Raw genomic sequence first — 58,924 nt, 5'->3', positions numbered from 1 at the left:
AGCCCAGTGCCTGAATTTGCCCTTGTACCCCTCTAGCGACCTGCACTTTATTTGCCGGCGCCCCATGAGTCACACTGAAGGCAATCGCAGGACACATCCTAAAGCTTTTTCTGTTCCTCCTCTGTGAAGGTCTTCTTGTGGTGGGCAGCAGGTCTGTTCTTGCTGTTGTATCTGTGTGTGTGTGTGCATGTTTACATGTGTGTGAGTATGTATACACCTGTGTGTCTGTCTGTCTCGCAACACTCAAAGCCTTAGGTGGACACAGTTCCCACGAGACCTGCAGGACAGAGTTGTTTTTACCTACAGAAAGTTCACTTGGCACTAATGAGAATCAATTAGAATCCTTCCCTCTTCTCCAGAGGAAAATACAGTGCTTCAGAATTAATTGTACCTTTTCCATTCTTCCTCTAAATGCTAAAAAACTGAGTCCTTCTCACCCAGAAGTTACCTTTTACGGTATTTTACCTTGTAAAGCAGTAAAACAATATTGTTTGAACAGCCCTCTTCCATTACCTACTATCCGTCTAAAAAGCTAAGTGGTATTTCTTTATAGAAAATGATTTACTAAGAGGAACTGTAAGAGACGAGGTTATTTTATGAAATTTATTGCTAAGAGCAATGAAAACCAGAAGAGTGGCTAACCCAAGGCATTGTAAATGCTTTAACTCCATCAATGTAGCTCAAAGTCTAAAGTCTGCCTGATTTACACCTTTAAAATAAAATACACAGATAATATGGGGAAAAAAATAGCCCTTGATATAGAATGTGATTCAAGTAACGTTGTGTGAAGTGTTTACAAAATAAAACAAACAAAAAAATCTCTTTTCAATTTGCTATTGTCAGACTGTCATTCCACAATCTTTATTTACAAATATTGAGAGCTGCTGTGTTGAATTTTGAGCTGGTTCAGAATAATTTATGGGGTTTTGATCAGGATGTTGAAAAAAATAACTTTTCCAAAGAGCATCTATGCAAAACCAAATGAAAATTAATCAAATGATCCTTCTCTAAAAGTATGGATCTGTTTGCACTAAAAATTTAACAAAATGTTTATGAAAAATATATGTTGCGGAATGTTTCTGTCAACTAATTCTGATTTCTTCATATTATAAAATGTTCCAAAGCTGTTCATTAGGCATTTTGCATGACTGGTTACACATACTATCATTTCTTCTTTCCGAATAGAAGCTTTCAACTTTTTTAAAAACAGAAGAACTGTCCAGACTGTACTGCGGTACTCTATATACAGCTTTTTTCATGATGAAAATCATATAATCTTCAGAGATAGGGATGAAGGTGCACAGATATTTAGTATTAATAATAGTAGGAAGGAGTAACTAGTACAAACCCACAGGTAGAGAAGGACTAGCTGATTTTCTTTTTATTTATTTTTAGAATTTATTAATGAAAGCATTTATGTATTTAATTATGCATTTAAAGATCAAAAACTCAGTACAAAACTCTGGCAGTACATAACTGATGTAACCAAAACGTCCACTTAACTTCCTACACAGTATCAAACAGGTCTAGTATGTGGGAGTTATTGACAAATATGCACATTATTTCACTAACATCTTTACCTGACCCTTCCTAAATGAAGTCAAAGGCAAATCTCCTTAATCTGAGGGAAAAATCCTGGAGTTATCCAAGTCCAGGCTCTTCAGCCTATAACTATAGTAACAGAATGCCTCCTGGGAAGACAGTGTGCACTGATGCTAGCCCTTCTTCGATGTAATAAGGTAACCTCATCAAGATCCCTGGTCAAAAACTAATCAGTTACATCCCAAAGTCCAGGCAGTAAAAAGGGAAAAGCCTGGTGTGCCTTAGTTAATGAATGGAAGTACATGGAGTTAAAGGGGTGGAGGGTGGGGGGAACCCACAAACCCAAACACCAGGACTCCTTCCTCCTACTCAGTATACATTCACTCAGATTATTTGAAGGACCACTTGCAATGTTTTGAACCCAGCTTTTCAACAATCACTAGTACTTTTCTATGTTTTGGACGTATTCGCTGTAGTGACGAATGTTAAGTATCTTTGAAAATGCTTAAAAAGTTGTTATTTTTCTTTTCAGAGATCCTTTGAGACTGCAAAGACTATTTAAAGAAGGAAGACGGCATGAGATTGGATTCAGTGCAGTAAACTAGGTTAGTTTGAGGACAAGAAAAAAAGTCATTATTTAGACCTTCTTGTGTTGCCGTGATGAGAACTTACCATTGCTTCTGGCTGCTGTTTTGGGCTGGTCAGCCCCACCAAAGTTTCTTAACTCCATTATCCGAAAGGACTAGTGGCTTTCCAGAAAAAGAAAAGGTTTTGGTGTTGTCTGGAAACAGCAGGCGAGACCTCCATCGTTCCAAAAGGAGCTGGATGTGGAACCAGTTCTTTCTATTGGAGGAATACACAGGAACTGACTACCAATATGTTGGCAAGGTAAGATTCTTTCATGCGCATCTATGTTTTGATTTGAGAAGCACTAGAAAGCCAGCAATAGCAAATAGGCACTGTCCAGCTTCTGCTGAGGAGTAATGCAGTGGAAAGGTTAGTACACTTCAAACAGTAATCAACAACAGGAAGTTCCTCATTTGACCAGCAAGTCCCATGGCCAATCATGCACAATTACATTAAAGATTTCCCTTTTAATTTTTGTCTGGAAATAATGCAGCTTAATTATAGGGTGGTCTAAGCCAGATTTTTAGCTTTCAAATGTAACGTGTCCTCCCTCATGCTCACTAAGTTTAATAGAGTCGAACTATTTAAACCAGAAGAGGTTTTTGTCCAAAATACTTAGGATTCACAGTATCCATATTTTGGTGAGGATTCTCTCTACCCAGCAAAAGGCAACCATTTCCCTTTTTATTCCCCATTGCATACACCAATGCTGCAGCCATTTTCTGATGAGGTTCTGTGGTGCCACTGAGGACTCTGTGACATGACCATAATACCACAAGCCATGCTGTTACAAAGAGTTGAAGCACACCGTGCTTATACACTAAGAAGCAACAGGCAGCTGAAAATCTCTAAACTCAAAGCATACTGACAGTTAGAACAGGGTCTGTAAAAAATAATAATAGTTAAAAAAATATCACAGCTTAACTCTTAGAATATCCGCCCCCCTGAGCAGCATACCCCCATGTAGGTAACAACTTTTATGTGAATTGTAGAGCTAATGCATGTGTGGTAAGTCTAGAGAGAGTCTACACTGCCCAAGGTGCCATAGTCTATAGTAGCCTGTCTTTCAGTATGCAGAAATTATGCTATTGATGATGACATTCAAAGTAGAAACAATACAGTTTAGTTTTCCAAACCAAAATGGGATTGTGTCTGATCTAGTTTGATCACTCAAGCCTCTTAGCAAAAGCTGCAGATCACAGTGGTTTGACATTTTATCTCCCTTTGCAAGCTTCTGAGCATTCCCATGAGAGATGGTGGCTGCTTTTCTTGCCTGCCAATCAGCTGTCAGTCAAAGTTGGATGCAACACTCCTTTCCTGCTAAATGGCTGCAAGGCATGATTCAAATGAAGAGCTGCTCAGCTGGTATAATACTCATAGAGCTCTGACCAGGATAATCAGCATTCATAAAGGGTACCATTGAGCCCAATCTACAGGAAAAAGCCAAAGGCGGAAAGTCCTCTGAGGGGAGAAGTAGAGAGGGAAGATAAGAGGGTAAGAAAAAAAGCCAGAAGAAAGTAAGAAGGAAGAACTAGAAAGACAGGGATGGATGGAGAGGAAACTTTACAAAGAGAAATCAAGATAGAGGAGAGGAAAGGGACGTCAAATGGGGGCAGAGGATAGCAGTGAGGAGAAAAAGGTTACCTAAAGAGAGCACAAATAAAAACAGAAAATGAGACAGTGAAGGAAAAAAAATCCGAAAACCAACAGGTAAGACATATGGAGTCAAGGGAAAAAAAAAAAAAAAGAAAACAAAAGACAGCAGTAGTCTTCCACACACTGTCCTGTTTCACAGTCTACTCGGGGGGGTCGGGGTAATGGGGGATCTCTTTTGTCATTTTCACTGTGAATTTTGACATTAAACCTGCTCAGCCCCAAGCCCCACATTCTCTCCACTGCAGAATTTGAGTAGAAGCTGTTGGCTTCAGAGGGACTGATGTGGGAGTGAATATACCTGCAGGACAAGTTTGCTGAGAGACAGCTAAGAAAATGGTCTAGTTGGGCCAGAAAATGAAGAAAGTTTGAACTGGAGTCATTGAGAGAGAAAAAAATGTGGATGTTATTTTTAAAAGTTGTTCTTCTGCCTATTGGTACTTTAATACACTTACAAAGCATAGAAACGACACATAATGTATAAATGTCATTGATTCTGTGTCCCTGGGCTGTTCACAAGTGGCCTTTCACACGTCTTTCAAATGCCAGAACTGCTCACACCCTTGTAATTGAACAATTAGCCAAGAGGCATGGAAGAGCAGCCATTTATTATTAGAGAAAGTTGAGTATTGGTGTGAGGATAAATGATAGAAACAGCTGAATGTCTCCAAATTGAGGTAACCAGGCAATTTAACTGAGCAATTAAACTTGATTGGTGTGGGCAAATGAGGATAATGAACATGTTTATGAAGCATATTTTTCCTCAGAGGACTAAATGTTAACCTTAAACATGAACCGAAAATGGCAAGAGTATTTAGTTATAGTGGTTTTAGTCTCTTATATCATAAAGAAATGTGAACAGGGAAATCTTTTAAAACAATTGCGATATAGGTATGTAAAGGGGAATTGCGCTTATGTCTTACTGTAGAAGCAGTCAGACCTGGATCTTCTGGTTTTTTTTGTGTTTAGTGGTAAAAGCTGGTGGGCGTTAACATCATAATTATAAAAACAAAAAAAATTATTCCATATAAGCTACAAGAAAACAAAAATTTTACTCAGGCTGGTTTTGCTTTTGTCTTTTCATTTGTGTACGTCTGTTTATTTCAAACATCTACATCAAAATTTGCGATATAAGAAGTCTGCTGTGAAAGATTCTAACAAACAGCATTATTTCTATAAACTGCCCAAATTACAGTTGTAAAATCCTGTAACTGTTTATACTACAAAACCCACATTTATATCATAATAGTTTTAGAGGGAAGGGGAAGAAAAGTGAAGGGGAATGCACTCAGGTTTGAGGTAATAAAAAAGAAAGGTAATGCCTCTGAAGGCAGAACTCAAGGCAGTACTGAAGACAATGCTGAAGCATCATCCAAATCATGGACCAGAGCACTACTGTGCTCCGTACCCTGTGTACTCTATATCCACTGAACCCAAATGCTTTCCATCCTTTAGGAGATAATTGCCTCACCACATACAAAACAAAGTAGCCCTTTTTTGGTACCTATGGGTTCTGTCAGTTATTAAAAAGTGCTCCCCAGTTTTGTATGCTACACACTTTACTGTCAGCCCAGGTATGCTGCTGTATCACACTGGACAAGAATATGTGGCTGCCGAAATGAAGCTCCCAGTGTTATCAATACAAGTTGATTGTATGCCCTGGCTCTGACACCACATCCACCATTTTATTATCCAGTTCTCGTATTCCTGAATTTCATTCCTGTATATTCATGAAATAAAGCCTACTATAAAGAGTAGAAATTCACACCTCCAGGCTTGGTTAGTCTCAGACATAATAATGTAAGGAACTTGCAGAAAAGTTCTAGACTGGAATTATTCATTGCACTGCTGAATGACTTGTGAACTACAGCTATTCATTGAAGTGTGATTGATGGGCACAGTGACATTTTAACCTGAAGATATCTTTTCTTCTGGTTCAGAAATTATGGCACTTGGCGGGGACTCAATCCCGAAATAAAATAAAAGGATTACATGAGCATCAAAGTAGAGAAGTGCCCGGCACTAGTACAGAGCCAAAATCTGCAACATTGGAGTTGGGTTTTAAAATAGAGATCTAGTTGTACCTGTGGCTGCTTAGTGCACTTTTAAAGGGCTGATGTGAGTGCATCGCTAAATCACAGGTAAACAATGAAGTGGTAATGCAGCTGTATACAGAAATATATGCTACATTCCCTAGCAGTCTTCAGATATTCCTGGGCAAAAGAGTGAAAAAAATCTGCTCTCTTCCAAGATTATACTCAAAGGTATAGTTACTATTTGTGTGCTACTTGATGTCTTTGCATGGCTGTCTCGTTGGCTACATAAAGTCCATGTACTGGCATCCATCACCGAGTGGTCTTGTCAGAGCATAAACCTACAAATCACTGTTACATAAAGGGATAGCATGCCTCTTTCTTTTAGGCTAAAGAAAGATCTAAACAAGTCTTAAATCTTACTCATTAACCCAGAAACATCTTCTGGCAGCCTTCAGTGGGAAGGAGCAACTTGCTCTCCTGATAACAACAGGCACAACTGTGGAACAGTTTTGTCACACTCTGTCTGTCTGGCACTAAAAGGAAACTTCCAGACATACTTTTCATTTTTGCTGTGTCTTATTGATGTTCATGTAGTTCAAGCAGTATGCTCGCCTGGAAGCTATCTGATGTTACTACCTGTGCAACCCATCATAAACAATCCTCCTCTGCTGACAACTCCATTTTTCAAGGAAGAGAAAGTCAAAGTCCTGCTGCTATGTGGCTTGGCAAAGCAGAAAGGATGCTGCATTACTCTAGGCAAAACCAGAATCCTTGCGTTTGGTGTTGAAAGAACCACTGGGAAAGATAAGTTCTCCTCTGTCAGGAATAGTTTAAGGTACCATTGATCCTGCTTTGGAGGAGGAGGGGATGAACTAGATGATATCACAACATAGTTGCAGTACTGTTTTTTCTTTCTTTTGCCTGATTTTACTCCTGGCTACAACTGTTCTGAAGGCAAGCAGAATAGTCCCTTGCATTGTATTTCACCAGAAGCAAATCAAACAAAAGGTAGAATCTCTCCAAACAATTGCAAGTAGTGGGACTAAGTCATATACCGGGGCAAAAATATCTGGCTGTGAGCACACACCAGGGGCTATTTAAACAAGGAAAATTATTGTTATGTAGTACAGTCTGTGCATTTTCAGTATTTGAGGTGGTAATGGGTCACATTACTCCAACGGTTAAAAGTTATCATGTCTTAATTGGATGACATGATATCTAGCAAGATAAACCTTCACTTTCTCTCAGATCTTTAGTAGGCTAGCACTCTGTACTTATCATCAAAACTTTTGTTCCCCCAAAAAAGCAAGATGTGAAAAGTCAAACAAATGATTCTTCCTATCCGCACTTTTAACATCCTTTATGCAGTTCTGTTGGCAAACACTTGCTCAGTATTTGTTTTCTTTACCTTGTAACTTGCACTATGATGCACCTGATGCCTTCGGTTTCCTGTTCCAAACACAGTGACTCTTTGTTTTCTTTACAAGGCCTAAAGTTAAAAGTTCCACTTGTGACATCTGTTTATTCAGGGGGTCTACTCAAAGCAGTTTTCAATTTATTTTGATGCTTAGAATATCCTTTCTCTGGGTCTAGATTCTGCACTCTCCTTCCAAGAGGACTGCTGGCCCAAGAGCCGGGCTTTAAGTTTCTGAATGACCTCTCAGCCCTGAACAATTCCTGGGCTTGAAGTGGCTCACAACAAACCAGACAGCTGTCAGTCACCCCTCGGTTGCATCAGCCAATATCTGGGGTGCTCTGTGGGTTGCAGCACTGCTCACAGCATACACAAGACTCTGGGCTGGACCCCCGTCCCTGGCAAGTCCTCAGCTGTTTTCTTTCACCGCTAAATATGCACGCTGTACCTCTCAGAGGACCTCCACACCGTTTACCATGCAGAAGGAGGAGGACTAAAGTTTTGCACTTTTCCAGATTTAGGCTCCCTCCAGCACACCATCTGTGCGAGGGTGCTGTGGTCCTCGGGGAGCACTAAGCGCTGTCTGCACCACTCTCTGCAGAGGAACCTTCTCTCTTAGCAGGGAATAGGGTGTTTGTGGGCCATTTATGGGGCTCCTGCACTTGCTCCTGACAAAAACATCACAGGGTCCTTTACATGTACTAGTATTAGTTAAAGGCAATGATACGTTTAACTCTGTGGTGAAAGAAGCGTTAAGACCAGCCTTTTACACATGAGGAAAGTGATGTACAGGAAGGTTAAATGACCATATGCATAGCTAAAAATCAGAAATTTTTAAACTGAGATTAAATAAAAAAAAATATAATCAGAGTTCTTAGCCCCTTTACTCCACGTTTAAATTATTAGATCACCTGCCTCCTGCTTTGATAGGCTGAATACTTGTCATTCTCTTAAAAGGTAGAAAAAATGCCGTGGCGCATCTGCACTTCCTTTATTCCTTATCCATCATTCATATTTTATGTTCCACCACTTGACTTTCCCAACTGCCCTTCATTCCTATATTGAATTGCACACACATACACACACTTGTCTTATATTCCTCTTTGAAAGATTTACTGGCGCTGATAGAAGTTCTCTGTACTGACGGTCTCTGTGGAATAGAGATAACTCTGAAATGAGGGACAGTTGGGAGGTTAGAGGCCCAGGATGACAATCCAGAAACAGCTTGCAGATTTCAAACCATCGTATGGGGGCTAAGAAAGGAGATAATGAGAAATGGGTGGGATGTACAAGAATGTTATCACAAAATGAAAAGGCAGGAAATATAGCATGGTTAATGTTTACGATCATCATAATTGTGAATCTACTTGGCATCATGCTTGTACCCAAATATATTACACAATACAAGAGCCTTACAACCATCTGTTTCAAGCATACTACATTTCCTACATTATGGCACATGATGGTACTTACAGTGTAAGAGTACATAACCTCCTTCCCTTCTTCCCATTCTACATAGAGAAGCAAGAAAATCCTGGGACCCTCAAGTCAATATTTCTCTTAATTCTTGGTTTTCGTTTTTTGTGCCCCGAACTAAACAATTTTGTATTCCATATGTTAATGACCTGCTCAGACCAGCGCTTGCATTTCGGGCCACGTCTTTTCACAGATCACCCTGTCCTACCCTTGTCAGCAATCCGCATGTCTTCTTAAATTGTGTGCCCTTACACTTCTGGCTAGAGAAAAATAGCTGAACACGTTAATCTTTCTCCCCAAGGAGAGACTGCAGGTGAAGTTCGTGGTTTATTTTGTGTCACTTAGATCGCTGATCTTTGGAGCTGTGATTACCATTTTCTTACTTGTTTGAATAGCACAGTAAAGTCCTCAGTATAAAGCTGCAATGTCATGAATATAGAACTTGCAGGCTAACAACAGCAAAAAAACCCCAAACATCCCACTTTCAGGCTCAAGGCAAAGCACCATTGTTATTCCACCATTTGTTGTTTACAGTTGGCTCAGCAAAAATATTAAACCATAAAGCTTAGAGAAATCTCTTTATTAAATGAAACTCATATTGTCTGTGACTCCCTTTTCTTTTGCTGCCGTTTCCCTTACCGGTGAACAGAGGTTCACAGTGGGGCAGCAGCAGATTGAGAGCTGTGGCCAGTCAGTGTAACATTTCAAAACACAAACTGAAAATGTGTTGTGATGTGAATAGCTACTGTTGATCCGTACGCGCTAATGCAGACTGTGCCTTGCTTTCACCATTAATGGGGTGAAACAAACCTCAGCATGCACTTGCAAGTACTTCAGGATTCAGTGAAGCTTGTAGTTATCATGAAAGTTTGAGGTGGCAGATGAAGGAAAGCAAAGAATCACCCTCTGGAAGGAAAGGAGAAAGGAAAAAAATATCAATTCTTTCTCTCTTCTAATTTCACACACAACAAAAAAAAAAAAAAACAAAAAACAAACAAACAAAAAAAAAGAACAAAGGTTGTAAAGAAATAAAACAGTCAGTGAGCTGGAAGTTAAAAATGCATTTTAAAGGAGAAGGGAAAAAACAGATCAGCAAACATTGATGCTAGAATTATCATTCCTGCTGTTTTCGTTTCAGAGTTGCTTGTTTTGGAGTAATATCATCCAAAGAAGACTGCAGTCCTTCTATCCCCATCTTGCATATGCAATGTTGTACAGAGCAGGGTTCCAGAAGAGCTCAGCTGGAATGGCCTGTCTGTACAGGAATATTGTGTGTCCAGCACTATTTCTTACTTTGTCTCTCTGCGAAACATCAAGCGATATTTCACCATTAGATGTCTCATGGAACAAAGAAAGTTTTACTGTCCTGCACAGGCTCACATAATGATCATTCAGTCACCTTTAGCATGTTTGTCAGCTTTGCCCATACTTATCTTCACCTTGGAAGGCAACATCAAGTAAAATCGTTTTTATAACTTCTGTGTTTAGCATCATGTTGTCATTAATGGAAGGTTAAGTTCTCCCTAAAAGACAGAACCAAACAGTATCACTGTACCTTTGGCTCTGTGACATGCTTCCTCCTACCTAGCAGCCCTTGCAATCAAGCTGATCGGGGCACCAGCAGAGGATTTAAAGGGCATGCAAAAAGAGGTGTCAGAGCATTCATAGTTTCTTTCCACTCCATGATCTTTCTGTGGTTTTACACATTTCAGGTCAGTTGCTTAAAGCAGAGTTAATGCTGCTTACAACTGTTAAAATTCCTCACCGAATGTCCTGTACATATAGGGAATAACAACAGACAAGGGCGTTGTGGGCAAAGAGTTAATGCCCCGTGGATGAAAACTCTTGCATGTATATTCATGGTAACTGTAAATAGGTGTGAACTTGAGCCTCATGCTATTTCCAAGTAACAAAATCTGTCAGGATCTACACCGTTCATCTGATGAACCCACCTCATGCAAATATCTATTATTTTACTTACAGAAAATATTTTATGAAAAATTCCTTTTAGATTATTTAGACTGATAGGATCACACCAATTATATGTGCTTCAGAGAGAATTCTATTCTTTCATGTATACTAGATATGATATAATTGAGAGAGCATAGACACAAGCATTCTTACCACAAGAATTCCAGGCTTTCCAGTCAAAATGAACCCGCATTCCTAGACAGGCAATGTTGGATCTTGAGCTATTACCTGAAGCCTGGGACTGAATATTACTCCTGCCAGATAGAATTACAGAATAATTAAGGCTGGAAGAAACCCCTAGAGGCTATCTGGTCTAACCTGCTCCTCAAAGCAGGTCCAATTAGAGCAGGTTGCTCAGGGTATCATCTGGTCAAGTTTTTTGTATTTCCAAGGATGGAGATTCCACAACTTCTCTGGGCACTTCTCTCAGTGCTTAACCATCTCTCCTTTCTTCTTTTGTTTTTCTTCCTAATACCTAATCAGAATTACCCTTATTGCAACTTGTGTTTATTGCCTCTCATCTTATCACTACCTTGTCTAGCTCTGCCTTCTCTACAACCTCCCGTTAGGTAACTGTAAGCAACAATAAGCTTTCTCTTCTTAATTCTAAATACAACCATTTCTATCTCCTCTTCTCATACATCATATGCTCCAGCCCCCCTAACTCTCTTGGTGACCCTTCTGTAAACTCATTGCAATATGTTCATGTCTTTCTTGTAGAGAGGAAGGGCAAAACTAGAGGAAGGGCAGTACTCCAGTTGTATTCTCACAAGCTGTGAGTGCAGGAGAATGATCAATGCTCTCAATCAACAGGCTGTACTTTTGCTAAAACAAACCAGTTGACTTTCTTCTCAGCAAGAACACGCTGCTGATTCATGTTCAAATTCTTGTCTAGTGGAATGCCCAGATACTTTTCTGCAAAACTGTTTTCTATCCAGCCTGTACATCTGCAAGGGATTATTCCAGCATAGACAAAGAACTTTGTGTTTGCCTGTTATGAACTTCGTGAGGTTTCCATCAGTCCATTTGTCCAGGCTGTTGAGGTCCCTCCAGAGAACACCTCTACCTTCTCAATATTGAGAGCACTTCACCCAACCAACCTCCATTTTTATATGGTTTGCAAAACTGCTAAGGACACATTCCATCATTTACATCATTAAGAAAGACATTAAGCAGCACTGACCCCCAGTACCAACCTGTGAGGAACATCACTAGTAATCAGCCACTAGCCAGACTTCATACCACAGACCACAATCATTTGAGCTTGGCTATCCAGCCAGTTTTCTACCCACCTTTTTGGACATTTTTTCAGTCCATATCTCACTGGTTTCATGCAATATCCACTGCTCCCTACTTATCCACAGTGCCATCCATACCATCACAGAAGGCAATCAGGTGAGTTAAGCATGATTTTCCACTACTAAATCCATATTAGTTGTTCCAAATCACCTTCTTTTTCTTCATGTACCTGGATTTAGCTTCCAAGCGTATTTGCTTTATACCCTTGAACTGAAGTATAGCTGACCAGTCACTACTTCCCAGCTCCTTCTTCTTGCCCTTCCTTAGAACAGGTGTGACTTTCCCTGTTTTCAAAATTTAAGAGCCTTCTCCAGTCACTGTGACCTTTCAGACATTATAGGAAGAAAACATTTCATCACCATCCTTAGATGCATCCGATGTTGTCCTATGGAACTGAGTTTGTCCAATTTGCTTAAAAGGTTCCTAATTTATTGTTTTTTTGTCTGCTGTGGATAATACTTCACTCCACCAGAATTTTCTGCTAGGGTCAGGGATCTTTGGGGCGTGTGGGCAAACTGCACTTTCACGTCCCTGAGCAGTTCTTTTTTTATTCATGAGTAATGAATCCAACACAATGCATCTTCTGGTAAACTCCTCAATCACCTGGGTCAAGAAATTTTCTGATGACTTTCTTCAGAAACCTGGGTTGCTTGCACGCAGAGGTATTGCCCTTCCCTCAAACATCCGAATGATTAAAGTCCCTCATTAATACTATAGCCTACAATCACATGATTTCCTCCATCTGCCTAAAGGTTTCATCTACTTCATCTCTTTGAGCAGGCAGTCTGTAGTAGATGCCTACTGTGATGTTGTGTTGTCCTCTGTCCTCTTATCCACAAGCTCTCTGTCATCTGTTCCAAAGCAAAGCTCCCTCTACCTGAGCTGATCTTTTGCTAATGCACCTCCTTGCCTTCCTGGCCTGGCCTTTCTAAAGGGCCTACATCCTTCTGTTGGAGCATTCGGGTCATGTCAGCTATCCCTTCACATCCTGACTCATGCAGTTTGAGGAATACTCATTTGAAAGAAGAATCTACTCAATGGCAGCCTTGGCTAAGGTTTCCCATAAACCTATTCCTAGTTGAGCAGCCTTCCTTGAGAGTGTCCTGTTGAGATTTAAATGTGCAGCGCCTTTTAGATTGTACCTGCTGTCTCACACAAATCCTTAATTATCTGTTTACACCACACAAACTTTTGTTTAGAAACAAAGTTGGGGAACATGACGTCATGGAGATATTTTTCCTTTCCCCAGCTTCTGAACTGTAGAATTAGATAATCCAGGCATGCAAATAGATTAAAGACTCAACTGAACCTGTGGATATGAATTAATTTCCTTCCTGTTAAGTCTTTATTTAAATCCGAATGGGGGTTCTCATTTGTTTTATTGTTTGTCTATATCCTCCCTTCTCCATCCCCCTACTTTCCTCCCTGCCACACACACTTTTATATAGCATATAAAATTCATACACATATTTCAGGATTTGATTGTCAGTATCAAGTCCTCAGAATATCAAAGGGTCACCTTTGTCAGTAAGCAAAGGATGAGCATTTGCTTTCAAGCGCATCCATCAGGGAGTAGTCAGAAGCTGTTACTTGCTGAAGAAGCCTGATGTTTTATTCAACTATATCCCAGTAAAAACATTTCTGGATGTTAGGCCAAGGGGTTTGTTTTTTTTTTGTTTTGTTTTTTTCCTAGTTCATCTTTAAGATATGTTCTCCCCTACTGCCACAGGAGAATAAAGGTTTTCACTGAATTAGAAATGTACTTGTTCATATACCCTAATTAAGGTGCTGTATTTGCCTATCATATAATTTTGAGGCATTTTTGAAAGCTCATTAATCCAAAGAAATCATTTTCTCAGTGATGAAATGGCTAATTCTTACCACTGATAAAGAGTAAGCAACTTTTTCTGGGTAAATTCCCTGAGAAATCAAAGACAATCAAAGCTGGGTATATAATACAGACTAGGTGAGTTCCTTTTTTGATTGAGTAATGCAGTATAGGACAGAAGTCCCATTATAGCCAGTTGAAGACCTTCAAAATAACTGAAAAATGTTTAGATCAAACACACAGAAGTATTCTGCCATGAAGTGGCTGGGTACACAAAAAATCTCATATGATTTTTTTCCCCCCCGTGTCATTTTTAAAAGATGAGATATATATATATTAATTAGTAAGCTCAAACAGTGGAGTTACATTAACTATGCTGTAGGTACCTCTTCCTGTGCACATATCTGTCTTTTAGATATACAAGCACATCAGGATGTTGGAACTATTTTGCTTTGACTTGGAAAAAATCGATAATGGATGTTAGTGCTCTTGAATTGTATGCACATTTCTCATTGAAAAACAGGGGTTTAGGGGAGAGATTTCCCAGGGAGGCATGCGTCCCTTTAGGGACGCATCGTATTTCCATTGAAAGCCATTACAAGTTAGGCACCTAATTTTCCTTAACACCACAGCTCATCCAGTAGAAATGAAAGCACATATATTCCTTTTCAGTTTACCACAAAGTCTTAAGATACCTCAAAATGTTATTTGAGCTAATATAGCCAGCCCCAAAGTGCAGAAACTCCTCTACCTACCCCATCCCTGTGGTGACGATAACCTTCAGCTGATGGATAATACTAACCACCTGAGAGAATCAGATTTTCCAGCATTGCATCTGGATTAGGAAAAGGCCACCCCCTCACTCTCTAAATGCAGCAGACTGTGGCAAAGCTACAGTATTGTTAATCTCTACTCTGGTTAAACAATCCTCAGTCTTTCCACAAACTAACACAGAACAAATTACACTGAAGGCCCTCAAACTGTGTTATAATCATTAATTGGACATTGTTAACAACCCAGATTTTACTGCAGGGAGAATGTGTGAGTATCAAAAAGTGATCTGTGTAAGATCAGACAGGGAGACTGTGACAGAGACAATATTAAAAGCTGACAGTCCAGTGTTTATGGCTATAAGCTTGTCTTTCACTTGCATATCTTGTGTTTTGTCAGAGAAGCACTTATTAGAAGTGCTTCATTCCTTGTTTGTATTTTTTTTTTTTATTATACCGAGGAAGTCATCAGTGATGCCTCAAACTAATTTTCCCATTTAGTCCGTAAGACTCACACTTGAACCCGCTGACTGACTATTCAGTTATGGTGGTAAATTTGCAGCGATGAGAAAGTCTGTCTAGGTAAGAAAATAACCTTTAATCTCTCCGAATCTACTGCTCGGATATTCATGTAAGAGAGTTTTCTTAGTACCTAAGCAAGTCTTAGGGTGAGTCTGGGGGTGGGTGAGTCCTTTATGCCTTTTAGTAAGCAAATGCTGATGCTTCAACTTTCAACTAAAACCTTTCCTCATGTCTACTAGGTAGTGCTGCTACCACACAGTTTAAAAACACTGGCAAAAAGGGGTGATGTCAGCATGACAAAGAAATACCAGATGCTGAAATAGGTGAACAAAAAAGCATGAAACAGTTGGCTTTTTTTCAAACTGCCTTGGCCTTCCTTAAGAGAACAACCAGATCTCCATGCTTTTGTGAGGGACATGGCAGAAATCTGTACAATGCTTTTTTGTTGCCATCACCACTGTTTAGCTGGAGAGGGCTCTTTAATCTTTCAGACAAAGGCATAATGAAACCCAGCTGCTGTAAGTAAAACTGGGAAAAATCAGTTTACAAACAAGGATTTTTTTTATTTTTTTTTAAGCGAGAGGGGTCATCTATTACTCAGAGGCAGAATTGTTTTGAGTTCCTTAGAGTCTAAAAGGAAGATTGGCTATCTTTCTTACTGTTATACAGTAGTTCAAAGAAAAGCAAGAAGTTTGACAAAGGAACGTGAAATTCAAGGGCCCATAAGTACAGAGATCAGACGACACCACAGTCTCTTGTGCCTTATAAATTAAAGACCTGTTTGTCTTTGTAAAGGCAAACTTTGTAAATGCCTGCTGTAATTGTGCTTAGAGATAATAGGAAGAGGAACAAATAAAACTGTATTACCACAAAAGAGCTGAGCAGCACTCAGCTCAGGAGAACATGGAGACGCCTTTACCTAGTTTGCAGCTTTGCTAAATATTCATTAAGATCTGATAACGAGTTGGCCCTAGAGAGAAGGGCCAGCAGCATAAGGGACCTTTCTAGTTTGACATACTGCAGTGCAGGACAAAAGCTCTTGTGCCATTGTCCCAGTTTAATCACAATGAAGAGCGGCAGCAGTTGGGGAACCCAAGAGGGAAAAGAGTTGATGGACCCTGGGCAATGTTGAAAGGATTGACACTTTCCAATTGATTTTTTGCAAAGCTGATTAGCTGTGGCTGCATGTTTGCACTTCAGGTTAGAAAACCCATTTGTGATTTTGAAGGATGTGTAATAAAGGCATGAGTCACCACAGTATGGACGTTTATTCTTGGCTTCATATATTTAAAATAGAACAACGGGTTCCAAGCTACTGTTTGGGCCTATTCCATAAACCAAGGACCACATCAGCCAAACTGTTGTCCCTGTCTATCTCAGGCCCTGCAGCCTCATGTATAGGCCTCACAAAAAGAGCATGAAAGGAGCCTTCCAGCCTGCCTGGAGGGTGTGAGCCTGGAGGCTCCAAAGTGAGAGCACTTTGCCTTTTGTCCCTGGTCTAATGACAAATTCTTGTTCCAGTGCCCTTTGTACTCTATTTCTTACTCCTTTTTCCTTTTACTCCTGTGCCCTATACTCTTATTATCATGCCTTTTCTATGATTTGTTTGTTTTGAAATCAGATGCCACCATCTTTTATTCTCAGTTTGCCTTTTGAGTATCTGGTTGCTTCTGAATCTTGAAATGTTCTCAGTGCTTTTTGGTCAATTCATATCCTGAAGTTGTTCAGTAGCACAAAACTGGTTTTTGGCTTCTCTTAGTGTCATTCATTTACAGGGAATAGGTTGGCACTCCTACTTTTCAGAGTGAATAAGAAAGATCACTGACATTTTGGCACTCAAGAAACAGATAGCATCACCCTGGTGGCTTTTTTTTTTCCAGATTCTTTTTTTTTTTTTCATTCCTCCTATAGTTCTTGATATCAGGACAATCTCTTTTACAGATGATACTGCTGTTACTGAACACTTCTATCTGACATACACCTTTTTTCAGCATTTGCAGTGGGTATAATTTTAGCGCTTTTTTCATTTTTTTTAATCTTATGGATTTTTTTTTTTTGTAAAAACCTCAGGGTTAGAGCCAAGAACCAGTACTTAGGTTAAGGAGGGCCTATAGAGGGCACTATTGTTTTACCCTTTCCCTGGTATACTCTGAGGTGATTATCTTAATAAAACATTTCATTTGCATTTTAATAGTTCGAGTATTTGATTCCTGTATCACAATTAAAAAAAAAAAAAAGAAATTACTGCATTTTTTCTTCTAATATACATGATTCCATGCAATCAGGGCAGATATGGTTTCCTTAAAAAAAGTGTCTTGCAAACATGAATTTTATATAAACCCATAGTCTGTTATGTATTATTTTAGACTGAACAGTAGGAAAGAATTTTTCACAGAAAGAGTGGTTGGGCATTGGAATAGACTGCCCAGGGAGGTGGTTGAGTCACCATCCGTGGATGTGTTTAAGAGATGTTTAGATGTGGTGTTGGGGGATATGGTGTAGGGGAGAACTTTGTAGAGTAGGGTAGATGGTTGGACTCGATGATCCCAAGGGTCTCTTCCAACCTAGACAATTCTATGATTCTATGATTCTATGATTCTATGATTCTGTGTATTATTATATTAGTAGGATTCCACAGCTGCATGAGCTGAGGTTTAAAGTATTTCTGGTTTTGCTATACAACCTTTTGCAAACAAAATCCAGAAAAGTAAGCACAATGCAAATAGGACATAGTATATTTTCCAATAACTCAAAGAAACTAACACTCCAAAATACAGAAATCTCGTATAACCTCAGTAATTTGTCGGTGGTCTATTTCATTAATTTCTACAGATTTAATGTTTGCATGCCTGATTTCAATACAGAGTCTTAACCTTTATTGCTGATCAGAATATCCTATAGGAAGAAAAGGATGCCCTTCAAAATGGAAGGAACAGGAATGGGATAAAAATGCAATGTTCTTGAAATAGGAGCCATTAAAAAAATCAAATATACACTGAATGGTCATACATTAGAAAATGCAAGAGAAGGAGAAAAACTTGCGTGTTTTAGTCAGTCATGGGATTACAGGAAGAAGCTAGTTTGATACGGCAATGAAAATAGCAAATGTTTGTACTTATTCTAATAGAGATAGGAAAATATTAACATTGTTCAAACATTGTTGTTCAAAGACCTGTGTCCATTCATACAGAAGGAAGGCCAATTGAAATGTAGCAGTCACAGAAAAATGACTCTGATCATCAGCCCTTCATATCTGGCGTCCTCTTCACTGGCTCCTTTTGGAATCCACTTGACTTGAAAATGAGAGACTGATGTTGTAAACAGGGTTCCAGCTGAGGACTCAGAAGTGCCTATTTTGCAAGCAAAGACTGTATATATAGGCTGGTAGCCTGGCAAAGAAAAATAATGAGAGCATATGGAATTATTATCTATAAATGTTGGATGAGGAAGAATGTATACATGTGGGAGGAGGTTCTCAAAACAGAAAAACAATGCTGGCACAAGAACAGGACATCTAATCTGGGAAACAACAGTCTTTCTAAGCCCCAGAGGGGTGATTTCTTCAAATAGGAACTGTCTAGCTGTTGCACCTTTTTCTTCACTAGGCATAGTGGTAAGCAAGCAAGTTAAAACTGCATTAACAAACGGAAATACTCAGGAATCAGTCACACTGCGCCATATTCAGGTTTACTGTATTAATTATAGTATAGTAACTACACTCACTATAGTAAAGAAATCACTTACTATAGCTAACTAACTTAAGTATTCTGTAAAACATGACATCTGTAAGGTCCAGAAAGTGATGAACAATGAAGACTGCTGATTGCTTAGGACAGCAGATCTTCAGTTAGTGAGGAGATACAAAAAAAGTTGGAATCTACTTTAAACATCTGTTGTAGCAGTCTAACAGCTGCTGTTTCTGACAACTGTATATCTGGAATCATGGTGCTGTCATCTGGTAAGGCTGGGTCTGTTTGCATTTCTTTTTTAATCTTGTCAAACATTTCTTTTTTGCTTTATTTTCTTTGGAAGTGACAGAGCTTGAATCTTACTTCAAACTCCAGCTCTCCAGCTCTTTTGAGGATGTAAAGTGTAAATGTTCCTATAATCTTCAAAATACTTTATATAAGAACAGAAAGGAATCATCTCTTCTAGTTTCTCTAAACACCAAGAAAAGTTGGAAGCACTGTAGCATCTGTCTCCCATTGTCTTTTTTAGCATCTATCCTCCCATTTTTAACAGAAATTTCAGCTACATTTTTGAAATAGTGGTCCCTAAGGGTAGGTACCTAACTCTTGACATAACCTTCCAGATATCTGGCCTGAGCAGATAACTAGCTTCAGCTCTTTAGCTATTACTCTTCATTAGGCCCACCTCTAAGTAATTTTTAACTCCATTAACTGCTTTTGATTTAATTTTATAGAGGAGAAAAGGTGTCAAAACCGTTAATTTCATATACGTTCTGGAAGAACAGTAGCTGCATAAGGCAAATAATCCTACCTGGTGCTTTGACTGTTTGGTCAGCTGCCTGTTCCACAAATACACATATGAGCTGCCACCAACGGTAGCCCATGCTGTGCCTTCTCCAGCCAGTATTTAGGGAACACAAGAAGTAGCAGCATTTTGCAGTCAAGAGGTTTTGAGGACATGGGCTGGAGGAGGAAGTATAAAATACCATGCAGTGTGCTAAGCGATACAAGGGAGAGCAGGATGCTTTGCCTTAAGGGTGAGTCAGATAGGTTATGTGGAGCATGGAAGGAACCAGAGGTTAGTATAACTGAGCTTAGCATACTGAGGCACCTTTCACTTCTGGTGATTCTGGATCTTGCTGTGGATCTTGTGGAATATCTTTTTAGAAGAAAGGATCTTTTATGGCTTGACATAAATTATTTGTGTAGATATTTGCCCTGATGGTACATGATAAGTGGATATGTAGGTATATGGAACACATATATAGTGTTTTGGGGGTATTTTTTGTGCATTAGGAAGAAGTCTTAAACTTCAGCAAAATATACATAAATACTTTTTACCTAATGTGCAAAACCGTTTTCCTTTTAACACAGAGTCACCAAGTGGAGTAAAAACTTCGGTGCTTATTATTTGATGATATTAATATGTTGATAATATTAATGGTGCTGATTATGATATTAATTGAGGAGGTTGGTTGATGCTATAGGGATACAGAGCACCAGAAGAGACAGGGAAGACTACAATGTTGTTACTATTCTGAAATAGCAACCGTGTGCAATATTATAGTATTAGCAGTTTCATTTTGAGTGCTTTGGGTTTTCTGAATGCTGTAACATTGTGTAACCTCAAGCAATATGTGTGGTTGAATTTGTTCATTACTAGACAGAGCCTACTGTTTGGACCTATTCAATCTGGAGTGAAATCATGTGCTATGAATACTGCCAAGAGTAAACCCATGATTCTCTTTATTAGCTACCTACCAACTGCCTACTTATTATTTTAATAATTTCATTATCTTGTTAAGAGACCACAGCAACCCCAGAATAGCAAGTTTCCCTTATAAATACAAACAAATAATAAGACTCAACAGGCAGCTTATTTCTGGATAATTGTAGGTTGGTGGTTCATTGTGTACATCCCAAGGTCAATTGACTTTGATCTTTGCTGAGGTTCAGTAACCGCTCTGAAATTCAGTGAGTAGGGTGTTATATTCACAGCAGGAAACAGAACTTGGCCTGTAGGATGGATGGAAAACCATCTTACCCACCAAATTACCAGGTATTATAACCAGCTATATGACATTAGTGGGAGCTAAAGTGCAATTTACAGACGTCTTGCATAACCTAAAGCCACTTCATAAATGAGATTAACTATGCTGTTTAAATCAGTGTTACAGAGTGAGGTAGAGGAGGGAAGTTATTTCATTCTGGAAAATAGCCACGGCCTGCAATTTCCATTTTTTGGAATTTAATTACCACAGCTATAAAAGTACATTTTCAGTAAAACCTTGTTACAAATATACATGCTAGCTGCTTGTCTCTAACGTATTCCATTTAAACACACAAAAAAAGTTAGTGCTTAGCCTTAACCTATTAAAATATATGGGATCTCACTTTCATTATACAGCTTTGGTACTGCTGTTTCATACAGTTTCATATCAAGGTGAATTTAGCATGGTTAAAAACGGGCCCTGAGGTACTGCTAGCCCTGACTGTCCCTGCCCAGCCCCCAGGGCTCCCCCCACCTGCCCAGGGCCCAGCACCCCATGTCAGTCCCCCGGGGCCATTAGCTCCCCGGGGCCATCAGCCCTTGCCCCAGCGATGCCACAGTAGGGCTGATCTCCAGCTCCACACAGCCCTGCCCTGCCCAGCCACGGGACCCACATAGCTGGGCCCACCTTTGGGCCCATGTCCTGTCCCCATCCCCATGTAGATGCCCCATGCTGGGGGCTGGGGCTGCCCCGGTGTCCCTGGCTGCCCTGCGGCTGGGGGTGGTGGGACGGGCCCTGGCTGCCAGGCCCTGCCATCACCCACCTGGGCAGCCGCTGTCCCTCATCTCTGTTCAAATACACTAATGCTGCTTTTGGAAGTGCTGCTGACATTGTGGAGTATAGCACGTGACTTTATAATACCAGAGATGGGCAATAATAAATTGTACAACTTAATGCCAATTGGATTTGCTGTTTTCATGCTGTATCAGTTTATAGTCTTAGTGCAAAAGCAAATGAAAGACGCCCTTAAATTCTTCCCATGCGCTTTGCTGAAGTAATTCCTGTGTGTGTAGCATGGGTGCAACCAAATGTTTAAAACCCTGGTAAAATTTTCCCTGAGTGTTGTTTTAAAGTGAAGCAATACTATCTATTGGAGATGAACACAAATTCTGTACATATATTCATTCTGGAAATAAGAAAAAATAAATGCTTGCAGTACAAATACTTTGAGCACAGCTTTCCCGTGCCTTTTCCTTTTTGTGCTGAAGACATCCCATTGCCACTGCCCTTGGCGCTTTCAGAGGGCTCTGCCAGAGGAAGCTACTCCAGATTATGGCTAATTTGAAAATAAAAACAACTCTCCTTTTAAAGTAATTATGTATGTGACAACAAGCAGAATGTCAAATACAGGCAGTAATGCTGCAGTCCTGCGTGCACTCTAAACGTCTCTTGCTGGAGGCGTGAAGACTTCCCTGTTTTCAAGCAGCTGTATTTGAATGGTTTGGGCCAGGACACTTACTTGGTGGGGGCAGAAGAAAGACAGAGGCTGGACAGTTTTTATCTGAGTGTAAGTCATTAAAAGCAAACCAGATGGTTCGCTTAACAGTGGTATTAAAGTAAAATGAGTAAAAGTATGCCTAGGGCATAGTAAAATCTTTAATTTGTCATTCATCCTCAGCCTTAGCCAGTGATTGATGGATGATTTCACAAAAGTGTCCAGATTAGATTCTGAATGAATCAATTTACTGTAATATTAATACAGTGCAATTGCTGATGCATTTACTTTTTATTGCATAGACTTACATCTTCACAATTTTGCTTACCTTTGGGGTATTGCTCAGTTCAGTCACCAGTTGAAATGAGTGCCATTGAGTAACACCGAGTTCCTATGGAAATATAAAATCTACTTTCATGTGGAGTCCTAAAAACCTTTGACAGAAGTAACTTTGTCTTCAGGGTTGGTAATATGATACAGCCCAGATGACATTAGCACCGTGTCCCAAGATTTTTTATTCTATCCCATGACTATCTGCCATGGCCCATTTATCCGTCCAACTTTATGCAGAGGATAATGGACACTCTTGCAACATGGGTTTTCACACAGAATGAAGCTTGTATTGGCTAGGATCAGTCCTGCTAACAGCATTTGCAGTGTAATTTACACACATACCTCATCACAGCAAACTTCCTTTGCAATGAGGTTTCTGGGTAGGGAAAAATATTTTCAACTTAAAAGGAAAGGAGGGGTTGGTTTTAGTACTCATTTCATCCTCATAACCTCACAACGGTGTTAAGTTTTATATACAAAAACAGCAACTGTATTTTTAAGTGCATCTCTCCTCCAGGTCCTTCTTTTGGCCTCAACTTGCACTATTTTTTTTTCTTAATTTCATTCCTAACGTATTTTTTTTAACCTGGTTACAGTAGCAATTTCTCCCTTCGTATAGGTCACACAGATAAAATATTGCTTCCAAGATAAACTGACACTTAAGAAAGAAATAAAACAGATTATTGTCTTTGCCTGGCTAAAACTTTTCTACCAAGCAAACAGTCAAGGACAGATAACGTAATCTAAAATAATAAATAGTTTTTTTCAGATATTTTCCTCAGAAGTGACTGATAAAAATTTATCACCTATGAGAAACTTTTCTAGAGATCTGCTTGCTTTTTCTAATATAGAAAACGTTGGATTTTTTTTTTTTCTGAAAAGAAGGGAAGAAAATCCAAACTATTTTGGCCTAGCTACTAAGTGGTTGATGCTGGTGTTGTGATATAGGCCTATCCCACAAAAGCCCTGATGGCAAGCAGTTAGAGAGCTATCCTAGGTTACTGAGATCAAAGATTGTAATCATACCTTTTGAGACCCTTTGTGAACCAGGTTCTTGAGTGCACACATGGTGACACACTGTAAATTCGCTGTTGGTTTGAAGACCAAGCACTCAGCCAGCCTTAGCTCTACGTAACATACACCAGTATGTAGGACATTAACTCCCCCAGGTCTTGCTCTCACAGTAACTAATCCACATACAGCCTGGCCAACTAAGCACTTAGTTTGTTCTGTCATGTCCTAGAAAAGTTGTAAACCTAAAGGTACTGAAGTTGGAAAGGATCTTGTCAGAGGGAATGTTTATTTTCAAAAGTTAGTGCTTTTGCTGAAGGGCTAGAGATTGAACCTTGCATGAAGATCATGTCATTCTCAATATTGATGAGTCATTACACTAAGATATACTTTGCCATGATATCCAAAGTCACAGCTGATCTTACACAGGTGGATTAGTTGTGGAGGAGGAATGGAAATTTTATAAACTATGGACCTGAAAAAATCACACAAGTTTCCATTTTTAGCTCTTTAGATGGTTTGGGCTAGGTAAAGAATATTATGGAAGACAATTCCCAGTGGTTCCAACACCTTTTCTAGCTTGAACTTTTTGCTACCTTGTTCATTGAAACCAGGTTTAATTAAAATGATGATAAAAATGAGTTTGGGAGTTCAACCTGTAACAAGTCTCACAACAGCACTATTCTATGATTCATATGAATTAATGATGGTCTGTTACCGAGGGCTGTTTTTGTCCCAATATGATACAGACAAAGTTAACGAGGCTTTCAAGGAAAACAGAAGTTGAATTTTTGATGTGAAACAATAATAAAAAATACACAGTTTTAAAGACAAAATTCTTTTCTTGCCTTTTCTGTCTCAAGTTGCCTTTGAGGAAAATTATACTCAAATATCCTATTGAAATTACTTCCCGCAGTGGAATTCTAGTCTGACTTCTTAACAAGCAGGTCTAACAGATATTTGTCAGAGGCTGAGGTTGTATCCGGTAAATCATATAATTCCTCACAGCCCTATGGCCGAGTGTGTTGGCCAACTGAATGGGACTCAGGAGACCCTAACTCTATTAAAAGTTCCAAGATCAGCTTTCTGAGAAACTTCAAGTTTCTGTGCTTTGTTATCCAAAACCAGAGCAAATGGTATTGACTGCTTTTGTGAGGGGTTTTGAAATCTGCTTATGAAAAATGCTGCATACAGGCTACTTACTGATATTCTTACTATCAAGAGAAAAGGCCCTGTGCAAAATTACATGGAATGTCCATTTTCTCCCTGAATGAGAATGAAGGCGATGTGCCTCAGCACATCTGCTAATGATTAAGCATGCTACAGTTCTGCTATTTTTTATTTTTGGACACTTTTGGAATGTGTGGTGACAACAAGTTTTGCCCTTAAAGGAAGACTTGTTGCATGGAGCATGCTTTCTGTAGAGATCATAGGCATAAGTGCAGGTGGTGGAGCACTGTGCCACCAACTGGGTTGGCGGTAGACTGATCTGGGCAGAAAGTTGGAGGAAGTCCAAAACATTGACCATATGGTCATGCTGGAGGCTACCCTTCCAGCATGGTAGGGTCGTAACCAGGTATTCGAAAAGTCTATGTGAAGATTTTCTATATTATTTCAACCTATAAATCTTTCTCTTCTACAAAGGATGCCATCCAGCAATGCTAAGTACTTTGCTCCATAAGCAACTGTTTTGGTTTTTTTTGGGGGGGGGTATTTTTTTTCTAACTTGTATGCAGGAAAAGAGAAACAAAGGGCTGGTTGAGAGAGTCCAGCTCTCCTGACTCATAAACATGTCGTTTCTGTGAAATCAACTATTTCCAGGAATCTGCTACCTGTTAGATTCATTTTTTCCCATGAATTCCCATGCCTTGACTTTAAAAGCCATTTTAATGCTTCATTTTTTGAATTTTTATTTTCTCTAACGTAACAAAAAAATAAATTGTAGTTTATTAGCCTTGATTTTAGGGCCAGGAGGGATAAATAAGCCTTTATCAAAGGAACAGCCATGAGAGTATGATTTAATCGGTCATACCATGTGTGTGGAATAAACACCATTACAAGAGACATGGAAATGTCCTGGGAAAAACAGATGATTGTTTGGGCAGCTCATGCTTTGTATGCTAATTATCATCACTCTTTTCTTTCCCCTGCCCCCACCATGTTTCAGCTTGGTCCATGTCCCTTTGGATAAGGCAACTGATCTCTTAATTGCCAGTGCTGGAATGGTCTAGTATGCCTGCCTGCTTCTGCTCTTAGTTTGCCACATCTGTGAACGCATGTGTTTATCTGCTATTCGTATATGTATTTAGTATATTATTATGTTGTGCACTATGTGGTACATTGCATAATGTCCATGGGGCACAGAAGCAGAGCATCTAAAATTTAAAGTCACATAGTGGCTGGCCTGGCCTCTTTTTAATTCTTTGCTTACTGCAATTCCTGAATACAGTGTTTTTTTCCACTGTAGGATCTCACTGTCCTACGTATTCCTAGGATTCCTCCTAAGCCAATCTCATTGATGTATGCTTAGCTTGGGAAGGTGATCTGCATCATCGGTTCATGGATTTCCTGAGGCAATTTCTCACAATATTGCAGCCCATTTCAATTCCAACATCAAGACACAACTCTGTCAATTCACTGTTTCTACTGTGGTATCACCTCATTTCCCTAAAGCAGTGTACAGCCTTTTGGTTGGGTATTAAGACTAGTAGAGCATGTATCATGGTATCAGTTAAAGTATCTAGAATTGTGTCCTGATTATTTTCCTTTCTTCTTTTTATTCCCATTTCACCACCAGCTGCATTCAGACCAGGATAAAGGCGATGGATCACTTAAGTACATCCTTTCTGGAGATGGAGCAGGAGACCTCTTCATTATCAATGAAAACACTGGTGACATCCAGGCCACAAAGAGACTAGACAGGGAAGAAAAGCCTGTGTACATACTCCGTGCCCAGGCTATAAACAGAAGGACTGGAAGACCAGTGGAACCAGAATCTGAGTTCATCATTAAGATCCATGATATCAATGACAATGAACCAATGTTTACAAAGGATGTTTACAATGCCAGCATTCCTGAAATGTCAGATGTCGGTAGGTGCCGATTTCAGTATCTGGTCTGTGTTCTTTCTGTGGACTCAATGAAGGGCCCAGAGTTTACAGGCACTGAATACAGACATCCGCTGTTTGATCCTGGAATAAAAGCCATTAAAAAAAAAAAAAATCTAACTCCAGGAAAACAGTGGCAACATTTTGCTGGAATCAGAGGTGTCAGCTGAGTGAAACCCACTCCCTCTGTTGTACCACAAAAAGGTGCAAGTTAATACAATCTAGTTTAGCTCACAGTGAAAGTGAGCTGAGCTAAGCAGTGTTACATGACACCTGTAAAGAGTTTAATATGCTTTGTTAACATGATTTAGTAGCGGCATAATAATATGGTAAACTATGGTCACCTAGGTGTGTCCATAGCACCCCTGGATCTGTTCAGCAACCCTTCCTTAGTTCAGGAGGGTAAAAAAAATGGAAAAGGGCAGGTGCAGAAGTGGTTGTACACGCTTCAGGAGCAAAAACTGACGCCGAAGTCAACTCGTCACTGATTCTGAGATACGCCATTAACTTCCTATGACCTTTGTTGCTCTTTTCATGCAAAAGAAAAAAGCTCCAAAGTCCACTGAAGGCCATTGAAATCTTTCTATTGATATAAAATGTATCAAGCTGTAAGAATCAATCAAGAAAAGAAAAGAAAACAACTTCCTTGAAATATGATTTTAAGACTGGGTATTTTCCAGAGGAGTTGACAGGTTTTGATTCTTTGTCTTTGATTCTTAGGGAGGTCATTTTGATTTCTTTGTCACAGAGCGATAGATGGTTAAACTGCAAGAAGCACATTTCTAATCTGAAATAATATCCAGGGAGAGAAGCATTAATTAATCATAATCAAGAATGAGATTAAAATAAAGCTCAAGCAATATGAAAATAAAGACTTTGGGGCATTCTCTTCTCTCATTCATGGGACTTGTCTCATGGATGAAACCTCATCTGGTGAAGAGAGAACCTAATATTCACATTTTAATATGTGAAGTGAATACTTGATTCACAAATCTGTTTTAAATGCCAAAACCTAAGCTCATTTTTTTATGTTTGTTAACACTTTGCCTAGGATTCCACACTATTTCTTTCCCTAAAAGACACATGAAAAAACAGATTTACATTCCTATGTCAAACACCTTACAAGCCTGAGTAAATTCGCAAAAGTATTTTTTTGACCTAGATTCAGATTCTGAATGCCTTCAATATCTGGGGAAGGGTGCATTTCTTTTTTCTTCATAAGAGAGATGGTGAAGGATCTACATATCCAATAATAACTGTGTATTTTAATGAACTGAGAATAAGCCAACTATCATTTCAGTTTTGTATCTATGTCCTTTATGAACAGAGAAACTTCTACCAAATAAGAATATGTCTAACTTTTTGCCATAAGTTTGACCTGAACCTGAACTATGCTTTTTCTACATCATAAACTGTCTTGGCCATTAAAAAAAAAAAAAAAAAGGTGGATTTTTATTTTCTTTAATTTATCATCACAGGTACCTTCGTTGTGCAAGTCACCGCAACTGATGCCGATGATCCTACATATGGGAACAGTGCTAAAGTTGTCTACAGCATTCTCCAGGGACAACCATATTTCTCCGTTGAATCTGAGACAGGTCAGAGGACCTCACCTGTCATTCTATGACAATGTCTGTAATTTAAAGTGACATACTAAGCCGAGCTAGGACCTATTAGACAAAAACTTCAAAGAGATTACATCTTAGTGCAAAATCTGACAAATTTAATAGAGCGATACATCTGTAAACATGACACCTACATTATTTTAATCTTACCAGCAAAGTCTAATAAATACAATTAGTACTGGATGTGAACCAGTTTTCAATCATTTTTAACAAGCAGTGGGTACAGAGACTGCCATGGATGCTTAAATTAAACCAAATAGGTTGGCTTTTAGGAGAAAACAAGAAACAGGTGGGTGTGGAAAAAAGTGCTTAATCCTCATTGATCTTCATAATGGCTAAATTAAGACTGAGGATTTGTTCAGGTGGTTTTTTTTTTCCTCCTTCTGCTTCTTCAAAACTTGTTTAAAGTAATTATAATTTCTGTACATCTGCAACATATCACTTTAATGCTAATTTTATGAAAGAAATCTTAATTAAGAATAATGATAGAAGAGGTAAAATTGGCTGATGCGCTACACTAGAAGATCACAAATAGAATCCAAAACTTCTGAGTTCTGTTTTCGGAAGGTGTTTAAATTATACACAGTGCCTGGAATTTTTTATGGGCTGAATAAGAGACGGCTTTGGAACCTGCGCATGTAAAACATATGAATTCTGGCTGACTGAATCTGCTGTACCATTGACTATCTGACTACATAGATAGTCCCTTCCCAAGATTTATAAGAGACTTCTCCAACAAGAAACAAAAGATCTCAAGAAACTCCTTAAATGCGAACATCCATTGTGGTAGGTTGCTGGAAGCTAGAGAAATCGATTCTCCTCAGCATCCTTACAGGAAAGGAATGGATTATCCCAGACAATTAATCAGGTTTTAGCATTTTTTCTTAAATAAATCTTAGAAACTCAGGCAGGGAAAAGGAGTGGGAGATTAGATGTCTCAAAGAAAAACCTGAGGTGAAAAAACGTACATAATTCTGAAAAGGGGGAGAGCCAAGATCAAAGGGAGTTTCCCTTCAAGCATAAGGTATAAGATACTAGAAGCAAGGATTTTTTTTTCACTGATGCACTATTCTGACTTGGACAGTACACTATGTGCTCTTTTATCTAGAGTTATAATAAGGATAACGTAGCTGGGAGTTCACCAGTCATATTCTTTTAGCAAGAGGGTTGTATGGGGCACAGAGGGGAAGCAAGGTAAACCACAGGCTTGATCTTCCTGTCATGGAAATCAATTGCAAAACTCCTAGAGTGAAGTAAGTCTCTGTTGAAGCTGCTGTGAATTTTGCCGTGGATTTCAGTACTTGAGTTTCACCCCTTTTGCCTACAAAGGAGTCAGTTCTTAGCCTAAAGAGACCCAGTGAGAATGCATTTTGCCTCATGGTAAATCTGAATGAATTAATTTCAATAGGAGTTGGCCTCATAACTGATATTTGTGCCTTTGAAGAAGGAAGTGACTGGCAAGATCATTTCAATCAGTGCATAAATAGAAATATATATACTTGATATACTTGGGCGTGCTTGGGTGCTCACAATTTTCTTAATTAATTTCTCTTCTCCTATTTAAAGTTGTTGTACTGCCTCTTTAATGATGTCTTGCTGAACTTAGCTTTCTTTTTTTTTTTTTTTACCACATCTGTCAAAATAAAAATATTGACAGAACAGGAGAGAAAAGATGGAGCACTTTATAATGAACAGAGAGCCTTTTTCCACTTCAGTGAGAGACTTTAGCATGGAACTGAAAGGGGGTAAATAGTTATGTAAAATAACGCTGCTCACAAATAGGTAGAACATCTTTCTGGGGATGCCACTAATATTGTGTCTGTCACATAGGCAGCAGCCTGAGATATGATATGACAAGTCTGCAATTTAATGTGCCATCTCATAACAGTAAATATTTGTACTGGGTGAAGTTTACTTATTACACAGAGATTGTTTTGTTCTTTGGGCTGTGGGGTTTTTTTAATAAGAATTTCCATCGAAGTCCGTACCTTACTTGTGAATTTGCCCTCTTTAATTTTCATATTTTCAGGCATTATTAAAACTGCTTTGCTAAACATGGATCGTGAAAACAGGGAGCAATACCAAGTGGTCATCCAGGCTAAGGACATGGGAGGCCAGATGGGCGGATTATCAGGAACCACCACTGTGAACATCACATTGACTGACGTAAACGACAATCCGCCTCGCTTCCCCCAGAGTATGCAATATTTACATTCTATGTTTTTAAAGTAAAATGGACAAAAATCTATCTTTTTTTCACCTCTGATATTGTTTCTGCTGTCATGAACTTACTGAGTATCAGACGTTCTTTAAGAAAGAAAAAGACAACACACAAGCAAGCGGTAGGATCATGCTAAAGTTAATTGCAATAACTGGGAAACGTATCTTTAATATTTTTGCTCCTGTTGCAGTAGATAGTCTAAGAAGGGAATTAACGTACAGAAACATTATTTTCCCTGCCCATTAAATAGCTTTGACTGATATAATCTATATTTTTTGATCAATATTATTTCTATTAGACCTTGTTGTTGACTGCATTTTAAGATATCTGTTCTAATCTAACATATTTAAGTTTTGAAACGTATTTATTTATGATCCCAAGAGCATTTCTATTAAAATGAATCCTTACACCCAGGAAGCATTCACCTCAATGGATTTTCCTATAGTCTTTTCATAGCGAAACAAAAACACATACATAAATATACCAGATATTTCTGCCTATTTTCCTTCCCCTGCCTCAGATCACTTGGTGGATATCTGTGTGATATTTATGGGACTCACTTGAGCCAGATCTCTTAGAAAGTAATTTCTGTTAATGACCACCCATGGCCATAAGGGATTCAAAGCAATTCAGCTTTCATCCACTCCTCTTTCCCTCTCTTTCTTTTCTTCCTTCTCTCTTTCTTCCTTCTTTCTCTCTCTCTTTTTCTTCTTTTTTGCTTTGTCTAACCGCTGCTCTGTGTGTGATGTGTGTGTATCACAGTGTCAGAGTGTGTCAAAGTCAAGAGCAGCTGTTAGAGAAAATAATTGCAGATACTATCAGACAAATCAGCAAGCTTTGGCGGTTAAGTCACTGGGAAAGTTATTGGAAGCAAGTTGTCATTTAAGTTCAAAGTCTGTTCTTAGCCATGGGCAAAGCGTTTCCATTTAAATTAGAGCATCTAAGTAAAATATAGCACTCTGCCTCCAATGAGTTAATTATACATCTCTGGACATAAGTGTCTTCAATATAAAAGCCAAAGATACAGCTTCATAATGACAACATTCCCCAAGTAGATTTTTTTCAGAGGAGAATTCAACGTAGCACATTATTAATAGGCATTTGGCTGGATTTGGTTTTAGTGTTACTAAGCTGCATTGGCCTCTGGCAGTTCTTAATATTTGTCTTTTGGCCTCAAGACATTTTTCATATACAATTTTGATATGACCGACGGAGACCCTGATAATGTCTCGAAAGGGACATATGTTGCTAAAGATACGTGTATGTAGGAAAACAAAATGCCCATCCTTCATACTAGAAAATCAATAGAAAAATAAGTTACATTTATCCACATGAAAGTAAGGCAGAAGCTGAAGGCTTTTGCCCCAGGAAGGCCTGAAGACACAGTGACTCGCTCACTCATCTGTGCATGCCCAGTATGGACAGTGGGCTGGGAGATGGTGTCCAAAGTACCATGAGACTGACTGACAAAATTTCCTTCTCTGTCTGGTGTAGGCACATACCAATTCAGAGCTCCCGAGTCTACACCTCCTGACTCACCGGTTGGCAGGATAAAAGCTAATGATGCTGATGTGGATGAAAATGCAGAGATTGAATACAGCATCACTGAGGGGGATGGATATGACATGTTTGGAATTACCACAGACAAGGACACACAGGAAGGAATTATAACTGTCAAAAAGGTATACATCTTAACACACTTAATCCTAGCCTCTGAAATAGCAGTCAAAACTTTATCTAATACATTTTTTTTCCATTTTTAGTGTAATATGTGTTCTTTATTAATTTGAATGCTATCTATTAGGAATCTCTACATTACATATGTACAGTTTCTTTTATACAAGCAATTGTGGTCCTTTCTCTTATACCCTCCTTTACTAAACCAATGCACATATTTTGAAGGACCTCAGAGAGTAAATAACCTAGGAAGTGGGGAGGACTGAGAAAAAATTCTCCAGTCTGAACATATCCACAGAATAACTCAAGAAGGCACCACCATCCAACTGTGACTTTCTCCCTGTGATGCTTACAGGATTTGCTCGCTTACTAGAAGTCACTGTGTTAAGACCACAGAAATAATCAGTATCACATTGCCTATTTTGCACTATCAGAAGGTGTTGAGTTGTATAGCTATAATGTATTAAAGTACATAGAAAAATTTCTTTTGACTCACAATTTGTAAAAAATTAACTAATAAATCCACCAGCATGCTTTTGCTTCAGAAAAAAATAATCACAGCACCTTGCTGGGTCACAATGGACATCATCTACTAGGTTGCACATTGGCTGTCAGAAAAGGTTTTAGAAATATTGTTTACAGTGGGTGATCAGGCAAGCTTGATAAGGTTACAGATATCATCCTCCATCAGTTCAAGTTCAGTCATCACTAGATAGACATTGTGTAGATTTTCCGAACATGCACTTGCTTGTTGATATCAGTATGACACCTGTCATTGCTTGTTTTTTAGGAGATGCCTTCCAGTGGCTGATTATGATATCAGTCTAACTCTGTTTGCATTTCTGTCCTTTTCAGACAGAAGCTGTGAATCTTCTACAACATAATGGAAAAACGGGGTGACTACTCTCTCCCCACATTTCTCTAAGTGCTGTAGCAAAGAGCCACTAAATGCTCCTTCTTTATACTTTTAGCAGAGTGTGGTATAGTCATAACCTACGATAAAATCACGTTTTCCTTGATGCGTGGCCCTGGATGTCCAGACACCAGATGTCACAGCGTTTCATTTCAGTGATGGAATGCCAATATTCAAACAAGCAGCTCCAAGAAAATCTTCCCCCCTTTAGTGTGTGGTGCTTAGGGGCAAGGAATAGACAAGAAAACATCAAAATGTCAAAAATGACAGAACAAAAGGCATAAAGAGTTAAGACTAATTGAGAAAGAAAGCTTAATTGATGTTTAGGAGTTCCAGGCATAGAATTCCCCCCAAAAGTGTCGGGTTTTTTTTCTATACCATATCATCAGTAGCGTAGACCCCCGTCTTTCTCCTTTCTGATGGCATTTTAGTTCCAGTTTAGTTTCCTGTTACCTAGCACAGGCCTCTCCATGACATCCCACCATTCGTCTGGCTGCAAGAAATAGCTATTCCCACAGACCTCTCAAACTTTTCTTTTTTCTCTTCCCAGGCATTGGATTTTGAAAGTAAAAGCCTGTATATTCTCAAAGTGGAAGCTACCAATACTCACGTGGACCCTCGATTCCTCTACCTGGGGCCATTCAAAGACTCAGCTACAGTCAGAATTCAGGTGGAGGATGTAGATGAACCCCCTGTGTTCAGCAGACCAGCGTACATAATGGAAGTGAAAGAAGACGTTCCAGTAAACAGTATAATAGGAACAGTAACTGCTCAGGATCCAGATGCTGCCAAGAACCCTGTCAAGTAAGCATAGACTGGTTTAGCTTGTGGATAAATTTTTTACAGCTTTAATTTGCCTTTTTTCATATCAGCACATACAAAAAAAATTACTTTTAACAATGACATTTTTCAGGAATGCTTAAATATGGAGTATTGTAGATGGTAAATGATCTCTCACATATAAGCATATCTAGGTATGTGTGATTGTGTTTGCATGGCCCTTGCATCTTGAATTACATTCTATCTTCTTCAGTAACTAACGTTTGTGTTTATTTCTACCATGGAAGAATTTACTGCAAAAAGAGCACTAAGAAGATGTTAGGGTTCTCCTTCCACCTTCAACATTTGGCAGTGCAATGGTGTGCATCCTCCTGGCTATATCACAGGGGGGTGATTCAGCAGCCCTTTCTTCTCCCATCTCTCCAGACCTGCTCAACAGAGGTCACATTTAGCTTCTCTAAACTGCAAGTAGAAATGCCTTAAAAGCAGCTCATGTGGACACACAGACTCTGATCTCACTTGTATCAGTGTAAGGTTAGTAAGATAAGAATCAGTCTCATGGGCTTCATAAATTACCGTTGTCATGAATCAATAAACTAGTCTGTGAGGAAGTGGAGGAAATGTTAAGGTTGGAGTAGCTAAACCTAAGCCTTCATTTTTTGTAAATTAACAGGTACATTGCTTCAGCGCATTTGAAAACGTTCTGTAGTACTTAAGTCATATTGCATAGAGCATAAAAGAATTTTTAAATAGTTGTGTGCTTTAATTAAAGTTCATTGCTACTGACAAGGCAGTAAGAGAAGGAAATAAAAAATACAGCAATATTAAATCCAGGTCAATTTTCAGCAGGTCTTTAGGTTGGGCACCCTGGAAATGCAATAGTAGTCTTAAGATCAAAATAGAACAATGCAGGTTTAATAAAAATCCAATCCATCAATACTTTGCACTTCTGCAAACAACTACCTTTCATCAAGATATCTTACAAAGTTTATGAGGCGTGAGTAAGTTTTAAGCTTTCAGCTCATCTTGTGAGAGAGGTAAATATTATCATCTTGGTTCCTAGATGAAGAAACTAAATCTAAAACATTTCTGGCAGCAACCCTCTCTGTCTTCAGTTTATATGCAATGCCCTGCACATGAGTTCTTGTTCAAAACTAAGCCTTGTAATTTTAATTAAGCTTTGCGTTCATTTATATCACGACATGCAACAATTATATGGAGTTCTGAACTAGCAAAGCATAGTGACTTAAAGAGCAACATAATGTTTTGATGATTTTGGTGAAGCCCCGGGACAGAATGAGCACCTTCTGTGGCATGTCTTCATGGGCATGCTAGCGTGAAGATGAAAAATTGGTTGGGGTGACACCCAGGCCCCTTGCAGTCTTCATATTAACCTGCTTTTTTATATCAAATGGCACTGGAGAGTGTGGGGAGTGCTTCCCTGCTTCCCCCTGCTTCCCTGTGGTGATAGCTACAACCATTTGCATTTCACACCAGCACCAGCTCCTAATTATAAGTGATTTACAGTGGATAGGGATTATGCTGTTCATTGTTGAGTACTGCCCACTGGCTCTTTTCTATTAATTGAATGTGTGTGCTAAAACTTACCTATCTTTCAAATGGCGGTTCTTTAATACAGTATAGATACTTTGCATATTAAAGTATCGCATAATTATTGAGCAAAATTTAGTAGAGGTGTCAAAATTGATGCAGTGCAGTGGAAAACTTATCTCCTTTATACTGTAATAGCATGCAGCAATCAAGGTGAAAGGAGAAGAAAAAGAAAAATGTTGAAGAGGTTAGAGTAATAGAAATAAACACAGCAAGACGAAACACGAAAATGTGTAAGAGGGGAAGGAAATCAGCAGAGATCAGTAGCCTGAAAGATGTTGGCTTGCAATAAATGTAATTTTATGGTGCTAATATCTTGGGTATCTCCTGGAATTTAGGGGCATAGTTTGAGTCTGCATCTTTTTGACAGAATGATTTTTTTTTTTCCATCATGCAATAGAGATGCTAAATCCTATTTTCACTCTGAGCTTCGAGGAAGATGCAATTAGACTGTATATATATGACTTGTCACTTGCTTGTCAATTTTTTCTTGACAGTTAAAAATAAAATCTTTAGACACTTGATATTACAATGAAAACCTTCCATTTTCTCCTCTACTGAGTGAAGATTTCTCTTTTTAAACAAAGTGAGCCCTAACTCTGTTAGATGAAAGCCCCTTTGATCTTCCATTAAAGGAAACCTTCACAATATCATTATGAAAATGCATTATGAAAAATTCACACACACATCCCTTCCTGACCCACAAATCTTCCTGACTTGCAGTTACATTCGACAGCAAGCTGCTGAACATCACAAGACAATGAAGCAATAGCAAAATATGAAGCAGATATCTGCCCTGGTCGTAACAGTGCTTAATCGTTCATGACCTGTGTGGTGGTGGAGCTATATTTCATCAGTCCAGCCCTTATAAATAAGCTTTGCTGTGACGTGATTTTAAGAAAATAAAAAAATACGCCAATAGATGTGTGGCTATATTTGAATACGCATCCATATGTAGCAACATTAATACATTCCTAAGTAACACTCCACAGTCCAGCTGTGTTGTAAAAAAGAGTTTTGCATTCTGCTTGTGCTTGATCTAAACAGAAATATTATGAACTGCTGCATACTGAAAAAAATAATGCTGCAACTGGCACTGCTGTATTGTACATCAGATCATTTTAAATTGCTAGTTGAGTTTTTTTGCTATAGTAACTCCTCAGAGGCATAATGAAGTTCATCAGTCACTGGAACTGTCTCCCTGCTGTGATTTGATTTACTAAAGTATCCCAGATGAAAATGATCTGCAAACAAATGTAAGGCTTAATTTTGTTTGTGTATTTTACTGACAACATATTTGCATGTGTTAGATTCTCTTTCACCCACCCCTTCTTCCTGTTATGTACAAGAAGAGACTGGAGTCTACATAGATACCTTTTAGCTTCCTGGCTTGCCAATTCCTCCAGGTTTGAAAGGGAGGAAGTCCTGAAATCTGACAAATCCACACCAGTAATTTCATTAAATAAATGTAAAAATGAGTTTGATGTTGTCTGCTTAATTCTTACTAGGTTATGATCCATAAGTCAGATGCACCACCGATTCAACATAATTAACGGTCCTTGATCAAAAGAGACTGAATTATAAGAACTGAGAAACCGAAGTGACAGTCTAGCTTATTAAAATCATCCTTCTAGTCCAGGGTTAATGGTATAATTAGAATATACTTTAACTGCATTGACCTTGTATGTATTTTCTTTTTGATATGAAGAAATAAAATTAACATTTCATTAAGAAGCTGTTCTCTGATTGTTTGTTGGGTGGTTTGTGGGGTTTTTTTGTGAGTTTAACTTTCTGCTGTACAAATGACTGAATATACATATGGTTTTACAAGGACTTATGTTTTAAAATTCTTAATATCTTCAAGAAGGAGTCCTCAATGTTGCAGCTATGATAACCTTAGAAAAAGTCCCGGATTTTTTCTTTCGTTTCTTACGGATACTGTACCACAGATTGAATTGGGGAAATCTTAAAAAGTAAAGATAGTGATTACAATATGTCAAGGCATTAAAATGTGCTAAGGCAGTAAGATATTTTAAGTCCATTCATAACATGAAGCATGAGTGAAAGCATAATTGAAGAAAAAAAACAACCAACGGACAACTCATGCCTCAAGCTAGTTGCTTACTTAAATATCTTGCTGAATAGGAGCCTGAAACTTACTGTTACGGCTGGTTGGAACAGCTAAGCTAAGGAAAATCCTGATACTTCATTTCAAATAGGAATGCAAAATATAGATTTACTGCAAAATGGAAATACCAAAATATTTCAGCTGAAAGATATGGAAATGAGCTACAGAATATCTGAAAAATAATTGAATTCAGAAAATACCAACATAATATCATATAAAAGCCTGAATGAATGAAAGTTAAAATGAAATGTTTACCATATCAAATACTTACTTTGTCAAAATATAAGAGAGTCAGACCGGTTTGTATAAACTTGTTTCCATCAAACATTTCAGCTAAGTCAACAAATTCACATGTACTGTTTAAATTTGGACAAAACAACACAGCTCGCTGGAGCTGTCCCACCAGTCAGCTCCGCGTATTACGTACCTCCTCACATACTCTTTTCAAGCTGATGGTAACGTTACAATGCTGAGTAAAGGAACTAGTTTGGTGACACCACAGCTGACTTCATGCAGCTGAAGTTGTGCTACTGTTAGTCAAGTGACAGCAACGAATAAAAACTAAATCAACCCCTGAAAAGCTACCAAGATGTGCTTATGCAAGTCCTACCAAAACCAGTTAACTTTTTGTGCGAGTACCTTCGAACCTCATTTGGTTGTTTCTGTGGGAATTTAATGTGGAAAAAGACAACCAATTTAGTGAAAATGATGAATACTTGCTCTAGTTTTCTTTAGGAAGGTAGGCTACACTAAAATTCTCGTTTTGGAATAAGACCAGTCTAATTTGCTGTGGATGTTGTATCCCATTTTTTTTTACTTGCAAAGAAAAAGAAGAAGAAAAAAAAAAAAAAAGGCAGTTACAAGATAATTAGCAAGTTAGTTCCTTTTCCAGCTTTGTCAGAATCACGCGTTTCAACTGGATGCTGCTGTTCCCTCCCTCTTCCATGCAAAACCTTTCTCAGAATTAAGAGACTCTTCACAGGCACCAGGAAATCTGTGCAGAATAAGGGACGTGTCACGCAGCTGCTCCTAGGGCAGAGCAGGGAACGGAAATTTTTCTTCAGCCTCTGCATTCCCTTCAGTTCTGCAGTGGCAGTAAACTCTGCCAGTCATTCTCCTGGCCCAGTTTTCATCTGACTGCATGCCAGCTCAGCCTCATCTTTATCCTTGTCTGGACACAAGGGACAGCAGTAGCTGCCTTGTCTCCATCGACATGGGCTGCAAGGAGACAAGGGAGCACACTGGGCTTCCTAAGGTTCTGTCCTGGCTTGTACATCAGCACACGTTTGGGCTTGAAATAAGAGCAGAATAGTGCAATTGTATTCTTACTTTAGCAACATCAGAGAGATATTTCCATCAAAACCTCTGTAATTTATGTGAGAGTTTTCTCTTCATGAGAGATGAAACCAAGTCACAGCGTTTAGATCAGGGTGGTAGCACCCTCCCATGCACTGGAGAGTTCTGCTTTTAAAGTTAGATTCAATTCATCAGAAAAAGCAAAAGATTAAGTTGGAAATTTGAATTTTTATTTAGACTCTGAGCTCTTCCAGAGCTCATTAGCATTCATTTTCACATCTAGATACTATCAAACAGGGCTGAGCATCTTGGTTTTAATGAAATACAGCAAATCTTTATGTGGTATGTACCCTGGAATTATGAATCTCTGTTCCGTGCTGACTTGTTTTTTGGGGGCAGTCTTTTTAAATGCTGGGAAGTGAAAGGCAGAAATGCACCCCAGCTGTCAAATTTTATATCAGAAATTGTTTGGAACGGTTGAAATACCAAACCATAAAAAGAGGGGTTTATAATGGGAAAGCCAACTCAGCCTTAAAATAAACTTCCTATCTTTCAGGACACAGACTTCACATTTCTCACTAAAAACAAAGCTTTGATGATTCTCAGAGGTATGTAAATTCTGCAGTAATTCATTTATTCAGTGACAGTGCTCCACCTCCCAAATCAAACCTCCAATGTGTCATTATCCAGTAGCTCAGAACTAGCTCTTTGTGTGAAGACTCTGAAGCCTGCACTGAAAACAAAAGGCAACCCCATTTACTAGCTGTTTGATGTCTAGTCTTAGAAAATGGTTTAAGAACATAGAAATTAAAAGGAAAGCATTCTCCTAACCCCTGTCTCTGTGTTTGCAGGTACTCTGTAGATCGACACACTGACATGGACAGAGTATTCAACATCAATTCAGGAAACGGTTCGATATTTACTTCAAAACCCCTTGACCGGGAAACACTGCTATGGCACAACATTACAGTAATAGCAGCAGAGATCAGTAAGTCAAACCTAAACACCACTACTGTCTCTGATGTAATGAATTTAGCTTTGTAGCTGAGCACGGGGAAAGCACGGCTGGACAGATGTCAGGTTATATGGATAGTCCTTTCAATACGAATGAAGAAGCGGAAACTCTGCAAGAGGTGGTCTGCAGTTTTAAGTTTTCTAGGGACAGAGTTCATGAAGAGGTAACGCAACTGAGCAGGGAGGAAAGGTAACAATTCTGCGTTTTCGAATCAGTAATAGCCATTTGTAATTTTTAATGTGATCGTTGAATTCTGAAATTGGTATGTGGGAGGAAAGATGGTTTAAAGCCAAACTGCTTTCCATGGTTGAATTCAGTCTGATCCAGACTGACTGTAGCACAGGCTGCATGTTTTCAAGTAAGACTAAGGTGGCTGGGCTGAGCTAGGTGCCCAGGTCTTAATTAGTTTTAAGTATTTCCCTTTGTAACTTCTTTAGCGTCCTTTGAAATGAGTTACAAATCAGTCTGTCACTTATTTCAGGATTGCTCAGAAGATGTAATCTTGTGACAAATACCAGTCAGGATCATTCTAAGAGCTGAAAAGCCAGGGGTTTGGATAAGGACGTGTATGTTGGGTGGTCTTAATAAACAATCCTCTTTATTTTAATACGTTAACTCTAAGCATGTGACACGGTCAATTTAGGGAATGCCATTCTATTCACTTTTGCAGAGTCACAGTGCTTATGGTTGTGAAGCACGGTGGTATGGTAGATAGATCTAATATAAACACCACTTCTATGACCATCACAAAGTCTGTGTGCAACTCAGAAGCTAAATGGCTTTTTTTTAAAACACAATCTGAGACAATATAAGTTCTACTTTCTTGTGTTGTGTGTATGTGTATATGGCTCAATCAGCTGCTGAACGATGAGAAGAATATTACTAAGGAGTACTTGACTTGAGTTTTCTTTATTCTTTAAGTCTTTCTAAAACTGAAAACTGATGTGAGACAATCCTATTGAGGCAAGCAGCTGGGGTTACGTAAAAGAGTAGTGGGCTATAGCTTACAGGAATGATGTTTCTTAATAGTTTTCTCCCTCGCTTGAGAGCTTTCACCTTTAAATGCTAGGTATGTGGTTTCAGCATGCCAAACACTGACTTCTGGCTGCCTGTTAGGTGTCTGTGTTTCTGTTAAGTTTTGAAGGAGTCATTTAGGGTCAAGAATTGTACGCTGCAGACTGAGCTCCTGGGTGGAAGAGGAGGGGAAAAATAAACACCTGGAAAGGAAAGAATAGCAATAACATTTAGGAAGCACACTTGTATTGATCCTAGCAGAGATGAAATAATACACAGTATAGAAAATGATATACTGTCTGAAAATCAGCTCATCATCTATTCGAAATATTCAATTCTTTGCCTCCTCCCCTAAGGACAGACCTTCTACTGGGCCAAATGCTCTCAACTAAACCTTTTGTGTCTGACACCGGCTTCTGTCTTAATTACCAATCCTCTTTAGTCGGAATCCTTCCAGGCTGCAACAAGCTACTTCCCAGGCTGCGCTTCACTGAGCCTAGATCAAATTTGGCATAACTGGGGTAGATGCCTTCCAAAGGCAATTTTCTTGGCTGAAATGCAGCTACTGTTGAAACAAGCCTTGGTCTGATCCAGGCTACCTCACTAATTTTAGTCTCAAGAGAGTAGATTGGAAAGCACCGCTGCTTAATGCTCCTAGCTAAACCCAGTAATTTCTAGCAAGGCTAGCTAAACTCCCATTCCACTAGATTCCAGCTAATCACTGATTGCTCTCGGTGGCAAACCATCACATCAAACTACAGGTATATTTCGCTGAAGTAATCTGAAAGAAATATCCAGTCAAGTTACAGGCAGGATGTCCGTTCGGATGGATGGGTGCTCCCTTTGATACAAAAACCTAAAAAAACTAAATTATAAAATCATAAAGAGAAACATCTTTCAGTGATGACTGTTCTTGATTTCATACAGTCAAAAAAACCCAAAAGTATGGAAGTTGATTTTCCTTTAATTGTCTAAAATTGTCAGTAAGTTGAGGTAGCTCCATTTTTGAATCTTTTTCACCAGTATGAGCTGCAGTTGCTCAGCAGCCCAGAGAATCATCCTGTGACTGTCTCAAACAAATAGTCGGTGAAACACTGGGCTAGTACATCTGCCATAGTCAGAAGGCAAACTGGCAATTAAATTCAGTACACAGGGCTACTGATTCACAGCTGCAGAACTGCAGCTGATTTACTGGATAGAATTCCCAGGGTATTTTTAAATATTATTTACTTAATGCTTCAGGGTAAATCAAACGTTGGCAGGACTTGGAGGCTTTATTCAGAAACCAAACTTCTACGGTTTGGTTGCTGGCTCAACAGAAAACATACCACTATAGTGATGAATAGATTTAAGCAGTTTGTCGAGTCTGTGGAGCTTTTTTTGGACATGGAGCCCAACAGTAATTAAAGGATAAGGCAAACAAATTAACCTGCACCAATTAATTTGCAAAAATAATTTGAAAGATGACAAAAAATTATTTTAAGTTGTACACATATATTTCAACTTACATTTCCATTAAATCAGAAAAAAAGGCCCATGCCCATAGAGCACAGAGTTTTTATGAAGCTTCTGCTTATTACAGTATCATTTTAAATTGTGAGAATCTTAAGCACCTAGAAGTAAAAGAAAATATGTAGTTCACAGTTCAAAAAGCAAGAAAGAAAACAATTGTAATCCTTGAGAGGAAAAGAAACACATTTGCCAATATATTTGAATGTATTTGTTAGAAAAGTATGCCCTTATGAAACAGTCTTGCCAATGGTCCTGCGACTTCAAATGAGTACCTTTTATTTCTGCCTATTATAAAAATTCAACATTTGTATTGATGTATTTTAGCACAGAATTCAGCCTAGTCTATAGTATCCATAAACTGTTATTTTATACATTGAATGAATTTAGCCCAATGGTTCATATTAGAAAGTGGTTTATGCCTAATGGAATCATATTAACTTCAATGGGACTGTGGAGCTTTAAAGCACAATATTTCATCCAAATGACTGAGCTCTGTAATAAAAATATACAGTGCCAATTTTGGAGAAAGCATTTGCAAATTTATAAAAGTATGATAAACACGGTAATAGGACTTTTATTAAAGCCTAACTCAACAAGCTACTATAACGAATGCTTGTAGAAGCATACAGAGTCTTAGATCCGCTATATTTTATTGCACTATTGTCTTCACTTGAATCATAGGTTAAAATGTATTAATAAACTATATTAACACAGGTAGGAAATTAACGTAGGAGAACTCAGTGTGAGCCCTCAGGAAAGGGAGGGGGAAGGTATTTATTATAAATGAAGCTAATTATTTCAATCATCACCCTCATTCCCTCATAGGTTTCGCTCTCTCACATTACACAGAATCACAGAATCACAGAATTATCAGAGTTGGAAGGGACCTCTAGAGATCATCTAGTCCAACTCTCCTGCTAAAGCAGGATTGCCCAGAGCACATTACTCAGGACTGCATCCAGGCGGGTCTTGAAAATCTCCAGGGAAGGGGACTCCACAACCTCCCTGGGCAGCCTGTTCCAGTGCTCTGTCACCCTCACCGTAAAGAACTGTTTCCGTGTATTTGAACGGAACTTCCTGTGTTCTAACTTGTGCCCATTGCCCCTCGTCCTGTCACTTGGAACCAATGAAAAGAGCCTGGCTCCATCCTCCTTCAACCCACCCTTTAGATACTTGTATGCCATAATAAGGTCTCCCCTCAGCCTTCTCTTCTCCAGGCTAAAGAGTCCCAGCTCTCTCAGCCTTTCCTCATAAGGGAGGTGCTCCAATCCCTTAATCATCTTAGTTGCCCTTCGCTGGACTCGCTCCAGCAGTTCCCTGTCCCTCTTGAACTGGGGAGCCCAAAACTGGACACAGTATTCCAGTTGTGGCCTCACCAGTGCCGAGTAGAGGGGGAGAATGACCTCCCTCGACCTACTGGCCACACTCTTCCCTATGCAGCCCAGGATTCCATTGGCCTTTTTGGCGACAAGGGCACATTGCTGGGCCATGGATAATTTACTGTCTACCACAACCCCCAGATCCTTCTCCTCCAAGCTATCTCCCAGCAGGTCAGCCCCTAACCTGTACTGGTGCCTAGCATTCTTCCTCCCCAGGTGCAGGACCTTGCACTTGGTTTTGTTGAACCTCATTAGGTTCTTCTCTGCCCAGCTCTCCAGCCTGTCCAGGTCACGCTGGATGGCAGCACAGCCCTCTGGGGTGTCAGCCACCCCACCCAGTTTGGTATCATCAGCAAACTTGCTGAGGATACACTCTGTCCCCTCATCCAGGTCATTAATGAATATATTAAACAAAATAGGACCAAGTATTGACCCCTGGGGGACACCACTGGTTACAGGCCTCCAACTAGACTCTGTGACGCTGATCACAACCCTCTGAGTCCTGTCCCGCAGCCAACTCTCAATCCACCTCACTGTCACCTCATCTAGCCCATACTTCCTCAGCTTCCTAATGAGGATGTCATGGGAGACAGTGTCAAAAGCCTTGCTAAAGTCAAGGTAGATGACATCCACGACTTTCCCCTCATCCAGCCAACCAGTTATAACATCATAGAAAGCTATCAGATTGGTCAAGCACGATTTACCCTTGGTAAATCCATGTTGACCACTTCCAATAACTTCCTGTTCCTCAACGTGATTGGAGATGACATCCAGAATGAGTCGCTCCAATACCTTCCCAGGGACAGAGGTGAGACTAACCGGTCTGTAGTTCCCTGGGTCCTCCTTCTTGCCTTTTTTGAAGATTGGAGTGATGTCGGCCTTCCTCCAGTCCTCAGGCACCTCTCCTGTTCTCCATGACCGTTCAAAGACGATGGAGACTGGTCTAGCAATAACATCCGCCAGCTCTCTCAGCACTCGCGGATGCATGCCATCAGGGCCCATGGACTTATGAATGTCCAGCTTGGCCAAGTGGTCTCTGACCCGGTCCTCCTCAACTGAGGGAAAATCTTCCACTCTCCAGACCTCCCCCTTTGCCTTCAGAGTGTGGGATTCATGAGGGACAGCTTTAGCAGTGAAGACCGAAGAAAAGAAGGCATTCAGTAACTCTGCCTTCTCTGCGTCCTCCACCACTAGGGCACCTGTCTCATTCACCAGCGGGCCTACATTTTCCCTAGTCTTCCTTTTTCTATTGATATATTCAAAGAACCTTTTCTTATTGTCTTTGACTGCAGTGGCCAAGCTGAGTTCTGATTGAGCTTTGGCCCTTCTCATTTTCCCCCTACATAGCTTTGTTATATCTTGATAATCCTCATAAGTTGCCAACCCCCTTTTCCAGAGAATGTAAACTTTTCTTTTTTTCCTGAGGTCCAGCCAAAGTTCTCTATTTAGCCAGGCTGGTCGTCTTCCCCGTCTGCTCGTTTTTCGAGACAAGGGGATGGCCTTGGGGATGGCCTTCTCCTGAGCTTTTAAGAGCACCTGCTTGAAGTATGCCCAGCCTTCCTGGGCACCTTTGCTCTTCAAAACTGCCTCCCAAGGGACACTCTCGACCATGCTCCTAAGCAGGCTAAAGTCTGCCCTACGGAAATCCAAGGTGGCAGTTCTGCTGGCTCCCCGCCTTACATGATCAAGAATTGAAAATTCTATCATTTCGTGATCACTGTGCCCAAGGCGACCTCCAACCTTTACATCCTCCACAAGACCTTCTCTGTTAACAAACAGTAGGTCCAGTAGGGCACTTCCCCTAGTTGGTTCCTTCACCAGCTGTGTTAGGAAGTTGTCTTCCACACACTCCAGGAACCTCCATGACTGTTCCCTCTCTGCTGCATTGTATTTCCAGCAGACGTCTGGGAAGTTGAAGTCCCCCACAAGAACAAGGGCAGATGATCGTGAGACCTCTGCCAGCTGCTTGTAGAATACTTCATCGGCTTCTACATCCTGATTAGGAGGTCTATAACAAACTCCCATCACGATGTCTGCCTTATTGGCCTTCCCCTTAATTTTTATCCATACACACTCAGTGTTGTCATCCACACTGTTAAGTTCCTGGCATTCAAAACTGCCCCTAACATAGAGGGCCACCCCACCACCTCTTCTTCCTTGCCTATCCTTTTTGAAGAGTTGGTAGCCATCCATTACAGCACTCCACTTGTGTGTGTCCTCCCACCACGTTTCTGTGATGGCAACTATATCATAGTTTCCTTGCTGTACAATGGCCTCCAGCTCCTCCTGTTTATTTCCCATGCTGCGTGCATTAGTATAGATTACAACTCACAGGCACTGCAGTGGGTATGTCTGGGTGACCCGGCTTGGATCATTTTTTGTGTGGTATGGAGCACAAAGGACACAGATCACGTCCTGGCAATGTCTCTTGGTTTCCTGTTGATTGGTGATGACAAATTGGTTTGCGGGCAGGTTTTGTACCTTTAGGAATCGATATTTGTTATGGCGTGACTTTTTGCCTCAGGATCTTGCCTATTTCACCATTCGTGGCTCCTGGGCAAGGTTGCTGCCTGATGCCTTTCTTATTTTGTGTATCTTCATGACGAAAGCCTGTCTCCCCCCAACAGGAAAGGGAAAGGTCCAACAGGACTAATAGTCCAACAGGAAAAGGAATGGTCTATACAGTGTGGTGCATTTCCAAATGATTTTATTTTTATCTAGAAAGCTATTTTCATCAATATTTTATGCTCATGAATATCCTTGTCAGATTCAATTTCTTGGCACTATACAGTCCTTATTGTGAAAAAAACCAACATGCTTACATATGGGAATCTGCAGATTCTATACAGTGCTTATGTTCTTCAGCTGATATATTTTAGTGTTAACTTTAGTATATCAACCAAATCGATTCACAACAGATTATAAAATATCTGTGATCACAGCTGCAGTTACTATTTGTATGACATAATGCTAATCATGGTAGCTTAAGGAACTGTGTCACAAGATTTGTAGGGGACAGACTATTATGTATAACAGGTGGAGAGGAGAAAAAAGCACTCAATCCCATCTTCATGACTCTTCAGTCTTCCTGTTTCAGAGTTAAGGAAGGGAATATGTTCTAGAAACCATTGCCGCCAAGCTGTATCAGTTAGGTTAATAAATAGATTTCATTTAATTCCATCATTATGTTTATATGTATCTCTCACACATACATTCATAATTTTACTTGGACTGTTCAAAAGAATTTGTAAATCCTGGACTCCTACCAGTCTTAACTGTAGAGCTTACACAGAATCAGAGTAATGATAATACAGCATGATTTTGTGGAATTCATCCCATAACGCATTCCCCAGAAATCAATAGAATATAAGCGGAGTGTTGTGAGTGAGAAAAATTAAGGCAATGAGTCTGTCCTTTCCTTCTCCCGCACTGAGTCAGTAGCTGGGCTAAATAAAATCTCTCTTCTTTCTGGTTTTATCATTTCAGACAACCCAAAACAAAGCAGCCGTGTCCCAGTGTTCATTAAGGTTTTGGATGTAAATGACAATGCTCCAGAGTTCGCCATGTTTTACGAGACCTTCGTCTGTGAAAATGCAAAGGCAGAACAGGTGTGTTGTCTGCTTGTACTAAGAAAATATTCCAAATTAATTGAGTTTTGCTACTACTCTTGCATCACCTCATCAAGAGGTATGCTTTGCATTGCATCAAACTGTCGGTTTTGCAAAATTAAACTAAACAGTGGCTGCACAGTATCTGATTACACTTAGCATTCTTTCAGCTAATGTGACAGTATGTTTTACACTGTTGTTTTCTGTACTGCACCTTGTTAGCCCTGATTCATTTTCATTCTGTGATTCTCTGCTTTGTTCAGGCGCCTCCACTCTCTCCTTCAAAAACAGTTTCAGGCCCGTAACTGTTACAGGTCCTGTCTGTGATATCACATATTTCCTGCCAGATAACTCTCACTCTACCAGTCCTGTTACTAAATGGTTCAAAGTAGCAGATAATTTGGAAGATTCAGCCAAACAATTCCTGTGACATGAGATTTGGGTAGATAAATATACAGTCACCTTTCGTCTCTATTGCCTGTCACATGCAAAAGTTCCCTACCCATCTGGAGTGGCATCAACCCAAGCCTGCTCTTGAATTCAACACGAGTTTCTTGCCAACTTTCAAATTCATTATGTTATTGGCTGATGGAATGGGATACAATAGCACGGTGATCCTAAACAACATCAGCAGCACGTGGATCACTTTTCTTATGTCTGCCATAGCAGCATCAGCTGCCTTAAAGCAGAAGAAAAAAAATGAATACAGTAAGATTGCTTTACAGAGTACCTAAATAAGCATAAGGTCCACTGACTTTGAAGATAATTTTGTTCTTATTGTTTCAGCTGATACAAACATTAAGTGCTGTTGATAAAGATGACTCTTACAGTGGACATCAGTTTTCATTCTCCTTAGCTCCTGAGGCAGCCAGCGGCTCAAACTTTACGCTACAGGACAACAGAGGTGAATTTCTAGGAAGACTTTTCTTTATTATCTCATGCTTGCTTTCAGTCTTCAGATGAAAATTTAATGCGTACTTTGTGTTTCCAGACAACACAGCAGGGATTTTCACCAGAAAAAACAGATATAACCGGCATGAAATGAGTACCTACTTCTTGCCAGTGGTAATATCAGACAATGACTACCCTATCCAGAGCAGCACTGAAACAGTGACTATTCGAGTATGTGCTTGTGACTATCGAGGAAAGATGCTGTCCTGTAATGCAGAAGCCTTGATTCATCCTACTGGTCTTAGCACTGGGGCTCTCATTGCCATTCTTCTCTGTATCATTATATTACTTGGTAAGTACCTCAGAGGCATTTTGTTCCTTTCATGGTTATTTTGCATTGGTACAAGTGATTATACCAAGGCTAGGACAAGAGCAAATCAAAGACATCCTTGTCTTATGCTGCCTTTGTATTATTGTATTTCCTCCTCTGAGGGCTGCTACAGACATGGTGTATAGAACACATCCTATCTAATCTCAGTTATCTAAAAGTTAGCAACGTCCAAGCAAAAGGAGACAGCTGGGCTCCACCCTCTGGCCAACAGAAAGACAGGCACCTGTAGAGAGAGGTTCATCCCTTCCCCTTATTGGTATCTGAGGTGGACCAGACTAATTACCCTCTGCAGGTGTCTGTCTCTTTCCGTTGACTATAGAAGGAGGCCAGATAACTCAGTTTTAAACAATAAACTTCCCATGTCTAAACTGAGGAGAAACAAGTCTCGGTGATTCTGTTCTGCTGGAAAAGGATGCTGAAATGGGGTGGATTTCTCTTAACAGGGTTACAAATGAGAAAGGGGCTGCCAAAAAAACAGTCTTTAACATTTACTGTGCTTTGACTCGCACACCGTGTTATAAACACAGCTGACATGAAAGCACTCTCTCAAAAGCTGCAAGGTCCTCCCTTTCAGGCACCTGTGAATATGTAGAGGTTGGATCCTGGATGTGGAGGATGCACAGATCTGGCTACAGCATTTACACAAGGTCAACATTATTTTTTTTTTTATAAAAACAAAGACAGTTTGCAACATCTCTCACACTCTTCTCACTCGTATTCCACCCTTCTTGCACAGCAGAGAGGATTGGTCCCTTGGCCATTAGCCATAGTCTATACATCTGGGGACAACTGTACAATACGACACAGGCAGTTGTCAGGGAGATGTTATTTGTCACCTTTCCTCTCTGGCCAGGAAAGAAGGGAGTCAGACCAATTTTATAGCAGCAGGGGCAAGGAGGGGAGAAAATATTTCCTCAGTGACTCCACTTCTTTCTACCATACTCATATCTTTCTTGGACATGCTTATCACCACTGCAGAATCATCCTGATCTTTACTATTATCAAAATTTCCTTTTCCAGTGGTGAGTCAAAGACCACATTGTGATTCTCAGACTTTAACAATATAGTCATGGCTTGCCCAAATAAGCACTACCCCATTTTCAGAAAAGATTACCACAATAACAATCTTACCTTTAATTCACCATTAAATTAATTTTTCAAAACATGGTATCATAGCCTCTAAGGGCTGAGCTCACTTTGTATCAAGTTCCTTACCAGAAAAAGAAATTTAATGCTGCAGATAGTCTTGCACTCATTAGTACAACTGTGCTCATTAATATCAATCTGACATTAAACGATTTCCTGTTTTATGTCAATCGAAAATAATTGATTCTGTGTGCTAAGCAGCACTTTATGTCAATTACTGCTCACGCCACCATGCACCATAAGCAGATTTTCAATTAACTCAGCTATATAATTTTCTATTTTCAGGCTGGTTGCAGTGTTTGCATGTGCAACCACTACTGAGTGAAAAACAATAATCTGGGCAGACCTGAACCACAACTTAAAGTTTAGAGGCAAGAAAAAGTGCCTGTAAATTGCTAGGTTTATTTGCAGTTCGAGTAAGTCTAGCGGCTTATCAGGAGGCCTCAGATACTGCTGAACACTGACATGCAAGTAAAGGTGATGTACTTTAACATATAACTTCTAATGTGGGTTTTTTTTGCCTGCAAGTTCAGCACAAAATAAGAAAACCCAAGTATCAGAGATGTGACATGATTATCAAAGTCTCATCTTTGTATATTCTGTGTAACACCTTTTTTTGCTAATGAGATACTTCAGCAACCCTTCCATGTAAAAACTGACATTCCTGCACTTTCTCAGATCATTCTACTGGTCTCTATTCTGGAAGTCCCTTCAAAATTGATGCTGTGTTTTTCAGGTTCTCCAAAATTTTCTCCAGCTATCTCTGTTATCTCACACAGACCTTTCCCCAATCCTCCCACGTAGTGTCACAGCTTTATGCTTTTAAGGAAGAGAATTCTCTCCTACTGCATTTTTGCACAGCAGCACAAAGAAGCATCACTCAGATTAGGACCCTTCTGTGACACTATAAGTAAATCTTCATCATTAGGGTAAGAACCCGAAGCTTTCACCATCTGAACCAGCCCTCCTAATTCCTTCAGTTTCACCAACTCACTTACTTCGTTTCAACTCATGTTAAGAGATGTTGTCCCTTATTTGCACTATTCCTGGGTAGACACAACAGGAATTAAAGCATTTTCCTACTTTATCCTGTCTCCTTCAGATCCCTTTATAGTCAAAGGAGAGGAAGAGTATGAGCCTCTTCCACAACATGCTTGAGGACACCTACAGATAGCATGTTTCTCTAAGCAATCCTGCAGGGGAGCTTATCGTTCAAATAAATAAATAAATAAATAAATCAGCTTTTTGTCTGTTGAAGGAAGCTAAGAAAGACAAGTTTCAGCAGGCTAAAATTTTGTTTTGGAGATGTCCTTAGTCCTTGGCATTGCTCTTGACAGGGTTATAAATGAGGAAGGGGCTGCCAAAAAAACAGTCTTTAACAGTTACTGTGCTTTGACTCACACACCATTTTATAAACACAGCTGACATGAAAGATAATTTTGAAGCACCTTATCATCTCATATCAATGAGTTTAGGCATTTTCTGATTTGCTTTGCTTTGCTATGAAAGAGCTATAAAGACAGCGAGACGTGTCTTTTCCCAGAGTTTGCACAGCAGAGCTGAAATACTGTGCACTGTGGACCCCAGACCACAAAAGCAACAGCGATAGGAGTAATACATCCCGGCTCCTTGCTGCTGTTCATTTGTAAATATTCAGTCATTTACCATCTTAAGGTAGAATTCAGCTAAGAAATCTGAAATTAACTTCTAAAGAAAATAATGTGTTGAACCTACCTCCTCCTACCCTCTGTGCCCACTTCTCCAAAAGTCCCTGGGATCGTTATTGAGCAAAAATATTTAAATTTGAATCAGGGCCTTGGTAAGAGTTCCTGGCCCCCAAACAAACGAAATATATATATATACATACACACACACTCTAGAATGAGAGGCATAAAATTATCTGTTTGAGAAATCTCATGCTTTTGGCAGATTAAATAATACCATTGCCATATCTTATCAGTCTAAGATTTAAGCCATGTACTTTTTTAAGGTGATGTACGTTGTAAAAACATGCCAGGGAAGGTAATAAAACTTGGACTTTGCGCTGGTTGAAAATCCACTCCATATTCCACTCTTTTTTTCCAGAGGAAGGTTGATTTGCTTATCTTGAAATGCAGTTTTGCTAACTTATTATCATAGCCCAGTACACACTGGCCTTGTCCGCAGCACAAGTTGCATCTCGTCCCAGTGTTCAAGGTCCCAGTTCAAGGTGAATAACACCTGATGTTACTTATTTTTGAGAAAGCGTTTCTCCCTTCCCGACTCTCATGAAACTAGTTCTGTTCTCAAGGCAACAACGTTGCTATATGACTCTGGGTAAAAATGTGCCTACTGACAAAAAGATTCTCCACTTGGCTTCTTACAAGCTTGACGTCTCCTTTCTTCTAGTGCATATCCACTCCATTTCGTCTCCCAAGGTACTCACAGGCAGAGCAAGCACAGTCGGAAAACCTGACATGCACATTTGCAGTTTTGCAAAACATCTTTTAAAACTTCGGATTCGAGCAGAGGCACAGCATTTCTTCTGGGTTTTAATGGAGTTAGGGATTAACCTTTCCCTTTCTCTTCCCCTGTTATTTTCTTGTTTCCAGTTACAGTGGTGCTGTTTGCGGCGCTGAGACGGCAGCGGAAAAAAGAGCCTTTGATTATTTCCAAAGAAGACATCAGAGACAACATTGTCAGTTATAATGATGAAGGTGGTGGAGAGGAAGACACCCAGGCGTTTGATATCGGCACGCTGAGGAATCCTGAAGCCATAGACGATAATAAATTGCGCAGAGACATTGTGCCGGAAACACTTTTTATGCCACGGCGGACTGCGACAGCGCGAGATAACACAGATGTCAGAGATTTCATTAACCAAAGGTTAAAGGAAAACGATACAGACCCAACGGCACCCCCGTATGACTCGTTAGCAACCTACGCGTATGAAGGTAATGGTTCTGTGGCAGAGTCCCTCAGCTCCTTGGAGTCGGTGACTACGGACGGAGATCAGGACTACGATTACCTCAGTGACTGGGGGCCACGGTTTAAAAAGCTGGCAGATATGTATGGCGCAATGGACAGTGACAGAGACTCTTAATATGTTGCCTTTTTTTTCCTTCTTTTTTTTTTTTTTCCCCTTCCTCATTTTCCGAAACAGCATTGAGATATGTGAAGTGGCTATTTCTTTCTATTTCTCCACAGCTGTGTGAAAGGGTTTTGTGTTCGACCCGTTCAAATTGTTTAATGACTGCAGTCTGTGTGGATCAGCCGTCAGAAAACTTTTTCTAGTATCATTTTATGAGCTTCCAAGAGGCAAAATTCTTTTTTTTAGTGCATCCAGTTTACCAAGCCGATCTTACAGGCACGGCAGTAGTGGAGGAGAAAAAAAGGATCAGATGGGGAGCAATATTTTTACTTGTTCTGCTTATATTGTAAATTGGAGTATATTACTGTTTAAGCTCACTTGCTCTTTTTACTTGTATTCAGACTATTCAGCTCAGACGACTGCTCTGTCGATTGTGTATTGCACATCCCAATGTAATGAGGTACTCTAGTTTACCCTATGTATTATAGTCAAAAGTAGTGGTGATGGAATGAAGGTTTATTGTACAAGTAGAGTAAGCTGAGAAAAAACATCAAACATGCATTTTACTCATGAGGAGGGTAGAAAGGCCTAACGGTCATTTAAATCTAAGTGTTTTTCTAGAACTCTCCATTGCCCCCAGTGCACTGAATCACGCTCACACACACATATATATAGTTCATTCACCGCTATGTATATATTCTTCTGACCTAGCATTGCTGGAGAGATGCGTGTGCGTGCATGTGTGTGCGGTCATTAGCCCCAATATCTAATTCTTAAATGGTTTCCCAGTTCTAACCCAGCCCTGCTTTGTGATACGGGAAAAGTCATAATCCAACTCCAGATTAGGCCATGACTTGGAGGAAGGAGCAGATCATAACTGTGCTCTGTACTTCTTCAGTCAGCCTCCACCTGCACATCAGTTCAGTGGTGGCCACCGCGCTGGGGAGGTGGGAGTCAGGCTTTTCACATCCATCTGCTTCCCGCCTGTTCTCATGCGCAGGAGGGGACTAGTAGCCTCAAGGTGGCTGCCACCCCTTGGGGCAAAAGGAACAACTGCAAAGGAAGGAAGAGTGCTTTTTTTGTCCTGACCTTCCCTGCCTGGACGCCCGGGGTGGCTTCCCGACTGAGTCTCTGCCCAGTTCTGCTATCTGTAAAGCGGGGAAATAACGCCTACCTCATCAGGATGTTGAAAGAATTATATAAGTCATTTAGAAAATGCTTTAGAGATGGAAAATGCTGGCATTCTGCCAGAGGAAGTAATTTCTCATGCTTTTGGGTGGTTGTTTTCTTTTCTTTTTTTTTTTTTTTTTTTCCAGATTCAAGCTCTGAATGCACAAGGAAGCAAGAATCAGTTGTCATTCCAGTGGCCTGAAAAGTAGGGTTTATAACTATAACTCATTTTTTTAAAATAAACTACTCAGCCAGGGTTGTTAAAGACTTCGCCAAAAGGTAAAATTTTAATCACAAGTCTCTGTGTGTGTGTTTATCTGCTTTGCCAAGCTAAGTAATTTTTGTCCGGGGGTTGGGTGAGGGAAGATACCATAGTCTCAGGCCAAAACAATTTTCTTTACAGCTTGTGCACCACTCAGTATTTCTGTTGGTTTGTCAAATGCGTGCAGTTGCTGCTCTTCAAATCCAGCTGTCTAGAAGAGGCTATCTGGAGAAAACCCTAAGGGGCTGCCGTGGGACATTTCCAATTCCAGGAGCTAAAAGCTACCCTGTGTCCCAAAGTAAGGACACAGCCCATGGCACTGTGTCAAGGAAAGAAGGAAATATTTTATTTTTTTTTAATATACCTCATACATAACTAATTTCATTTATTTCATTTTGAAACAATATTTAACACCAGAATTACAGGCATGGATCTATTTTCCCCCTCCCCTGAATCTTAAGTCAATCAGTTTGAAAACTAAACAACAGATCCAATTTACTCTAAAAATAATGGGAGAAGGGAAAAAAGTTAATAAACAGAAAATTAAAAGGGATTAAAAATTAATCTCTGGAATTCATTACTCCTCCAGAGCTAAATAAAGAGAGCAGTAAGATTCCTGAGTATTAGACTTTTACAAGCATGACGACATAATTTCAGGTTTTGCAAACCGGCTCACAGCAAAGAGGCTGATCCAGCCGTGCAGCCGTTCCGGCTGGACTGGGAAGGACTCCTTCGCAGCGGGGAGCGCTGCACATGGACAGGTTTAGGGCAAAGCAGCTAATGGCTTGCAGGTGCCCAGCATGATAGACTAGATAGGGCTTCAGAGTGGAGGAGCCCAGAGTTTCAAAGGGTCCTGAGAAACCCTTATCGCTGATGGAGGCCTCTCACAGTGCTTCACTCCAGCAGAATGAGGTGCCCACCTCCATCAGAGCTGAGTCTGCGGTGCCTGTCACAACAGCAATGGCACAACTAGGCCTTATTATGTCTTCCTGAGGGCCCCTCAGGAATTTAAGATGATAAAAGCCTTTGAAAGTCTAGCCCTTCATGGCTTCCTTGAAATCAAAGCATCCAGGAGGCAACCTGTCCGAAACCTGGCTCTGGCACACAGGAGGGACCATCTGGATTTCAGATACATAGAGGAGCAGCAGATGCTCAGCACCACCTGCCCCAGGTCCCTCATTTTGGGCTGCTCTCCTCATGCAGTCAGGGGAGGCAGCGTGCCCCACAGGGGGCTCTTCCGAAGGGCTCCCTAACACACGCCTGTCTCACCCGTCACTGCATGGGGTTGCCTCGAGCAAATCGCCTCAAGCTCAAGAGTCCAGTTGGACACCCAAAGTCAGCCAGTGAACTGTCCCTTCCCCTCCTCAGGCCCCGAGGAAACAGATTTGTGTGTGGAGGGGATGGCAGAGGTGGCTGTGGAACCGCATGCGTATTTGGCCCTACGAGCCATCCCCAGCTCACAGAGAAGAGGGAGTCACCATCACTTGACTGAAGACAGATCTTGCACCCTGAACAGGCTGGGCCACCCTGCAGGTCAGCTTCCATTAGTCACTCCTTGGGTGGAATAACACGACAGGAGGATCACTGATCTTGTAACTACTTTCCTATGTTTGTACAGTGATTTTGACTGATTTAGTGATTGTTAGTAGCAGTCCAAGCTCAAGTTTTGTTTTTTTTTCTTTTGGTTTTTTTTTTTTTGTTCTTTGAATTGAAAGCTGGTTTTATCTTGTCCATTGAGTGACACAGTAAATAATAGAGAGTGGCTACTCGTGCCTGTTGTGTAAATATATTATATATAAAACTACGTTATGTCACCACAAGTATGGTGCCTGAATAGCAAATGGATTCTTCTAAGAAAATTCAAGGCAAACTCACATCCAAATTATTATTTATGCATCTAGGTTTTAAGGTCTACTTTTTTCCTGCAAATTAGACAGATTTAGCATCTCTCACACAGCAAGAAGAGTTCGAGTCTGTCTTTTCTTCTTGCTTGGCAGTACCACAAAGTGCAATTTATAAAATCAGTACTGCATATTAAATATTGGAAGTGCCATATTGCAGTGAACACAAAACTTTGCAGTAGTATTTCTTTGTACCTTGTTGCATGCCGGCGTGCTAGATGATAGAAATGAGTATTTAACAATGCTTTCACACAGTGCTAGAATTGCCATTTATAGATAACAAGTGTTAGACTATGGGCTACAAAGTGGGTTTGAGGGCTGTTTTAAGCCTGCTCTTCTTAACACCCACACCTATTTGAGAAGAATTATTAGTAGGAAGTTTATCTAAGCCAGGTAGAGAGATGAGCAATGCGGTTAGCTTTTAATTTGGAAAAACATCTGATCTAACAACAAGGGACCTATTAAAAGATACCAAGGACTTCAGTGGAGTTATCACGATACAGAGGTGTGTTTATGCAGAACAATAGTAACTCTACACTTGAAATGGAATAAGGTTTCTAGTATAACTATTCCATCCCGGATGCCAAAATAGCCCCTTTATTCCAGAAAAAAAAGGATTTTTTACTCCAGAAGAATGATTATTTCAGGTTAGAAATTATTCCTTCCCACAGCATGGGGAGACACAGCAGTCCACATATGCAACTGCAGTTGGGCCAGGACATCTCTCTGTGTAGACAGGTGCTTGGAAGACAGCTAAGGCAGAACCCTGCAGCGAGCTCCAGACGAAGGAATTCAGGGGTTTCCACAGGGCTCTACTGACAGTACCACAGGACTGGGATGTGTTCCCAAAGCTGACGTTGACAGATATGCTGTCTAACCATGAGAAAAACAAGTTATCTGTGTGTTTCAGTTATTGTTTGTAAAATAAATCTAGGGGAAATTCCGAGTAGAAGAGGAACACCTCACCTGTACCAACACATTTTTTTTCTAAATTTGTCCTAAGAAACAGGTATATTTTTTCTGACGTTTTTATATTTCATTAGTTGTCAGGTCTTACTGCATTCTATGGACAGGTATTTCCTAGCTGTTAAATGTGAATGGGAGAGGCAACCCTCAAATGATTCAGTTTTGGAAGTAGCAGGCTACATTACGATGCACAACATTTCCAGTTCTCTGCCACAAAACAAACAATCCCCTGCCCCCCCCAAAAAAAACAAACAAAAAAACCCCAACTAACCGAAAATTTGTAGTACTGCAAAAAGCAGAATGGTCGTAAAGAAGCAGAGCAGGGGTAATCGGCTTTGGGAATGTGTGTCTGCACAAGTACAGTATGAATAAAAAGAAGGGAAATAATGAACATTGGAAGCTGGACATGTTTCAAAAGCAGATTTATCCATGTTGAGGAGGGTCAACAGTGCTTAGTCACTTCTAACACTTCCAGGTTTCCTACACAGCCAGAGGGAGATTTGCATGGACAGGAAGAAAGACATCATCTTTTTCAGACCAAGCAAATGAAATCCAGACCATTTCCATGCAAATCTCCAGGAAAGAAAGTCCCTTCGTCATTATTATTATTAAAACGTGTTAAGTTTCTGTATCAGATCTATCTTGATGGCCTTCTGCAGGGTGAATTACGGACAGTGATTCTGAGCAGGTAACTCTCTGCGAACACCACCGTGTTAGCTCTTCCTGCCACCATCTGTTTTAAATCTCTCCATGTTTCCTTTGGCTATAGGTAGTATTGAAGTGTTTCAGAGCACCACTGTCCCAACTGGACGCTGCTGTGCCCTGCCTATTTGTGTTTCAATTAACACTGCAGTCTGAGCACCCTTGTCAAATGAGAGCTGACAAATTAGCAGTCATTATGTTTCTTCCAGTGAGTACAAACTATGTCGCAAGTTGTGAAAGGCAGGGTTTTTTCCAGCCCCTCTAGAGCTGTGAAACTGCAGCCTCCTCCAATAAATGTCAAAGCCACAGTGGTTTTTATTTTCAGTTTAATCTTCAGAAAGACTTGTTTTCTATGAGGTTTTTTCCTGTACCTAAGAAAAAAAGAGGAACAAAAGCATATTTAATGTCTAAAGCCTCATGCATTGCTCCAGAAGGAGAGGTAAAAAAACAGCAGCCAACACAATGTTTTAATGCCAGTCTCTCCCTTCAGTAGTTTTATTTAGGCACAGCTGAGAATCTTGATCCTGACCATCATTTTGCCATATTACACTTTTCAGCCCAGACCTGCATTTGTCATGCACTAAACACTTTCCCGAACAGTTCATAAAATTCAGCAGTAGGTATCCAAAAGCCATGACTGGAGTTACAGTGAGTACAAGAGTCAGAGAACTGGGGGGGTTCAGGAAGAAGAACAGAAAGCGTATTGCATGGGGGGAGTAGAGGGGGGGGGGGGGGGTAATCAGTCATATGCAAGGCAGGCCCATGGCACTTAAAAGCCACAAAGCTGTCATATTATGCATAGAATCACTGGATTTCAAAGGGGCTTTTACAGAACCTGTTCTTTTTTTTGTTTGTTTTCTGCCTGTGTCTTTTGCTTTCTTT

At 39.9% G+C, this 58,924-nt stretch overlaps 1 protein-coding gene across 2 annotated transcripts; it reads left to right on the top strand.

The window, feature by feature from the left end:
* Positions 1-2,202: 2,202 nt before the first annotated feature.
* LOC309668693 (cadherin-6) lies at positions 2,203-53,053 on the top strand (the record flags this gene model as incomplete). 2 transcript variants are annotated; one of them, XM_082479168.1, is made up of 11 exons in its annotated part: positions 2,203-2,430; positions 26,455-26,749; positions 28,243-28,362; positions 30,419-30,586; positions 32,105-32,292; positions 33,751-34,004; positions 39,867-40,003; positions 47,422-47,543; positions 48,330-48,447; positions 48,535-48,786; positions 52,569-53,053. In XM_082479168.1, 11 exons carry the CDS (start codon positions 2,203-2,205, stop codon positions 53,051-53,053), a joined length of 2,367 nt encoding a protein of 788 aa, XP_082335294.1. The 2 variants fall into 2 exon arrangements, with proteins under 2 accessions (XP_082335294.1, XP_082335293.1); XM_082479167.1 differs by having other exon boundaries at positions 52,563-53,053.
* Positions 53,054-58,924: the final 5,871 nt, after the last annotated feature.

This window comes from Vanellus vanellus (assembly GCF_965231255.1).
Source record: "Vanellus vanellus genome assembly, chromosome: 2".
NCBI lineage: Eukaryota > Metazoa > Chordata > Aves > Charadriiformes > Charadriidae > Vanellus > Vanellus vanellus.
Note: the sequence above shows the minus strand (reverse complement) of the source record. Positions and strands in the feature narration are given on the sequence as shown.